A 70,355-nucleotide genomic window follows, 5' to 3' on the forward strand; every position below is an offset into this window, starting at 1 on the left:
GGGCCCTCGGGGAGCAGCATGCTCACCCCCAAAACCACTGGAAGCTTAGGACAGCGCCTGTCTAAAGAGAGCCCTCGGGGGTGGGGGTGGGGTGCAAGCCCAGAGCAGGTGGCAGGGCATCACTAGGATAGAACTTGGCAGGGGAGGAGAGAGATGGATGGCTTAGGGGGGAATCTCAACACCCCCACCCCAGACCCACCAGCAGGCAGGCATCCTGCACAGTTCCAGGTCGCCAGCAACACCACCCCAAGTGTCTGGCTGGGATTTGGCTCCTCTCAGTGCTCTTGGTCCTGCGGCAGAAGCAGGGCTGAGAAGCCAGGCCCTCGGGGCTGTTTATACCTGATGGGTGTCCCTGAAGGACCCGCTGCACCTGGGAATGTGGCCCTGTCTGGGGGAGGCAGATGCCATGCACCACCTGGCAGATTTGTCAATCAGCCACAAGGGACGCCAAGGACCGGCTGGTGGGAGCAGCTTTCCTGGCCCAAGCTGTTCGTGGTCGGCCAGTCCAAGCACCAGGGGACCAGTGAGGCTTCTCTTCCAAGATCCCCAGCAGGAACTGACTCGGGTGATGGTTTGGCTAGAGAACCCCGGGACAAGAGATGGCTTTCCTTCAGAACTGCTGGCTGGGGGCACCTGGCGATGGTAAGAGGGGCTTGGCAACCACGTCCTCAGTGGGTCAGGGCCCTGCCTCCGCCTACCCGCTGCTCCTTGGCTGCATTTTCTCTCCGCAGTGGGTCTGAACACAAGACTGTCCCAGCCACAGTGATTTTCAGTGGGGCAGGCTTGCAAGGGTGCATTCCGCCCATCTGCCATCTGACCAGGAGACTTTCTCGCCCCCATGGCCTGGAGTCTTTAAGGATCTGTTGTCCAGCTCAGAGCTGTGCTGCCTCCCACCAGCGCCTCCCTGGGGCCTCCACCTAGTCTGATTTGCCATCTGCCTCCCGGGCCCATAGAGGCCACACTTGGGGCCCTTCTGGCTGCAGGGACTGAACATGCTGGCTGGGCCCTAGTTTGTGAAGACCCCAGACAGGGAAGGCCCCTCCTAAGAGATCCTCTCCCCTCTGGCCGTGCATCTAGGACGGCACCAGCCATGGATGGTGGTGTCTCCTCAGTCACTCTGTGCTTGGAGTGGGCCAGACTTCATTTAGAGGCACCCTTGGGGGGCAGGTCCAACCAGGGGGTGTGACCCCACTCCAGTGCCCCTCCTCCCCACCTAGGATGAGAGCCCTGCTACACCCCACACACACACACTGCCCACAGCATGCTGGGCACTCAAGGGAGGCAAGCCTGACCAACCAGGCCACTCTGTTGTTTCTAGACCTCGCATAACTCCCTGCTGCCCACAGTCCAGGGTGGACATCGCTGTTGTTGAAAGCTGCCTGGTGATCCCAGTGCAGCCAGGCAGAGAGCTATGGGCTTCAGGGTCTCTGCAGCCCTGCTGGTAACACCGTCCTGGAAGCTTGTGAACTGCTGGTCACAAGGGCAGCGGTTCAAACCCACCAGCTGCTCCGTGGGAGGACGATGAGGCGCCCTGCTCCTGCAGATTTTGTGTGGGGTCACTATGCGTCAGAACCAACTTGATGGGATTCACTTTGGGTTTTGGGAGTGCCCCGAGGATCCTGGCCACCTCGTGGGTTTTGTCTCCCCAGCTCCTGGGCCTAACCTGCCTGCCCCCACTCAACATGCCTCCCCCACTCTGTCCCTGGTGCCTGTGGTCCACAGCCTGCCTTCACTGCACCCTGCCGCCTCCAGCTGAGACCCTCGGGGTTGTCCCTGGCCAGGCCATCTGGCCCTCATTACCAATGCACCTGCCAGGCTGACTTCCCCTGGACCGAGGGACATGGGGTGGATGACCCCAGAGTCCCCAGAGGGCCATGGGCTGGATGACCCACCCAGTCCCCCAGCAGAGGGATGACCGGGTGCCCCAACTCTGAGAGCCCCTGGGCAGTGTAAATGGTAATCATGCCTGGCTGCTCACTCGAAGCTGCACGCGCACCTGCAGGCACTGCAGAAGAAAGCCCTGCCTGGCTGACTGCTTCCGAGACACCAGCCCCAAACCCTGCTGAGTGCAGACCTAACTAACACACCTGCCCCTTTACCTCCGCGGACACCGCTGACAAGAGCTGCGCTTGGGGCCACCCAGGCTGTGGCTGTAGGTCACTGGGCACCCTGGGAGGCCAGAGGAAGGACCCTCGTAGCACTGCGGGTTAGACACTGGGCTGCAGACCACAAGGTCAGTGGTTCAAAAACACCTGCCTCTGAAAGGGAGAGAGATGAGGCTGTCGGCTCGCAGAGCAATTCCACCAGTCTGGGAGGCGGTGAGGAGCAGCTGAACTCTGTCTTGTAAGGTCACTGAGCCATGGGGGGGGTCAGAAGTTCAACCCCCCAGTAGGTTGTTTCACAATAGGCCTGGCCACGCGCTTAGATTTCCCGTGGCTGCTTCCTTGGAAGCAGACAGCAAATGCCTTCTTCCTTGTCTGTAGGCTCTACTGAAACTTGTTCCCTTTGGGGGACCCTGCTGGCATTTGAAATGCCAGGGACATACCTCCCAGCAACACACGAGCCACCGCCGGACAGACTGACAGGCAAGTGGAGGGGCAGCGAGGTGGACGTTCACAGTGGCTGCAACCCCGGGAGCAGGCAGTGAGGACGATGGGGCCGGGTGGGGGGTTGCTCTGTTGTTCATGGGGCTGTGCTGGGTCAGAACCGACATGAAGTTATCTAACAGCACCAGCCGCCCCTGCTTGGGCAGAGCTTCCCAGCAGGGTTGAGCGGACTCCAGGCTTGGGCGGCTGGATGAAGAGGAGGGTGGGGCAGGAGCTGTGACCACTGTGCCGGGTGCCTAGGCCCATTTCCGCCACCTCAGCTGTCGTCTTCTGTTGTGTTTGGTGCTCAGATGTTTTATAAACACAAATGCCCAAGCCTTGTGTGCTGGAGGCAGACCAGTTGGCTCAGCCGGCGGGGCAGGGAGACCAGAGCGGAACCACCCGCCTTGCTGGTCCAGAGGGTTCCGACTGAGCTCAGCAGGGCACCTCCTCCGGCAGCTCAGGAGGGTGTGGGGAGCAACGCTGAGGCCACAGCTGGCTGGGCCCCGGAGCTGACCTTGCTGTGGGGCTGATTCCTGTCCTCAGCCCGCGAGAGACCCAGGACCTTGTTTAGAAGCCGTCTTTGAGATGTAATTGGGACACGAGGGGCCTCACACGGGAGCCAGTCCTTCCAAAGAGGAGCTACAGAGGTGCCTGGGGCCACCAGAAGTCCGGAAACCGGAGGACTGGAGACCAGGGCCAACGCCCTGAATGTGAACTTTCGGCCTCAGACAGAGGACTTCTGTTCTCACAAGCCACCCACTGTCCCAGCAGCCCAGGACACACCCCTTCCAGGCTCAGGGTTTTCAGCCTCCCCCAGCCCTGCCCTGCTGGCAGCGGCCTCAGGCCCAGCTGCCTTGCTGGTTGGGGGGCTCCCTGGGGGGTCATCTGAGTGCCAAACACCAGAGCACCTGCCCAGGAGACTTTATCTTTATAACATGGCCCACAGGCCACCCGCACGCTGGCCCAGCAGCACCCCAGCCCCAGGCTCCGCAGGGCCTGTCCACACAGAAGCCAGGTGCTGACCCTGCTCCACAGCTGCCGACCCCACGAGGCATCCTGCAGACAAGCCCTCCTGGCAGTGTCCACTGTGTCCTTCCTGTGCACAGGGGCCTGGACAGGCTACCGGTATGAGGGCTCCGGCTTCAGGTGGTTCACATACACAGCTGTCGGCTAACTAGGGGTGCTGATTGAAGGGATGGCACAGAGTCCCCCAGGAGGGCTGCGGGTAGGTGCCTGGATCCAAGAGGAGTGATAGAGCCCCCCCCCCGCTGTGTAAGACTCCCCACGCCCCAGGTCTGTGAATAGATGGCTAGATAAGGTGGTAGGAGTTACACAAAGCCCCTCCACAGGAAGTGTGGGTAGGTGGCTGGGCCCAGCTTGGGCTGACTTGTGCCTGGCCATGGTGGTACCCACAGAGAACTGCCAAACAAGGACCTTGCCGTGGCTGTGGACAGGCACTGCCCCCTTCCCTGCCACCCCACCAGCTGCTCAGGTGCACTCAGGGCTCCCTGCACCCACCATTCTGGGCGCTTTCAACAGCACTGGTGGTGCGGCGGGTTAGATGTTGGGCTGCTGACAGCATGGTCAGCGGTTCAAACCTACCCACTGCTGGGTGGGAGGTGGGCCATCTGGGCCTCTAATAGTGCCAGTCTGTCCTGTCTGGTTACTCTGAGTTGGAATCTGCAGTGGGTGGGGGCTTGCTGCACTTGTGAGGTTGGCAGTTCAAACCCCACGGATTCCATAGGAGAAAAGGCCTGGCCATCTGCTTAGGGGGCAGTGGGGATAGCAGTTGCCCCCACAGGGCCCCCGGAACACAGCTCCAGGAGCCAGCATCAGCTGTGAGCCACTGGACCTTGCAGTCAACCGCCATGCAAGTCACCACGGCACCCCGGGCGGCTCCCGGATTCATGGGAAGCTGCACACAAGACAAGCTTACACAGGAAGCTCGTCCCACAGGCCCGGGTCATTCTCCCGTGTTGGCACGGGTGCCTTTTGTTGGGTACCGTGGAGCTGCCTCCAACTCTGCCCCGTCTTTGCGGCTGTGGTTGGAACCATCGTACCAACTTATCTCCTGGAGGGCGGGCTTTCTTCTTCCTCAGACCCTCTACTTCACCAAGCACCCTGTTCTTCCCAGGGCCGGCCCCTCCCCATCACAGGGCTGTTGAACTGATTCACAGTGATCCTGGCGGGAGATTGCCTGGCATTCCTCCGTGTTACTGCTGGGCACATGGGGTGCCATTCCGTGCCTCTGACAGCAGCTGAGGTCAGGACCAGCCCAGTGTGTGGCATTAGTGCGGCTCCTGTGTTAACTTTGGTCGCCACCAGGACACTGGACTGTCCCTCTTGCCACTGTCTGCCTTCCTAGCCATGTAGCCCACCCTGTCCCCAACCCAGCTCTAGGACACTGCTGTTCCTGTGGCCGTGCCCATGGGAGCTGTAGTTCTGGACTTCAACCTGTGCCCGAGAGAGGTCTCCCGGCTGTTCTGTCAACCTGGTTCTCAAGACCTGTTCTGGGCTCAGGACCACCCACACTGCTGCTGCCCAGGTTGGGCCCCCCTGCATTGACCCTGACCTTTTCCCAAGGAGCGGCACGCAGAGGCCTCCCAGTGCTTGGACAGCTTGGTGCCACTGGGAAGCCTTGGCCAATCCCCACTCAGTGGGCATGGCCAGTATATGTCCTGGGGCTGGAAACAGATGGGAAGACTGGGAAGCTCTGAGAGTGCCCTGGCTGCCCAGCGCCTCCACAGCAGGAAGTCTCTCAGAAAGCGGGGCTGCAAACTCTGGATCTGCCCCCTCCCTTAGACCCTCAGTGGCCAGCGCAAGCCTGCCCAGGACCGGAGACTGCACTGTTCTGGCCCTGGCTTGGGACCTGGAGGCCCAAGGGTCAGAGCAGAGCTGTTTGCCTGGCCTGCTCCCTCCTTGGGGCTGAAGGTGGATCTGAACCACCAACCTTCTGGCTCCCAGCGAGACATAAACCATTTGCGGTTCCCCAGGGTTGCCTCTGGAACTGGTGTGCGGACAGGCATTTTCCTAAAGGAGCCCGGGGTGGGGGGCCTGTGGGTGAGAGGTTCGAGTCCATTGGCTGGTTTTGGGGAAAAAGGTGGGGCTGGTAGCTCCAGTGACCGCACAGCCTCTGCCAGTTTGCCCAGCCAGCCTAGGGGCAGCCACTGCTGAGGCTACCGGACTCAGCCCAGGAACCACAGGAATGGGCAATGGTCCGGAGGGAGGTTGTTCCACGGGAGTCCTTGGTGACTGCGGACCCTGCTGGCACACACTGGTCATGCCACCCGTTCCCAGCTGTTTTGGGCACCACCTCCCGCCTCAGCGCAGGCTAGTGGGCAGTGTGCCAGCTGTACACTGAGGACACACTCCTGCCCCCAGAGGCAGACCCTTCACTTCCCGTCGGCCCTGAGCTCCTGGCTGGGCAGACATGAGTGCTGGCCAACTGGGAAGGGGCATGGGCAGCCCGTCCTGGGTGCCAGCAGCCCTGGAGCCTGGCAGTCTACATCTGGCTAGACGCCAGGGGTGGGACATCGGCGGGGTGGGGGGTGTCCCTGGGCCCCTGCTCAGTGACCTGCTGACCCCAGGTCACATACAGGCAGCCAAGGCTGAACCAGTGGGTGGACAACAGCAAAGGGTGGGCCTGGCACTGAGTGGCTTTATTACATCTCTGGCCAGTGGGCTCAGGTCCACAGGGGCAGGTGCTTAAGTTAGGGCGAGGGGGGAGGTGCGTGTAAACACGGAAATGGCTGTCACCCTGGCATGTGGGCAGAGTCCCTGTGAGCACTCAGGGCACACAGTTGCTCAGCAGTATGTGTAGGGCCTCCAGCGACGTGCCCTGAACAGGTGAGCCGCCTGCCACCCACAGGTCTGGTAGAGTCTACAAAGATGAGCTGCCTGCCACCAGCAGGCCAGAGTCCCAGCAGGCTCTAGTTCAGCACCATCTGTGGGTGTGTCAGCTGATGGTCCACCTATCAGTCCTGGTAGGGGCTGCAAGCTGCCTGTCCTTCGAGGCTGGTGCCGTCCCCGCAGAAGAAGCCACCTGTCCCCCGAGGCTCGGCCCAGTCCCCACAGGAGAAGCCACCTGTCCCCAGAGGTTGGGTACAATCTTTGCAGGAGAGCCGTTTGTCCTCCAGGGCCGGGCAGAGTCCCCGCAGGAGAGCCACCTGTCCCTGGACGCCGGGTTCAGCCTGTCCCCCGCGTCCCAGGCAGGCACCTAGGCGCTGCCATTGGTGAGCTGCTGCAGGTACTCCTGGTGCAGCCGCTCCTGGGCCTCCCAAAGCTTTCGGAGCTTCTTGCTCTGGCCCTTGCTCAGCTCCTTGCCTTCAGCGTCGTGCGTGGGCAGGCCCTGCAGCACAGCAGATGGTGTCAGCCCCGGCCCCTGCCTGGGTCTGAAGCTCGTGGGACAGTGGGCTATTGTTCAGGGAAGGGTGTGGCCAGCAGGAGGGGTTTTAGGGATGACAGCCGTGAAGGTGAGCTCAGAGGGCCCAGGAGCAGCCTGGCAGTGGGACACTGGCACCTCGGGATGCAGGGGACAGAGAACCTGGGCCCTTGGGGGACTCCCCTTGGGTGGCCACCGCACGCCCCACCCCCTACAGTGGCGCCCTGGCCCTCGGAGAGAAGAAACCACCCTTACGCTGTCGTCAAACTGGGAGTACTTGTCGAGCTCCGGCAGGAACATCTCGCGGGCGGGGACCCGCATCTTGGCCAGCTTTGCTGCCTGCAGTACAAGAAAGGGCCGGCCCTCACACCCGCTCACCCCGCAACGCCAGGCCCCGACTCGGGAGCGGCCACCCCGTCTCTGCACCCTCTGACTCTGGGAGCTGAGGTGGTGGAGCAGGAAGAACTCCACTCCAGAGCCCAGTGCCCTTGCTGAGACGACCCGCCTCACTGTGGGCTCTCCCGGGGTGCGGCTGGAGGCGTGGGGGGTCAGCACAGCCCCTGCATGTCTGCCCAAGCTCCCCGCCCGCCCGCCCGCCCGCCTTCTGGGCAGTACCTCCTGCTCCTGCCTCTTCCTGGCTGCCTCCTCCTTCCTCCTCCTCTTCTCCTCCTCCACCTGCAAGACCGAACAGCCACTAAGTGACACAAGAGCCGGGGCCATACCCACGTCCACTCCCAGCAGGGCCCATGGTCCCACAGCAGGCAGCGCACTGTGGAGGGCTCGGTGATGAGGGCCCAGCCTCACAGGTCAATGCCCCTCGGCAGGGTGGGCGTGGGGGAGGGGAGGAGCGCTACTTTAACAAGCGGCCCTGCTGACCCCGCTCACAGCACCAAGAAGCGAGGCTTTCAGTGGCTCAGACACAGTCCGTCTGTCTGTCCGGGCAGTCCGTGGTCTCAGTAGCCCTGTGGGGGCCACTCACCCTCCTCTTCTCCTCCCTCTCTGCCAGCAGGGCGTCTCTGTCCACCAGCTTGACCACCGTGGGCAGTCCTGAGGAGAAGGTGGGCTCAGATGAGGTGGAGGCCCATGGGCAGTACCTGCGGCTCGGGGGACCCCTTGCCCCCAGCCCCGGCCAAACAAGGGGACCGATGGGAAGTGCAGGCTGGGCCTTCGGCTCACTGCTCACCCACAGGCGGGTTCCCACTAGGGACAGAGTGCAGCACTGGGAGAGGAGCAGCCCCACCCCACACCCCCACCCCGGTGGTGGGGCAGCCCCAACTCATGGTGACTGCCAGGCCGGAGAGAAGCAATGGGCAGCGGGGTTCCCAAGACTACAGGCAGTTATGGGAAAAGACAGCCTCGTCATCTTCCTTGGAGCAGTCGGTGGATTTGAACCACAGACTTGGCAGTATCAGCTCGTTGCCTCATCCATGGCACCACCAGGGCTCAGAAGCAGTGTGACAGGGTGTGTGGCTGGGCACTGTGACGGAGGGCCCTGCCAGTGAGGACGCCATTTCCTCCAAGCTCAGGGGACATCCTGCCAGCAGCTAGGGCAGGAGGGCAGCCTCAATCCATCTGAAGCGCATAAGCCTGGGGATGGAACCCTGAGCCCCAAAACCCCCGACGCTCACAGCACCTTCGTGGTCCTCCAGCCGGACCCCAAGCTCAGGCATGACGTCGTCTCGTAAGGCATCACTGAGCTGCAGGACCTCGGAGACTGTGGGGACAGAGACAGGCCATCAGGTCCTGGGAGTCCTGGGCCCCCAAGTCCAGGCCACCAACAGCCTGCCTAAGGGGCCTCAGGCCTGCCATTGATAGCTAGCTTCCCACCCACTCTGACCTCCTGCAGGGCCAGCCTATAAGTTCTTCAATAAGGGGAACCTGTGTCTGGTGCGGGGGTGGGTGGGGGGGTGAAGGGGTGGGGCTCCTGCCAGAGCCTGTGGCCCTGCTGGCTGGCCTCCTGTGTATCCCGTCTCTCCCACAGCAGCTCTGCCTGGGAGGCCTGGCTACACCTGGCTTGCTCCCAGCCACGGCAGCAGACTGGGGGACTCAGGTGACCTGACACTGGCCCAGCTTGACCCTGGCCAGCTCCCCAGCATCCTGGCATCTACTGGTTTTACTAAAAGTCTGGGTCCTTGGCTAGTTCAGTTGTGGGGGTTGAGGTCCCCACAGAGCTGGCTGGGTAGGTACACACCCCTTTCCTGCCCATGCATGTCTCAGTGCTGAACAGATTAAAACTGGGCTCAGAGACGCAATGCAGGCCCAGCTTGGCATTTCAATTGTAGATTCCCCCAAGTGGGGCGTGTGTAAATGTCCGAGACCAGGCTGTGGTCTCAGCAGGACAGCTGCGGGGGTGGGGGTGGGGTTTACTGGCCACAGTGCACATTCTGCGGGGTCTCCAATCCCCCAGCCCATATGGCAGGCATAGTGGGATCCCCACACCCTGACGCTGATCTGCTCCTCCCAATGTGGCAGCACGAGAGCCCTACACCTCACCCGCAACCCCATCTCAACTGAAGGAAGTCACTCAAAGACCCTCAGCAGGGGGAGATCCCGGACATGTGGCTGGAAGTTGTGCCTTGGTGCGGGGATGGACTACTGAGGTCTGGGTGCGGGGGTGCAGCAAGCATGCCACAGTGCACAGAATAAGCCCCAACAGTGGGCCGGCGCCCCTGTGCCCCACGGCCGGGCCTCACCTTGCTTCTCTCTGGCGATCCTGCGCACGCCTTCCCTGAATTCTGACAGGGCCTGCAGGTACGGCATGACTGTGGCCTCCAGCTACGGGAGAAGGGCTGGTCACCGGGGGCCCGCAGGATGGCCCCCCCGCCGAGGCTCTGGAGCTCCTGTGGCCAGGCAACACCACAGGTGCGGGTAGAGAATAGGGACAGGAACACTAGCCGCTCTGACTCCCCTGTGCAGTGCAGCACGGTAGGTAAGGGCGTCCCTTCTGGATGAGTTGCCCCAGGGCTAATGGTCAGCCACCAGACTTGATGGAAAGTGTTGGCTTGAGCACGGCCCCCACCCCCTGCTGACCGGCGTCTCAATCACCAGAGGGAGAGGGGGCTCCCAGCACCCCAGTTGTTGTGCTCACGTCTAGGCTGGTCCCATGTCCTCCGACCGGGAAGCCCATTGATCCGTCCTCTTCGATGGCCCCGAAGATCTACGGGGAGGAGGAGGGGCAGCACTGAGACCCGGAGCCCTTGGGTGCCACACACACTGTGACCGAGATGGGCGGGCAGGGCTCAAGGGCACAGCCTTCAGGAAGCAGGGAGGGGGGTAAGGAGGGACAGGGCCTCACCCTGAGCATGTGTGTGAGGTAGAGGCCGGCGCTCTGCAGCAAGGCGCGGTTGGGCCGCCGGCGGGCCGCCTTCCGGGCCGCAATGTACAGGTTGCACTGGCCGACCAGGGCGCGCATCTCCTCCAGGGCTGTGCGCGTGTCCACGTTGTCACACAGCGCTGCGTGCACCGCCGCCTTTCGCTGGTAGAAGCTGGCGCAGGGTGGGGGGAGTAGTTATGCCCCCACCACAGAGACACACCCCAGAACAGCAGACTGACTATGTGGTTTATGAGAATGAGGCCCCCCAAGCCCCCCAAGGTGTTGTGTGGTGCTGTCCAGCCAGTTCCAACTCACAGCTATCTGATGTACAGATCAGAGAACTGCGCGGCCCTTGCCATCTGCAAGACTGTGCCATGTCTGAGCCCAGTGCTGCAGCTACGGTGTTTGTCCATCTCGTGGGGGGGGGGGGGGCGGGGGCTTCCTCCTTTTCGCTGCCCCTCTGCTTTACCAAGCAGGATGTCCTTCTCCAGGGACTGGTCTTTCCTGACACGCCCATGTCCGTGAGGCCGAGGCTCACCATCCTTGCCTCTATGGAGCATTCTCCTGGACTTCCTCAGACAAGTCTGATTGCTCTGCCAGTCAGCGGGACTTTGCAAGTTCATCGCCAGCATCATACTTCAAGCACACGGATTCTTTTTCGGCCCCTTGGTCAGTATCCACCTTTCACGGGGGTGCGGACCAACTGAAAACACCCTGGCTCGGGTCAGGCGCCCTAGTCCTCAAAGTCCCCTCTCTGCTTTTCGACACTGTAAGGAGGCCTTGTGCAGCAGACTTGCCCAGTGCACGTGGCAGTGGAACAAAAGTACCCACGGACAGCTCTTGTTTCCCAACAGGGCCAACGTCTGGGCCTGCATCCCCACCACTGGTCTGTCGGGGTGTCGGGCTGCTTGCTGGTACTTCCAACACCAGCAGGGTCGCCAGGTTTTGGCAGAGCTTCCAGACTAGGAACAGACAACCGGGAAGAAACAGGCCACCCACTTCCGAGGAATCAGCCACTGAAAACCTTGCGAAGAGCAGCGGAAGGAACACTGCGGAATCCAGTGCCGGAAGCCGGGCCCCTCAGATCAGCAGGCTCTCAAAACACCACCAAGAAAGGGCTGCCTTCTCCACCCGTGACTCGATGGAACAAAGCTCCCCAGCCCTTCCCTGGCTGACGGGGCGATGCAGCAGGAGGACGAACAGCTGCCCACGTCTATTATTAAGCCTCGGATCGTGGCGCCCACTGAGCCTGTATCCGGGAAACGGCAGGCTGTCAACGAGGAGTGGAGGCGTGAACCTCGCCGTCCCAGGGTCTACCCTGCTGGCCACAACAGGTTCGAGGGGCGTGGCCTGGCTTCCTTCACCAAAGAGCACACCTCGAGATCCACCTGGCAGGACCGCTGTCTGTGACAGGGTGACGTCTGCATGCTGACGTCACGTGTTTAACACAACTAAGGCTCCAATTCGCATGCCCGCCGCCCGAGCTAGGGATAAGAAACTGAAGAAGTACACGAGCTCCATCCATCGGCAGTCGTGCCCACCTGACTCACGAAGTGACTCAAACACAAAAGTTGGCAACAAAGAGGAAGTTGACAAGCCGGAAACTATGGCCTTGGTGGCAGGAAGACGCTGCAAGACCAACCACATCTCCGCACGTGGCTCTCTCGGCCGCACACCCGGACCTCGACTGGGAAGGGGCGATGGAGGACTCAGGGCCAGCAGCCAAACGCGGCCAGGGCTGACTGCGGAGCAGACCACCCACGGCTCCGGGTAATTCAGGCTGAGGTTGAACACGAAAAGAAGCCCATGCGAACCAAGCACATGACCTTGAGTCTGTCCCATGTGAGCTTGGAGACGTCTCCCCAGAGTGGGCACACGGAACACGGACAAGAGAAGCCGGGATGAGCGGTGGGAGGACACCCAGCCCATCACGTAGCCCACAAGGAAGCCAACGGTGTGGGAAAGACAGGGGGGAAAAGACCAAAGCGGGTGTCAGGAGAGCCGCGGAGACTTGGTGTTGAGCGTACACGAGCTGAAGCAGGTGGAGGAGACGATGGAGGGAGACGGGCACCTTGTGCAGATAGATACAGTGTTCTAATGAAACGTGACCGGCTGTGGAGTTGGAAAGCCCAGGAGGAGGACCAGGCTTGGCGTACCTCAAGCGGAACGAAGTGACGAAAAATATTCAAGCCTCGAGCGGCAACACTGAAGGGCCTTACAGGTAAAGAAATGCTGCTGCAGGCGGCCTCCAGAGCGGCTAGAGAGAGCGCAGTCACGTGCCGGAAAGGACCTGGCGCCCTACCCAGGGGCAGCGTGTGAAAGAACTGCTGGTGCCCACGGAGGCAGCTCAAGCAGAGCCGGAAAGCAGCCTCCAGGAGCCGACCGCGCACCAACGGGAACGCCCCACCTAGCACACGAAGCACTCGCTCAGCCGCGCCAGGACACATCGAAGGCAGCAGCGACCTGGCCACCCGATGACGGCTCTGTGCCCGCAGCAAAGAAAGGCGAGGCGGCAGAAAGTGGAAATTAGAGCACAGTATCACCAATATCCCAGTAAGAAACGTTCTGCTGACTTAGTAACTGTTTCATGACTGCGAGCGGCCAGAATTTCAAGCCAGATTCGGAAGAGCGTGCACTGCGGGCTCTCTGCTGGTGTCCGCTGCCGAGTGGCTGACAGCGGAGAAGACCACAAAGATGTCGACTTGTGTTTTACCGACTACGCAAGGGCACAGACACTTCCCTGCGCACACGTGACACGTGCCTACAGACCCAGAGGCTCTCGGCTCGACCGGTGTAAGGGACTAAAGACTGCACGGTCGCCGTCAGGCCAGGCGTGTGCCACGCCTTACGCACACCTCGCACTGGTTCAGTCTGATCATCGGAGGAGCAGGAGGCCGCACAGAAGGTGGCGTCAGGGATGGAGGAAGGCTTGTTAACAGGCTGCGATAAGCAGAGGGCGCCGCCTTGCTGGCGGAGTGAGGAGGACGGAAGCCCTCGCTGAGGCGGATCGAGGAGGGCAGCCTGCCGTGTGGGTGAGGACTTAGAGTGGAGGAAACCCTGTTTCTCCCCACTGGACCAGTCGTGACATCGACGTCAGTGGAGGAAAGGTGGGTCCCATCCAGTTTCATCCTGCTTGGAGCCACACTCCAGGCTCACGGGACGACTGCACTGGGCGCATGTGTTGAAGAGCACCGAGCCACGCCACGGTATCTCCAGTCCCCTCACGGCACAGGAAAGTCAGAGACCGAAGAAAGGCGGTCTTCCAGCCATGGCATCAGTGAGGCCCTCTGACAGCACCGCGGGTGGCCCAACACACAGAAGTCCATCCGAATGCAGCTCAGCAGCAAGGATGGCGAGGCTTGCCTCCTGTACTTTGGACCTGTTATCAGGACAGGCCAGTCCCTGGGGAAGGACACCCTGATCGATGAAGATGGAGGTGAGGGACAAGAGGAAGGCCCCGGGACATGGGCTCAGTCTGCGGCTGTGAGGACGGCAGCCAGGGTCTCGCCGAGTCGGAGCCCACTGGACGGTGCCGGGTCTGCACACTGCTGAGACGCGTCTTCCTCTGCGAGCCTTGCCCACAGGGCACAGACCCTCCCCCGATGCCCACCCGAGACGCTCTTGAGCGACTCCAATTGCGCTCCCTTCTCAGTGGCCTCTGAGTTCTGGGGAATGGGCAGTCTGCAGGGGCACTGCCATGACGGGAAACAAGTTTTAGGGCCATTTCCCCAGCTTTTTCCTCGGTGACATCACTTGCCATTTTCTTAAAGCTCCATCCTAAGTCCCTGCCGTGCCCCCCACCCCCACCAGTGCTGTCTTCGAGAAAGTCAATCAAGACGAACCCTTTGGAGCAATGAAATCCAGCCGCCACACTGCCTGAGCAGGCCTTGGGTCTGCCGGCCCAGCAGAGCCCCTTCACTGTTTGGGCTGGTTTTTTTTTTTGTGAAACCGAGGAAAGTGTGTGCTGGATGGAGACACGTTGATGCAGGTTTCATCTGGAACCGCCCTGGGCCCTCAGGAACGGCAGGCTCAGTAGGAACATGCTGTGGCTTGTCCTTGTGTGTATACAAAACAGCAGGCCGTTTGTCCCAGCGCCTTCTCGTGTATGATTTGGTGAACCGACCGCAGGCACGCACTGTGTGACCGCACGGTAGTTACATGATCTGGTATTTGAGGATTAAGAGCGAAGGGGTGGAGTCTAGTCTGTCAATCAGACCATAGCCGGTGAGGCCTCTGTGTGGGCATGACTTTCTCCTAGAATTCTGGGAAATCTGGCTTTTCCTCCTGGAGGTGGGAGAGACTGCTCACTCCCTTGGAGACGCTCTACTGACAGGGCACATGGCACTTCGCTGCTAGACTTCATGGCCTGGGGCTGAAAAAGCCACGTGGCCCTACCGTGATGCAATCAGACCTCAGAAGCCACGTAGAGATGCCTGCCAGCACTGAGATGCTTACAACGCCACCGGATCCAAAGACTTTCTACCCACTGGCCTGTGATCATCCTGCAGTAGGCGTCATTGCACGTGTTTCATGAGTCTGAAGAGGACTCTATAGATTGGTACTGGACTTTTGAGCTTGGACTGGACTGGGTTGGGATGCTTTCTTAATGCACAATTACTCTTTGTATAAACGCTTATACAATATGAGTTTCTATGGATTTGTTTCTCTAATCTACCCGGACTGACACAGAGCGCCACCACTGCCCGCTCCCAGATTCCCCACCAACACCCTGCTGCCCTCGCAGGCCTGCCACCACAGGTGTGTGACCGTGCCACTGCCCCCAAAGTTCCCAAGGACAGACAGACGGACGACTCCACCTACTTCCTATTCAGCTCCACTTCTTCCTTTTCCCACTTCTCAAACTGCCCCGTCACGTCCACGGGGGCTCGCAGGATGTCCTTCACATTTAGGAAAAACTCCTAAAGGAGAGAGAACTGCTTAGGGCCAGGGGGCACCTCTCCCAGCCACAGGCGCCTGCTGCTGGGCGTTGGGAAAGCCACGGGCCCCGGCTCATGTGCACCCTGCTCCAGAAAATGTCACCCGTCCCGTGTCCTCCTGGTCTCTGCCGGCGTGACGCTCTCGTGGAAGAGCGAACCGTGCCAGAACAGTGGAACATGAGCATCTCTGAGCGGGCCCGCGGTCACTTCCCCCAGAATCTAGCTGCCCCTCACCCACCGCCGGGCCCCCAAGGCAGCCCTCCACGCGGCCAGCACTCACGTTCATGAACTTCTCGTACTGCAGGGCCGACTCCATGGTGTTGCTGGAATAGTCGAGTGTGTCCTTCCAGGCGTGCATGAGGAAAGCCAGCCGCAGCTGCCGGGCTGGGGGGACAACACGGCCCCTGAGTGCCCGGCAAGTGCGCGACCGTGCCTGTGTGTGAGGGAAGGAGGTGCGTGGACACCGTACGGCCCCACGTGCGTGATGAAAGGAGGGTGAGGGCATGCCCTTGCTCCCTCACCGCCTACCCGAGTGCTTCTTCAAGGCGTCCTGGATGGTGATGAAGTTCTTCAGGGACTTGGACATCTTGCAGCCCGCGATGGTCAGGTGACCCGTGTGCAGGAAGTACCGGACCCAGCAGTCGTTCTCAAAGTGGGCCTGCACAGAGCACGTTGCGTGTCAGTGCCCTGCCGGCTGGGGCTGTGCGCACACGCAGCGCCCCTTAAGCGGGCCGTGGGCCCAGAGGGGCTGCCAGGCCAAGGCAGCAAGTGACCGCTGGGGTTGGGCTGCAGCCACATGCAGGGCATTCAGAGAACCAGCCAGAGAATCCAAGTCCTACCTCCCGAGATCCTAGCTGTCAACCCCTCCTCCCACCAGGGTCTCCCCAGATCCACTTCCCCCACCACCCCTCTGCAGCCCCCACCTCAGATTGGGCCAGCTCGTTGTCATGGTGCGGGAAGCGCAGGTCGAAGCCGCCGCCGTGGATGTCCATCGAGGCCCCCAGCAGGGAGCCTGCCATGGCGGAGCACTCAATGTGCCAGCCCGGGCGGCCCTGCATTGGTGGTGGTGGGGGGTTTAGTTACAGCAGGCTGACTATTCCCAGTGATCCTGGCCCTGCCAGCGCTGTGAGCTTGCTCGAACTGCGGGGCCAGTGCTCCCATGCTGCTCAAGGGCCATAGCCAGCCTCCCTACCCCGATGCATCCTCCTGGAGGCCCAGATATAGGCGGGAAACAGGGATCCCTCGGGCCCCAGGTGAATGGCCCACTCACCTTCCCCCAGGGGCATGGCCAGGACGGCTCGCCGGGCTTGGAGGCCTTCCACAAAGCAAAGTCATTGGGCGACCGCTTCTCGCTTAGGAGATCCGCCGAGATGCTCAGGTCACCTGGGGACAAGGCAGGGTGCTCTCACTCAGGCAAGACCAAAGCCACTGGCCAGCTGTCTCCGAGCACCCCAGTCCATGCTCACCTCTTCATTAACCCTTGCCTTCTAGCACACCTGTCCATGCAAGGTACACTCACTAACCCGTACCTCCCAGCACACCTGTCCACACAGGTACACTGATTAACCCACAACTCCCACCTGTTCACTAACCTGGGCCTCCCAGCACACCTGTCCATGCAGGTATGCTAAGGAACCCAGCTCCTGGACTCCCGAGTTCTGATTTATAGGCCTAGGAGCTACCGACCCCCACAGCTGTGGGCCTGTGCACATACCTGGCTTCCCTTAAACCAGTTCTCAACCTGTGGGTCGTGACCCTTTTGGGGGGGTCAAACAACCCTTTCACAGGGGTCATCTGATTTATATCAGTAGCAAATTTGCAGTTATGAAGTAGCAATGAAAATAATTTTACGGTTGAGGGTCATCACCACATGAGAAACTGTATGAAAAGGTGGAGGCATGAGGAAGGTGGAGAACCACTGCCTTCAACACTGGCCGCCTGCCCTTGGTCCTCCCCTTGTCCAGGCCAGGTAGTCAGCTAGACCCTCCCGGAGACCTGGGCTAGGCAGGTCAGACTGCCTATCGATGCAGTGAGGGGCAATGAGTTTCTGGGGGGCTGGGGGGGGTGGCTGAGCCTGCTGGGCAACTGATCCCTGGAGCCTACGGGGGAAGGGGAGAGGGCCAGGAGGGCATCTCACCCACCCCGAGTCCACACGAGGTGGGGAGCACCCGGGGCCTTCCTGGTCGGCCTGCCTGGCAATGAGCATGAGCCACGTGAACAGCATTCCGGAGCGATGTGGAGCACACCGGGACGACTGCGTGCTGGCAGCGGAGACCTCACTCTCTGCCGAGAAGCCACATCAGGCAGCTGTTTGGAGGGCACGGCCCCCAGGGGACGCACGCAGTAGAGCCAGGCTGCCTTCCTGAGTGCTGTCACCACGTGGGGAGCGCCCGGCAGGCGGCAGACACTCCAGGAAGGGCTTTGGGCCCCTCCTGGAATCCCCGTTGGCAGTAAGGCCCACTGAGCTTCCCCAGGAGCAGGGCAGAGGGGAGCAGGCTGTGGACAGCTCGACCAGGCGCTTGGTTGCTGCCAGATGCCACCAAGTCGGTTCCGGCACATAGTGAGCCCGTGCACAGCAGGAGACCCTGCCTGGTCCTGCTGCGCCATCCTCACCATCGTCCCTCTGCCCGGGCCCATTGCCACAGACAGGAGTCAGGCCATCTCGTGGGGGGCCTTCAAACGACGGCACAAAACAAACCACTGCCCTCGAGTGGACACTGGCTCACCAAGTGACCCTACACAGGTGCCCCTGCTGTAAGCAGGGAGCAGACAGCCTCATCTTTCTCCCTCAGAGTGACAGGTGGGTTTGAACCACTGACCTTGCGGCTCCATGGACTAAGCCTAGATAACACAGAAGAGCACTGCCCTTGGCCTCATCGCTAACCTCGTGCTGCTGAGTGTGCTTTGTTTCTGACCCATGCAAACAGGAGCAAATGCACTCACGCCAAACGAGCAGATCTGAGTTTTCCACCATGCCCCGGGGGCACTCAGCTCCCCCCTACCACTGTGTCACCTGGCTCTGTGACACACCACTGCCGGCGAGTCCCCACGGGCCAGGGTAGACCTGCTCCGACGCTTCCTGAGATGGTAAAGTTTCACGGATGCAGCAGCCCCTTGGTGAGCACCAGCTGGGGACCCTGAAACAGCCCAGGGCTGCAGGGGTTCAGAGCCGACTCACCAGCAGTGGCCCTGGCAGTGTGCGGCCGGGCGGAGTACTTGTCCCACTATGAAACTGCCCCGTTCATTTTACTCAATTCTTCATTATTTACCTATCTTTGTGAGAAGCCACATTTGACTTTTAAAGTCCTTTCCCTCTCCCCTCTGGGTGGGCGCTTTCAGCTACCCTCTCCAGGCCTGCGGCTGCACCCAGGGGTTGGTCTTTGTGGGGAGTGAGTCAGGACCGGGGTTCTGCAGCTGCAGGCGGCCCCTAACTCCAAACCCCTGTCCAGGGTCAACGGTGGCCATCACTGCCCCATGGTCAAAGGCTGTGTGATTCCCAGAGTCCCATTGGCACGATGCAGTGGGTGCCCACAAGGGAAGGTCCTGGCATGTTGAAGCTGGGGTTCTGGGGGGGTCCCCCACATCCATAAGCAGAATAAGGATGGAGGAAATGTGCGTGCCACATGGGGTTCCGAGGCGTGCCGTCCTGCAAGTCCACACGAGCCCACGTGCCTGTGCCTGCACTGTCGGCGCAGAAAAGGTGCTGGACAAAAACCCACCCCTCTCCTGATACAGACACTCAACAAAGCAGGGACAGACAGGGAACTCCCCAACACAATGAAGGGTACGTATATGTGCGCACGCGTGTGTATACACACACGTCTATGTACACCCACATGCACACACACGGGGGAGAACAGCTAAAGTACTGTGGTCTGCCAGGAAGAACAAAGAAATCGGACTTGGAAGAATTACAGCCGGAGCGCTCCTTAGAGACAAGGACGGCGAGACCCGGCCTCTCATCCTTTGGACGTGTTGTCAGGAGAGACCGGGCCCTGGAGGAGGGCGTCGCGCTGGGTACAGCAAGAGGGGGAGCGAGGTAGAGGGAGGCCCTGGACAAGATGGGCAGACATCGTGGCTGCAGCCCCGACTCGCCAGCACGGAATGACAACACCGAGAGCCGGCACTTGGCACTGCTCTCGATGGCAGGTGAGTGAAAGCCTTCCCAAGGACGGGACCAGACAGGGTGCTCTTCCTCCACCACTATCTGTTCAGTATTGTGCCCAAGTGTCAGTCAGAGCTACGTAAGACAGCAAAGGGGCCAGGAAGTCTCCAAACCAGTGAAGACGATAGCAACTCTCTGGGCCAGCCACACCAGGATGTGCCACAAAAACTGCAGGGACTTGGCAGGAAAGCAGTTGATCCGGATGCAAACAGCCTGCAAATCCACACCCTACCCAGCCGGGTGCCTTTCTACCGACAGAGCGCCCTGGAAAGGAAGGCAGGAAAGTGACACCCTGACAACAGGATGCAGTCCCGGGACACAGAATTCTAACCAGGCACACAAGAGCTGTCCACGGAAAACGACCAAGCAGTGCTGCATGAGACCCACACGGATGAAGAACACACCACGCTCATGGATAGTGGGACATGTAACTCACCGTGGAAATACTGTCAGAGCCATCCCAGTTGATGGAGAACGCTGACCCGATGCCAGCATGGGCGACGAGAGGGGAGGGGAGGGAGACCTCGGGCCAGGGATAGGCGGCTGGCAGGAAAATGACTCAGGCAGGCGCAGAGACTGAGGAGCGAACGAGCTCAGAGCACGAGAGGTGAGTGCTGTCACACACTCAGTCCTGCCGTCACAGCCACCATGAGCACATGTGGGACAGGGCATGTGAAGGAGAGGGGCGGGCAGGCCCGACAAAGGCTATCCGACATGCACTGACTTTTGCTGCAAATACATTCGTTGGGGGCAGGGTGGGGGAGCACAGACAGAAATCCGGGGGATGAGAACCGTCGTCAGGGACACCTCGGTCAACGGTGCCGACCTCATCCCCCAAGACAGTGCTCGGTGTCCTACTGTGCCAGCAGTAACTTGCGTCTTACAAGTCCACGAGCAGCCATTGAAGGCCCAATCACTGGTCTCTTCCCACCCGGAGGAAAGAAGAGGGATTGAACTTGGAGATGTCAGCTGTCTGAGAGGCCACACAAACATCAGGGCCCGCAGCCCTGAGACCCAAGAACTCAATGGTGCCCGCAGCCCAACCAACTGCTCTGAAAAGGATCACATCAGCAGTCCCTAGATAGAGGGTGAGAAAAAGTGCGGACGAGTCAGACTGACCGGTGGAACTCCGAGATTGGCCCCTTTGTCCCCCTTCAGGCCCGGAGCTGAGCTCATCCCCTGTGGCTCCGTTTTGAGCCCAACAACAGGCGGGGGAATAGTGACACTGGGAAGACACACACCCCTTAGACTCATCGCCAGCTGAGGTCAAGGGGCAGCACTGACCGAGGGGGAAGGCCGGAGGACGAGAAGAAATGGGAAACCCGGGAGCTAGCGGGACAAGGCGCGTTACAGCGTGGGGAATGTGCATGTTCTGTAGAAGGCAGAACGGGTCACCTATCTGCTGTGAACCTTCCTGCATTCACAATAGGACGAGTTACACAGACGGGTGAACGGAGGCAGGGCTGCAACAAAAGCTCGGAACTGCGCCGAGGGCTGGGCTGGCGCAGGCCCGGGCGGGCAGTGCTGCGTTCCTAGAGAGGTGCTGTGAGCTGGCACCGACTCCAGGGCACTCACAGCAGCAGGAGGGATGTGCGGTCCTTGGAAGACACGCCAGCTGACGCTCAGTCACTCACCAAAAGACTGGGGGTATGAGCCTACTCAGGCACCGTGGAAGAAAATAACACAAGACCTATCTAGATTGAGAAGGGTGGGTATCGACGTGTCCCTTCCTTACTGCGCCTCTGCCTCCGGGGCTCAGGGCCCCCTGCATACACAGGCAGCTCCACCCACGCCAACCCTCCCTCCCACAGGCCATGGCCAGCGGGCTCCATGCGCTCACTGTGCTTCACAAGGAAACCATGGCCGTCTCAGGGCGAAAACGGCATGACAGCGCCCTGCCCCTGCAGGCCCAGGAGCCCCAGGGACAGGTGTGGGCGTGCCCCCCGGCTCTGCTGCGGCTCTGTGCTGGGGCCTCACCTTCCCCTTCCTGAAGGGCCTTCTGGTCTCCCACGGCCTCGGGCACCAGCTTCCCGTAGGAGTGCTTCGGGCTGGCGGCAAACTTCTTGGTGTCGAAGTAAACCGAGCCATTGGTGGCATAGCTGGAGGGGAGGGGTGGGAGGTTTGCCAGGTTCTGAGCACCCTCGCACTGCGGGGCCAGAAGTCCAAACGTAGGGGGTCAGCCCAGGGAAGTGCCCTTTCTTGGAGGGGCCCACAGATAGAGGAGCAGGCGGAGAGCCAGTGGACGGTGGGTGGAGGAGCGGCCTGCTGTGGGGTGAATGTGAGGACACGTAGCTGGCCCCTGAGAGCCACAGCCTCCTGGTCTCCCAGACTCCTGCCTGGGTGGTAGACCGCTGCCCCACTGAGACTTGACTTCGAGGTCACGTCATGCTGGGGAGGTTCCCTGGGCTCACCCGTAACCGTTGTCCACAATCTTCTCCACAAAGCTCACGATTTCAGGCACGTATTCACTGACCCGAGTCAAGACATCTGGAGGCAGGACCTGCAGTGACGAGAATGAGGGATGCCTGGTGTCTGCTTTTGAAGCATGTCTCAGTTTTGAACAACGAGGGACTCTGTGCTTGGGCCCACGGTCAGTGCTGGTGTGATGACGTCACTTAGCTGGGAGCTGCAGAGGTCTGCACCCCCGGGGCTGCGCACTCACGTTCAGAGCCGCCATGTCCTTGTGGAAGGCTTCCTCCCAGAACTTGGGTAGTTCAGAGAAGATGGAGTTATCTGTCACCTCGCTGCCGAACCTGGTGTCCAGCCACTCGGAGAGTAGGTCCCTGGCCTCCTCCAGCAGCACCTAAGGGGAAGGCCAGAAAGGCACTGAACCGGCGCTCCATCTCCCAGGATTGCAGCCGGGGTGGGCTCATCTCCCGGGGGCCGGCAACCTGACCTGTGACAGACCCACCACCAATGAGTGGTGCGAAGCAGACCCAGACGTTGCGAGGCCCGGTGAACTGGGGGGAAAGGCCACGTGAGGCCAATGACAGCACTGATCTTACGGGACAGGCCGAGCCAGAGGATGCTCCGCCAGGGGCCACAGAGGACAGACCCACGGACCCCAGCGAGGCAGGCGCCTGCAGACACTCACCAGGTTTTCAACGCTTAGGAGGTGGTGGGCAAGGCCACCGTGTCCCCAGCAACACTGACTTCCAAAGACATGGGTTTGGGGAAACCGACCCCTTTCCAGGCACACAGGCAGGGCCCGAGGGAGGGAATGGCTACCACTTGGCCAACTTTGAGTCGGCACGACAGGATTTTACAAGACCAAGGACGTCCTCATTGCAGATACCGTTTCCAACAACACCGAAAGCGAGTGCACACGCGGACTTCTCCAGAGGGAACACACAAGAATCAAACCGACCATGTCTGTGGGGAGACTCGAGGGAGAAGCTCAATGTCAGGAGCTGACACCAGGCCAGGGGCCGACTGTGGAACCAGCCGTCAATTGCTCGTGTGTGAGCTCAAGCTGAAGTTGAAGAAAATGAACGAGAGTCCAAGTATGACCTTCAGTATGTGCCACCTGCGCCTTGAGAACAGCTCAGGGCAGATGTGACGCAAGAGCAGTCACATGACGCCGTACAGGAAGAACGCCAAAGGTCCCTGGCAAGGCAGGGAAGGAAGACCAAGGTGGACATCAGAAGAGACCCCGAAACCTGCTGCTGTCTGCAGCGGAGCTAAATCAGTGAACGACAGACACGATGACATTAAAGAGCTGAACAGACACTTCAAAGGGCAGCTTGGGAGACAAAACCGCCAAGGAAGCACATACTCAACGCATCTTAGATAGAAAGAACTGGTGAAAAATTCAAGGCTCGACAGGCAATAGCGAAAGAGTCTAGGGAACGATGCAGGAAGTATCAAAAGATGGAAGGAATACAGAGAGCCACTGCACCAGAAAGAACTAGTTGGCAGTCCGTCGTTTCAGGTGCTGACGGACGAAGTGCAAGCTGCAGCGAAGGCACCGGGCACAAAGAAGGCTCCAGGAATGCCTGGAGTACCCAGTGACGCGTGGCAGCAATCAGGCACACTCATCAAAGTCAAGCAATTTGAGAGACAGCTAGCTGCCCGCCCGGTCAACACACTGGAAGGGATCCGTTATCTGTAGCCATTTCAAAGAAAGGGAACACCAGCGAATGCAGAGGCCATAAAAGCAGCTTCGCTGACATCGCATGCATGTACAAGCCTGCTGACGCTCATCCCTGGGGCTGCAGTGGTACGCTACACAGACAGGCGCCGCCAGAGGGCCAGGCAGATTCAGAGGAGGACGGGCACAAGGGCTTGTGTTGCTGACGTGGGGGTGGGGGGGGGAGCTCAGCTGAAAGCAGGAGAGCAGGGAGACGTCTGCTGCTTGTGCTGCATTGACTGCGACTGTGTGGATTATAACAATCCACGGATAACGTTGCCAACAACGGGAATTCCAGAACACTTGCTGTGCTTCTCAGAACCTGAATTTAGACACAGAGACAGTCTTTTCAACACAACAGGGGAATACTGCGTGGTTTACCATCAGGAAAGGTGTGCGCCAGGCTTGTCTCCTCTCCCCTCACTTATTCAGTCTGCATGCGGAGCAAATCCTCAGAGAAGCTGGCCCCCATGAAGACAGGGTGATGTGCAGATGGTGCAGCCTGGCTCGCTGACAGCGAGGAGGACCTGAAGCACTTGCTGATGAGCATCAAGGACGGCAGCCTGCAGCGTGGATCACGACTCAGGGCCAAGAAAACAGAAACCTCGCACTGGACCAATAGTGACATCATGATGAATGGAGAAAAGGTCGAAGTTCCCAAGGATTTCGTCCTGCTTGGATCCACAGTCCAGGCTCGTGGACGCAGCCGTCGACAGGTCAGCGTCGCATTACTTCGGTCAATCTGCCACACAAGCCCTCGTTAGAGTACTAAAAAGCACGGATGCCACTCTGAGGAGAAAGGTGTGCTCCTTACCCAGGCCCTGGTATTGTCACGCCCCTACCAGGCACGTGAAAGTCGCACAATGAACACGGGAGACTGAGGAAGAACTGTGGTTCTGGAGAAGACGACTCAAAGCACCACAGGCTGCTAAAAGGGCCAACCTGTCCGTCTCGGCAGACGTACCGGTACATCCAGAGCGCTCCTTAGAGGCAAGGATGGTAAGATTTAACCTCACATGCTTTGGACGCGCTGTCAGGAGAGACCAGTCCCTGGAGAAGGACTTCGCGCTTGGTGAAGTGGAGGGCGGTGAGAAGAGGAAGGCCCTCAACGAGATGGAGGGACACGTTGGCCGCCGCCATGGACGGGCTCGAGCCTGGGAGAATGGAGAGGAGGCCCAGGACTGGGCTGCCGTGAGTTAGAACCAGCGCGACGGCCCCGCCATGGAGTCTGAAGGGCTATTTCCAACTTGCGCCCGTGGCCACTCTGACAAATGCTAGCAGACATGTGGGGGAATCAGCCCGAGGTCAGGGGTTCTGGGGTTCCGGGCCTAGCCCAGGCAGGGGTGGTCATGGTGCCCACTTCCCTAGGGCAGACACGGCATTCAGCCAGGCTTCCCGGTGTCCCTGAGGTCTTACGGAGTGGCCAGCAGGGGGCGCTGGCGTAGAGGAGACTGGTCATCTGTCCCCTACGCACAACAGAAGGAAACACTGAGCAGTCCCACGCCACCCTCAAACAGTCCCACGCCACCCTCCGTGGTGCTTAGGCTTGAGCCCATTGTTGCAACCCCTCTGTGCCTGCACCTCGGCAAGAGCCTTCCTCTTCGCTGCCCCTCCACTGTACCAAGCTTGCTGCCTTTCTCCAGGCCCTGGGCTGGCAACACACCCAAAGTCCGTGGACAGAGGCCTGCCATCCTTGCCTCTGACCGGGCTTCTTCCCAGACCGGTGGGTCTACTCTTTGCACAGAGCAGCTCAAATAGGTGTCCACAGCACAGGGCCAGCGGCGCTTCAGAGGAGGACACGGCATTGAAGCTACATGAAAGGAAGATTAACACTACGATTTCAGAAATCGAGCGCCCACGGAAGGGGCAGGGGAGCAGAAGCGATCAGTGGAAGGCCGGGTCAGCGAGCGTGAGGACACGTCTCTCCGCACCGATCTGTTAGATTACAACACTGATCTGTGAGAGGGGCAGCAGAGATTAAATAAATACAGCAATCCAAAGAAAGCCTAAGCATGACCTGGCCGCTATCATGAGGAATAACATAGGTGAGGTGGGAATTCCAGAACAGAGAGCGACGGAAACTCCCACAATATCATGGAGGAGATGTGTCTTCAGGAAGCTGAGTGAATGGGGGAGGCAGACCCCAGTGAAAACCAACAAGGACACCACCATCAAACCAGACAGGGAGGGGCTCTCGAGAGCAGCTTCGGGAAAATGAAATGCAACCTACAAAGGAGGATCCCTAACTATGGCTGAGCCCTGATTGCTCAGCAGAAAACACACAGGCAGGAGGGCAGGGCAGGGCGAATGTAAAACTCAGAAAGAAGAATCATGGCCGAGCAAGAATCATACACCCTGCACCACTCTTCCACAAAGACACTGGTGAAATCAGGACATTTCAGCCCCCTGCCCCGGGACAGACCCGCCCATGGACAACAGGAACATGGGTGAAGGGAGACAGTGGGCGATGTAAGACATGAAAATAGTAATAACTTATAATTTATCACAGGGTCATGAGGATGGGGATGGAGCTGATACTAAGGACTCAAGTAGAAAGAAAATGTTGGCAACAAATGTATGTATCTATGTGTGTATTGTGATAAGAGTTGTATGAGCACCCAATAAAATGATTTAAAGTAAAAAGAAAATGATGGCAACATATGTACAAATGTGTTCGACACAATTGATGTATGGATGGTTATAAGAGCTGTAAGAGCCCCCAATGAAAAGGATTTGTTAAAAAAGAAAAAGAAATCTGAACATTTCCAATCGAGGGAAATTGAAGGAATTTGTAAAAACCAAGCCAGCCTCATTGGGAACACTTGTGACAGAAACAAGAGCAGACGACATCCCAAGACTAGCCTGCAGGACCCAGGGGACGCCACCAGGGGGCGTCACGCAAGCCCAAGGGACACAACACAGGGAAGCAGAGGGAACAATGTAGCAACGGAGAGAAGCAAGAAGTCAAGCGAAAAGGGAAAGGGAACACTGTAGCTGTTCTGAACTTGTGAAGCCGAGAGTCCAGTAGCTGGAACCCATAGATGGCTGTAAACCTGGGAAGAAATCAACACATCACTGGACCACCTCAGACAGTGAATAAACCGTATCAAAGCGGAAAAAGAGGGAAATCATAAAGAATCAGTGAACACTAAGCCAACAGCAGCCAAGGAATGACAAGGAAATCCACAAATAAAATGGAATGAGCGGGGCGTACAGGGGCCAAGTCATGAAACCACGCCTCACATGGCTGGGCCTGGTGCCAGGCCCGCAGCCCCAGGGCACACCAAAGTCACCTGGTGTACCCTCGGTCCCCCAGACAGTGCTCTTTCTACATCCGACTTTGGTGAGCAGCACCCGGGGTGGTCAGAGTCCCTGAGTGGTCGCCAAGGGTGCAACCAGAGGCTTCTCCTTTTCCGAAGGAAAGACGGGCAGCAGACAGGACACGCAGGACCACGAACACAAGGGGCGTCGTGGGCTGAAGGCCTAGGCGAGCGGAAGCAGCCCACGGTGCCCGCCGGCTCTGATTGGGACCCCGGAGGAGGGGCTGGAGGGAGAGGGAGGAAAGGTGGGACAACTCAAACTCATCAACCCAAGGCGGGGTGGAGCCTCTGAGATCCTTAGTGGCCCTTAGTCACCCTCGCGTCTGGAATTGAACATGCACGGCTCCATTTCCCACCCAACAATGGCCGACGGGTCCCTAAGGAGGACACTGACTGAGACGAAGGGGCCTCACCTGCCAGGGGCCAACCTCAGAAGGGCTACGAGACAGGGCGGTGGCAGCACATGGGAGGCGGCAATGAACGACATCAGGCAAACGTGTATGAATTTTTGAACGAAAAACTGATGGGTCTGCTCTGCCCACCCTCACCCCATTCAAACACTTATGGGAAAATGGAACAGAAAGAGAAGGGCATTTTGCCACGAACATTTGGAAGCCCCTTGTGGCTGGGATCAAACGGACTACAGCAAGGCAGTGAGTTTACGGGGCGCCCCTCAGAAAAGGGGGTGAGTGTGGCTGTACCCACAAAGGTCAACCAGGACTCAGAGCCCTGCGTGCAGAGTCAGTTGACGGGTGAGTGTCTGTGATTATTCTCAACCACCTCCTCCTCCCTGAGCCTCACAGGAGTCTGCAGAAACATGCACCTGAAAGAGAAGGTGACTTTCTGGCCATTCAGGTGCCCCTGGGATAGGGCGTGGGGCCCCCAGCCTTCGGTGTATCATGTGATGCTGGCAGGGTGTCCTCCCTGCTGGATGGAGGTGGGGAGGGCCATCAGGATGGGGGGCTCAGATGGGCCCTAAGGACCTGGGCCACCTGCGGGATGCAGCTTTGGGACAGGACATGCGGAGCCTCACCTGCGCGCAGCTGCTGGTCTCGGGGGAAGTCGGCGTGGCCTGCAGGGCTCTGGCCAGAGGCTCCACGGCCAGTTGCACGGCCCGCTGCATTCGTTCTAGCAGCTGCCGTTTGTCGGGGTCCGCTGTCTCGCTCAGCTTTGCTGAGAAGGGCTGGGCAGGGGGAGGGCACACGTTAGCTCCTGGTCAGCACAGAATCCTTTTCCCCAAGCAGGGCCCAGCTAAAGTCCAGCGGCCACCTCTGCACAGGTCTGAGTCTGAGCCTGTTTCCCTGGTGGGAAAGCATCAGTCCCTGGACGACTATTCCGAGGGACTCAAAGAAGCTGGTTTGTTTGGGAAACCCAGAACAGTGGGGCCCCACCCCTGCTGAGAAGAGCCCTTGGTCAGGGCCCTGGCCATGTCCTGATGCCCTTCCAGGCAGGAGAGCCATGGGTTGGGGGGCTCTGCAGGGGAAGGACCCTCCTCTGGTGAGCTCTTCCCTAGAGCTGAGGGCCTGGGACCCTGCGGGGCGGAGTGAGGAGTGTGAGGTCGCCCGTCAATTGCTGGGCTCACTGGGCGGCCTCTTGTGAGGAATGTCCACCTGTGGGGAAGCATCTGGGCCGCTGGCATAATGGCGAGGGCCCAGCTGTGGACTGAAGGGCAGCTGGCAGCAGCGGGGAGGCCAGGCGGCCTGCTGCCCTGAAGAGCATGCCTGGAAACTCGCAGGTGGCTCCCTGTCACCCGAGGGCTCCCAGCAAAGACACCGCGCAGTCAGCCCGGAACCCACACCAGCCTGAGATGGGGCCCCAGGCAGTGGGAGGTGGGGGTGGGGGATGGTGATGTGTGAGGTTGGCAGTGTGTCCGTGTGGAACGTGCCCACTGGTCACACCCATTCTCCTGAGGACCTCCTCACAGGCTGGGGGCCAGTGGAACCAAGAGCCTGGTCACCCCACACTGGCAGAGGTCATGCTGAGTACTCTGCCAACCCTGGCCATGCACAGACTGCTGTAGGGACAGGGCAGGGATCAGCGTCACATGGGAGGCCACCTGTAGGGCAGCACGGACGTCCTCCAGGAGCTGGGCTGGCTGTGGCTGCTTCGCCCGGTACCGCTCCAACAGGTGGTTCTGGCGCGCACGCTTGATGATCTGGGGAGAAGGCGGGTGAGTGAGTCGGGTGACCTTGGAGGCCCCAAGGGGGACGGGCTCCCATGCAGGCGGTGCAATATGAGCACCCCCCGCCCCGTCCCGACTCTAGCCACCAGGTGCCCAGCATGCAGAGCTGAGTCGGAACACAGGACGCAACACAGTTTCCGAGGTGCAAGGACCAAGTCGCCAGTCCCCACGCTCTGTAGGTCCCAAGGCAACTCCGCCGACAGCAAGTTCCCCCTCCAACATGCTGGGTGGCCTCTGCTCTCTGAACAGCGACAGCATCTTCCCATGCACGCATGCGCAACAACCCTGAGTCACGGTCCAGAGCACCTGTGCTGCTGTTGGCCTGCTCCCCGAGGGGCCATGCCCCCACCCCCGACCGCCGGTGCTCTCACCGTTAGAAGGCGGGGCCCACCTTGTCGTCGATGTCAGTGATGTTCATGCAGTAAAACACATCGTACTTGAAGTAGTCCCTCAGCACCCGCCTCAGGATGTCGAAGGAGATGTAGGACCTGAAGGGAGGGGGCGTGTTCCCACGATGCTGCGCGCACGCGGGACCCAGGCTTGTAGGGCAGAGGGCCCCTGAGCACCACACGGAGCCCACAGCTGCAGGCCGTGTGAGCCCGGGACCCAGACATGTCAGGTGGTCAGACGCAAGTCTCTCTCCGTGACTGAGCCACTGAGGGCCACACAGAGCCCACAGCTGAGCTTGGGGACCAGGGAGCCCTTTCCGGGCACAGACGCTGTGGCTGGCCAGGTGCTAGGTGATCACTTTGTCACCATTGCGAGCCTGTCAGCGTGCTACTGGCACCTGCTCCCAGGAGAGAGCGCCTTGCCGAAAAGGGAGAGGTGGGGTGCATACCCAGACTAGAGACACGTACCCGTGTACCCAGCAGCCCCAGCCATGGGAACTGGGAGGGGCCACCCTCAAGGTCCAGCAGGGAACCAGGGGAAAATGCTGTGTGGCCTGAGCCTCCCTGGGTCCTGTCCCATGTGCCACATCTCCCCAAGCCCTACCTGGCGTGCCCCATGTGGGAGGCATCATAGACGGTCGGCCCGCAGCAGTACCAGGTCACCTTCCTCCCGTCTTGTGGGACAAACACCTCCTTTGTGGGACCCGAGGAAGGATGATCAGAGGACACACACAAGCTGCAGCCATGGGCCAGGAGCCATGGGCTTGTGCCCGGGGACAGAGGGTGATGAGGACCCGCCTCCTGAACCAGAGCTTCCTCTGTGGAAGCTCGGCCAGGAAGGACAGGGGTCAGCACAGACTAAGCCGGGCCTTGGTGGAGAAGGGCTGGGGGTGGATGGCTGAGCCGGAGCCTCAGGGGAAGGGCTAGGTTGGACCTGGGGCCGCCAGTGCTTACCTTGCTCCGGGTGAGGCTATTGTAGAGGCGCAGCTGGCATGGCTCGGTGCCCGTGGGTGGTGACCACTGAGGCTGCCCACGCCGCCCTTTACCTGGGGAAGAGGCAGTGGTTAGACTCCCACGGCACCAGTCACCCAGGTGGGGGCAGAGTTGCCTGCTCACTTTTGCCAGGGGCCATCACACAACCCGGCCTGCCTGGCAGAGCTGTCCCGGCCCTCATGGGCCTCAGTGCATGCTCATTACTCTGGGACCCCGCTCCGACCCTTCTCTGGAGGGTCCCTACTGCCTCTCCACCTCTGGTGGTGGCCAGGCACTGGGCAACACACTACACACTACGTAGGTCTGCATGGCTTCCCACTGCGGTGCCATGTCTGTGAGTCAGCGACAGGGCCTTGTAACAGAGGAGGGAGGCAGTGGGCGTAGGCAGAGGGGACAGGTGCCGGACAGCAGGAGCCCTCGTCCAGGGGAGTCCCTGCACAGGTCACCCTTCTCCTTGCCCCCAGGAAATACTGTGCTGAGGGTGAAGGGGTCCCACAGATGTACCCTTGAGGGTCCTGTCCCGTGACTCAGGGCGCCCGAGCTGCCATTTTGTGTGGGCACCTCTCCCCCCTCGTTAAGGCTCCGGAATCATGGAATGAAGAAACACAGCCATGCTCACTTCTTGGTGTCACCCCCTGACATTGCCACCCGCTTCCTGTGCGGGAACCACACCTCTCAGCAGAGAAAACATGGGACCCTGGAGACAAGCCGCGGCCCAGTGGCCACAGCCAGGAGCGCTGGGCCCTGGTGATGGTGGCCAGGGGCTCCCTTCAGGGACCCATAGCTCTACACGCTGGCTTAAAACAGGGCACCAGATGCCCACAAGTGGGTGGTCCTGCAAAAGTCTAAAAAACCAAAACCCCCTACCCACTCACCAGTTCGGCTCCAGCCACAGCCTTCTCATGGGGGCTCTCCTTGCCCTGCAAGAGGGGTGTCCTTCTATGGTCTCAGAAACCCACAGGGGCAGCACTACCCTGTCCTATAGGGTCGCTACGAGTCGGCATCGACTCGATGGCAGCTTGCTGTGGGTCTCCCCCAAAGCCTTGCCATCCTCCCGTCCAAACGGCAACCAGGCTGTGCTTCTTCCCAGACAGACTCATTTGTTCTTCTGGCTGCCCGTGGTATCGTCAAGTCTTGGCCAATGCCGTCATCCAAAGCAGCGATTCGCCCGTCTTCCTCACCCGCCGTCCGTTCCCCCTGCTCAGCTGTGGCGGCAGGTGCTTTGGGTCAGGCACACTGCAGTCCTCAATGTAGCCTCCCCACTTCCTAACATTCAGAGGTCGGTAGTGGCAGGCGCACCCAGGGGAACACGCTGCTTCCCCGGCGTTGGTGGTGGGTCCGAGTCAAGGGAATTCTTTGCTAAATTCAATTTTCCTTCTTTAAAATCAGGATGTTGCCTATCGGTTCAGTGGTGAGAGCTTTGGTTCCCTTGACACCGAGTTGTCATCCACACCGAAGGCTGTCATCCTTGACCTTCATCAGCAAGTGGTCCAAGCCCTCCTCACGTTCAGTGAGCAAGGCCGTGTCATCTGCACATCGCAGGTTGTTCATAAGCCGACAGAATGACTTGGTGTGGTGGAAGGGCACATCCTGATACGCAGCTTTCCTCATTTTAAGCCAGGTGGCGCTCCCTTGTTCTACTCAAATGACAGCCTCTTGGTCCTTGTACAGGTTCCGCATGGGCACCATGCAGTGTTCTGGGAGTCCCTTTCTTCTCCAGGCAAACCATGGTTGGTGATGAGCCACACAGTCAACTGCCTCTGCAGTCAACAGGTCACAAGCAGACCTCCTTCTGGCAGTCTCTGCTTTGAGCCAAGAACCACCCCACATCGGCAATGAGACCCGTGTTCCACGTCCTTTTCTGAAGCTGGCTCGAGGGCTGGCAGCTCCCTGTCCATGTCCTGCTGTGACTGGTTTCGCATGATCACCAGCCAGGCTCTACTTGCACAAGGTCTTCGTAATATACTCTGCAGGCGTTGCTGCGTCACGCAGGGGTCACCTTTCTCTGGAGAGGCACAAAGCTGGAGCTCCTCCAAATCTCTAGGCACAGGCCAGGCAGAGGGAGTGCTTCACCGGTTTGCCAGACTCTGCTGCCAGGCAGACAGACTTGTCAGTTCCCGAGCCTGGCTCGTCGCCAACGCCTTCAGAGAAGCTGGGAGCCCCTGCTTCAAGACCACCGTTTTGGACCACATGGCACGTCCCGCAATGGTTGGAAAAGACGAAGACCCTCAACAAGTGGTTGAGCACTGTCCACTCTTTTGCTGGAAGGGGGCGGGCAGTGGCTCTGTGCGCTTCCTCTTTGGATGCGTCCTGCATCGTTCAGCATTTTGCCCCCCAGAACCATTCGCGAGTGCAACTTGGGGCCCGACGTTTCCTCCGGCTGTTTCCACGTGAGACGTGCAGCCTTCGGCTTTCTGACTCCAGGTCTGTCTCAGCACATTCCATCAGGGCTGTGCCTTTGAAACGTGCACGTCTCGTCAATGGCGCTCGCCGTGCCCCATCTAGTCTTTACGTGGTCTCTCCGTTCAGGTGGGCTGTGTTGTTGTTAGGTGCCGTTGGTACTGACCCACAGCAACCTTGTGTCCAACAGAACGAAACACAGCCTGGCCCTGCGCCATCCTCGCCATTGTTCCTCTGCCTGAGCCCATGGCTGCAGCCACGGTGCCAATCCATCTTGTTGGGGGCCTTCCTTTTATGCCACCCCTCCACTTTACCACGCATGACGTCCTTCGCCAAGGACCGCTCTCTCCTGACGTGTCCAAAGTACGTGAGATGAAGTCTCACCAGCCTTACATCCAAGGAGCACTCTGGCTGTTCTTCTTCCAAGACAGGTTGGTCTGTTCTTCTGTCAGTCCGTGGGACTTTCAATCGTCTTCACCAGCACCACCGTTCAAATGCATCCATGATTCTTCGAACCTTCCTTATTTGATGTCCAACTCTCACATGCATAGGAGGCGACTGAAGACACCATGGCGAGGGCCAGGCGCACTCTAGTCCTCAAAGAGGGTTCCACAGCAGACTTACCCAGTGCACCACATCCTTTGATCTCGTGCGGCGTGGGAGAGACTCCAGGACATCTTTGGGCTCTCGTAGGCTCGCTTCCATCTCTCCAGCTGCAACCCGAGCTTGCATGAGCCATTGGCGGGCTCACCTTGGGCCCTGGCCTGGTTTTGGCTGATGATGCGGAGCTTCTCCATCGTCTCTTCCCACTGAGCCATTGGCGGGCTCACCTTGGGCCCTGGCCTGGTTTTGGCTGATGATGCGGAGCTTCTCCATCGTCTCTTCCCACCGGTGTAGGTGGCTTGGCTCCCGTGTATCCCACCAGGTCCACGTGGCAAGGTCCACGTGGATAGTCACAGTTCACTGCGAAGCTGTCAGTGTTGGAAAATTCTATCGTGGAGCTCTACGTGGTTTCCAAAACTGACTCTTCATGGGAGCTTCTCTTTCTCCCATGGCAGCTGGTGGGTTTGAACAGCTGACCTCAGGTTAGCCAGTCCAGAGCTTAACCCACAGCACCACCAGGCTCTTGAAGAAGGGCATGTGAGACCCGCACACATCGCATGTTTGCAAAAGGGGAACCCACTGGGCAATGCCATAAAACATTAAAATCACACTGACTGCCGTGGGGTGTGGGGGGAGGCAGAGGAGGGGCACGGCGTGATTTAACTTAAGCGTATCCCTGGGCTGCCTGCTCCCATCAGGAGTCAGGGTACCAGAAACCCATGAGGGCAGCGCTCCTTCCTGTAGGGTCTCGGACTCAGTGGCAGGGAGCCTGGTTTGGGTTCAATGGCAGGACGGCCACATGGGGTTTTGAGGCGGTCAATCTTTATAGAAGTGGGCAGCCACAGCTTTCTCCCTCCTGTGGAGCGGCTGGTGGGCTCGAATCACTGACCTTCCTGCTGGCCAGCGAGCACTTTAGCCCAGGCCACCGAGACTCCTTTCCGCAGTAAATGCACTCACTCCTCTCTGTGCTAGCCCCCCCACCCCAGTCCAGCCTGCAGGTTGCTCTTCCCCCCCGCTCACTTGCTACTGCCTGGACATGCTTGTTAGATGCCCAAAGCCAGCGGGCCTCGAGGTGGACAGGGGGGTGGCTCGCCGTGGCTACTCACTTGCTTGGAGTACACAGGGCTGGTCGGGGCCACCCAGAACTGCCTGTACGTGCCTGAACCAGCGCACCACGTGGAGGAAGCGCAGGTCGGCAGGAGGCGCTGAGAACTGCCGGAACGCATCCACGTCCGCCTGGGACAGCGAGTAGCCCTGGACATAGCTGCGAGTGCTCAGGTGCTGGTTGAGGGCGTCCAGCCGCTGGGCCTCGTCACCTATGCTCAGGATCTGCCTGTAGTCGGAAGCTGCAGAAACAGAACGGCGGGTGTCAGCGCCTGGGGCCGTGCTGGGTGGGGACGGGCTGTGCGGTCCACACGGTGGTGAACTGGCATGAAGGCATTTGAGGTCCTGGGAGTGGAACACAGCACAGCTCTCTGCTGTCAGGCAGGCTGTGCGCTTCGGGTCTACAGGGCCACACATCACCCCAACCCCACCCCGGTGAGCGGTGGGATGCAGGGGGACAGAAGACTTGCCACTAAACCCTTCTAGTCTGGGGCATCACGGCCAAGTCAGAGTGGTGAGGACAGTGCAGTCACGGCACACTGCTGCTGTCCAAGCCCTCGCTGGGTCTGGCCCGTCTCTGCACTCCGTGTTGCTTGAGTCTCTTCTCCACCAGCAATGGCCCCACCCTATGAGCTGACCACCACCCACTGCACCACAGCGCCGAGTCCAACAGAGGGCGACGCTGCGTATGGGCACAACGTCCCACCCACCCTGCACTTGTGGGGGAGGGTGACCGTGCGAGAGATGGGCACATGCACTGCTTCACCCCACACTTACCAGGTGGGTATACAGGTGGCATGCCCACCGCACCAGGCTGCACTTGTAGGGCAGGGTGACAGTGTGGTGGGGAAGGGTGGGGGGACACGCACACTGCCCTGCCCTCATGAAGTGAGACATGGCCACCACCCCACCCCACAATGTGGAAGGCGGTGACAGTGTGTGAATAAGTACAGGGAGGGAGGCACACACTGCCCCACGCAGAAGCTACCGGTCACCACCTGTGACTCCTGAGGACACAGAACAGGGAGGACTGCCGCCACCGCCTGTCCAGGCCCTGGGCCTCGGCACTCCAGGAGAGGGCGAGCACTGCAGAAACACCCTGGACCTGCACGGTGGCCTCTGGGAATCACCACTGGCTTCCTGCTCAGGGCCCAGGCTGGGCAGGGGTATGCTGAGAGGTGGGGCCCCAGCCCCCTCAGTATGACCCAGTGAGACCTCTGCCCACCCCCAGCTCAGCCACAGGCTCAGGGCTGCCCTTTGTGTTTGGCCCAAGCCCCTCTGGGGCCTGTATCCCCTCCCTCATGCAGCCTCTACCTCCCTGTCTTCCCTCCCAGCTTACTCCTTCCTGGGGTCCAGCCTGGGAAGCTCATTGCTCCCTCCTCAAATGCCACCCCCATCCCAATCCTGATTGAGTCCTTGCTTTATTCCCCTGGCCCCACAACAGCCCCCAGGAGGAGTGCTGGTGGCGTCACGGGCTGAGCACCAGGCTGAGAAACAGCAGGCTGGCAGTTTGAACCTGCCAGCAGCTTGGTGGGAGAAAAGAGGAGGCTGCCTGTCCATATAGATCTACAGCCTTGGAAACCCTGAGGCAGCTGCACTCTGTCCAACAGGTGACCCAAGGGCAGTCAGTCTGGGTGCCCTGGTGGCGCAGTGCTCAAGCACTCAGCTACTGCCTGGAAGGTCAAGTCGACCAAGGAACTGCCAGTAGTATAGATGGACAAGAGGGGGGTTCACGGGCAGAGAAAGGCAGGGATACTGCCCAGGGTGGACCCAGTGTTCTGGGGAGCCGGCTGTCTTGTCTGGGCAGGAGGCCCAGGACAATGGTGGAAACAAGTGTTAGCTTTCCTGTGCCCATGGAGAGGGCAGGCAGGGCATGCAGGTACCTCCTCAAGACCTGGCCATGCTGCCAGCTGCCAGGTGCCAGCTGGATGCATGAGCCTCTGCGGAGTAGCCTCTGGGTGTGGGGAGGGCCTGGCGGGCAGCTCGGCCACCTGAGGAAGTACTCAAGGATGGAGAGTACAGGGTGGCCCCAGCCTCCTGGGGGCTCCTGATCAGCCACAGCCAAGCCCAGGCCCCGTCCTGAGTCACAGGTCGGCCACGCCTTCTCTCTTGTTCCTCTCACCTGTGCTACCCTCGAACTCTCTCCACCAACCTGCACCCCCTGCCCCTGCCAATCATCCCTTCTCGGCTGGAGGCACAGTGCACTGCGTTGTCGGTGCACAGGCATACCATACACACCATCACCGGTTCCCAGGGGACCGACAGGCACACAGAGACCATTGCCTTTCCTCAGAGCTGGGCCTTCCCGCCCCTCTGGGCCCTTGGGGACAGGCTCCTCTCTGGACCTGAGCCTTGCTCAGCCCCGGCCTCTGTCGTGAGAGGCAAATGCCACCGAGTTCTTGAGCTCTGCAGGCTCTCGTGCCAGAAGGGTTCAGTTCGTGGGGCACCCACTCTGCAGCCAAGCCTCTTGCCCAAAGCCCCTCGGTGGACGTGCATGCCACTGTCGTCACTGTCCCCAGGGGTGGGGGAAGCCAGCCATGCTGCCTCCCGCAACTGCCACCAGGTGCCTAGCAGGATGACTACGCCGGCCAGGCCCTGGCCAGGGCTCCACGCATCTGTTTGCAGGGTAAAGGGGCACAGTGCTGCGGCAATGGGCTCACCTAGAACCATGGCTAGGGCAGCACAGGACAGGACTGGCCAGCGCTTGATCCTGCTGGGCACAGGGTCACCACGAGTAGGAACACATGTGACAGCATCTAACCGCACCCCACCTCCTGCTGGCTCCCCGACCAGATTTGCAGGGCCACACCCACGCATTTGCCCTGTGGAGTCATTCGGGTACGTCGCCAAGTCTCAGGACCAATCCACACTCACTTATGGAGGTTGTTGACCTGACCTTGAGGTCATTGCCCCATCCTCTCTTCCCCCTGGCCCATCAGGCGACATCAGCAGGGCAGACCCCGTTTCTTCTCCACCTCTCCACTAGGCTCCTTCCTGCAAACTGCTTCCCAGCTGGGCAGCACCAGCTGCACCAGGAGCTGGGTAAGCACCCATTGCTGGGCCCGCCCTGAGAACAACGCCCAAACCCCACTCACCTGAGTGCATGGTGGCTCCCTAACTGGAGCAAAGAAGAGGGGAGGACGTGGAAGGCACGGGCACCAGACACCAGTGTCCACGCCGGACACCACAAGGGCTAGATGGTCCCCCACCCCCACTGCCGCCATCAACTGCCCTGAAAGGGGTCCCACTAGCAGGTCCTAGCTGGGGTAGAGAAACACGTGGAAACAAAGTCACAACCACAGTAAAGTGGGGACCCCCAGATGGTGGCCCTGTGTGATCCTTCAGCCTGGAACTGAACTCACCATGGGGCTCAGCTTTCGGCTGAGGGGAACAATTGCACTGGGGGGTTCCGCACGCCTTGAGAAAAGCCGACCACTTGCGATGGAAAGGCAGCAAGTTCAGAGTGTCAGCAGGGGAGGACTGAGGGGTAGCACAGAGAGGCCATTGGGGGGACTCCCACAGGAGTCCTCATGGGAAACCATGCACTCAGCCAACAGCCACCCGGTTCACAGGGAAAACTAATGAAGAGCACAAACCCACGAGTCCCAACAAATGGTGCGAGATGAGGCGCCCAACTGAGGCTGCACACCAGGCACCTGGAGAGCCAGGCCCCTCCGAGCTGCCCGACGGTCACATGTACTTCCTTCTCACGAGAGGAAGGAGCTCTGGGGGTACAGGGCTGGGTGTCAGGCAGCCCACCCCAAGGTTGATGGTTCAAACCTACCAGGCACTCTGAGGGAGAAAGCACTCCTGTAAGCATGGCTGTGAGCTGGGACTGAGTCAGGGTACAGGTTGGCTTCTGGTGCTGGCAAGACCGGGGCTGATAAGCTCAAGGTCACCACTTCAAAACCATTGGACATTCCTTGGGAGAAAGAGGAGGCTGGTCACTCTGGTAGGGAGTCAGGCTCAGGTGTGGCTGGGGCCATACTCAGGTCCTCCCCCTCCCTCGGCAGTGTTGTACTCTCTGGCTTGCTCTTGACCTCGGTCCAATCAGTCTGATCTTTTTCCTATTTCATGCCCAGGCCCAATGCCTGGGTGGGGCCTCAAGGAGCCAGAGGTGCCACAGCTGAGAAAAGACCAGGACTCTTAGTTCCCAAGCCACGTTGACCGTGGCTCTGAGGTAGACACCTGTGCCCACCTGTTGGCGTGCATGTGGCCCGGGGAGGTGGGGCTGGGGAGGTTGGCCTTCAATGGCATCACACCTACTGGCTATTTCTTCTTCAGCGCTTACAGAGATGGTGAACTTATGCTGTACCAGGGAAGTAAGGGAGACTAGACCGGAGCATTCTGGGGTCATAAGGGAGCTGGGGACAGGGGGGGATGACAACAGTGTGGCAATAATGAATAGAGTAGCCACCAAAGCCCGAAGCAGCTGCATTTCCCAGCCAAACATGATGCAATGCCCCCGGTCCATAAACATATGGCCAGGGGCATGGCTTTTACTTGTTAACTGGGGGACAAGATCAACGGACCCACGGATATGGCTTGCCCAAACCTGAGGCAGAACCTAAGGAAGTTGGTCAGCAGTCACACGTGGGCATTTAAAAGGCTCTGGGGGGAAAAATTTTTAAAAATTTTTAATTTAAAAAAAGGCTCCAGGGTTCCAGGAGGATGGGGGTGGGGTGGTACAGAAATCGTGTCAGCTGAGGATACAATGGTTCACCTTTGGGATCATGCTACCATGGGCAGGAGCAAGATCTCTGAAGGCTGACCCGCCTGCCGCAGCATGGCACCTGTTCCCGAGCCAGAGCCCTGGGTAATAACTGATGGACGCGCCACTGCTCTTCACAGTGCGGGGAGTTTGGGTCCAAATAAACCCTTTGAAGCTCCTGCAGCATCACTTCTGCGTCTCTGCACCCTGAGTAAGGAGTGTGTTGTTGCAGGTGCAGACGCCATGAAGAGCGGCGTGAGAGGACGTCAAACTTGACGCACAGCTCGGTGTCCGTGGTTGGAAGCTGAACAGCGCCATCGATGGCCTCTGAGATGTGTGCTTCCTGAGGAAGACAGTGGGGAGCTGGCACAGCCCCCATCAGCTTTCCAGAGATGGCAGACGAGGAGCTCGGAGAGACTGCCCCAGAGAACTGAGATCCCACCTGCAGTTCAGCTCCTGACATTCATGCCTCGTCAGCAGGCCCATGCATGCCACAGATGATGCACAGCCCGCAGACTTGAGCGGAGAACGGCACCCGCCTTCCAGGGCTGCTCCCTCCTGAAGGCAAACACGGGCAGCAAATGGGGGAAACTGAATTCGCTCCGGTGCTGGAACTAACTCGGTGCTCGCTGTAAGTGAAAACTCAAGAGTATCGGGGGGCACGTGGAGTCACGGCAGCCAGCTGTCCTTCAGAATGAGCACACACTAGCCACAGCCAAGTCCTCCTGTCACCACTAGATTTCCTGTAGCTGTTTGTTAGTACGGAGAAAACATCCAGAGTGGCCTGTTTTCCCAACTCTTCCCATAAAGCAGAAAGACTTCTTGCTCCCGTTGTCAAGAAGAGGGAATACATTACAAAGTGATTGGTTTAATGTTTTTCATCTCACACTGCTTCTGAACACCACCTGAACTGTTTTTAGTTGTCTAAATAAAATGCCTCTTAAAACTAAAGAGTCTCATTAACTCCATGGGCCACTCCTACTTCCCATGGCCTATAGGGTCCTGCCCTGGTGGAGGAGTGGGTACACACTGGGCTGCAATCCCAAGGCTAACAGTTCGAAATATCAGCTGCTTCCTGGGAGAAAGAGGGAGGTTTTCTACCTTCATAAAGTGTTTCCGTCTCAGAAACTCAGAGCCAAGCAATCTCACCCTGACCTAAAGGGTTGCCATGAGTTGGTATCAACTTGGTGACAGTGAGTTTGGTTTGGATAAGGTGTCAAGGGCCCTCGTGGAGTAGCAGTTCAATGCTAGGCTGTTAACTACCAAGGTCGGCAGTTCGAAACCACCAGCCACTCCACAGGCGAAAGAGGTGGGTAGGCCTCCACTCCTGATCTACCCTGTCCTAGTGGGTGGCTGTGAGTCAGAACCAACTCATCAGCAGTGGGTTTTCACAAGATCACAGGTTCCCAAACTTATTCGGCCTCCCGCCTCCTTTTCAAAAAATACATATACACACACTGGGTGCTCCCCTGGTAATTAGTAACTTTTGTATTATCCAGGATAAAGCCTAAGTATCTGCTTCTGCAGACCCCCTGGACCGGCCCATTTCCTCCTGGGGGTGGGGGCAGCATGGGTCACTTTGGGGGAACACTAAGTTAGAGGATGTCTTGGCCCTAGTCTTGAGCAGAGCCCACAGTGTCAGGGTGTAAAGAGTGACAGAGGGGGCTGGGGCTATGGTGGGGAAGAGGAGAGCTGCGGAGGGGGACACCTGACACTTTCCAAGACCCCGTGGGGTTTAATCTCAACTTGGAACCACCTCCACCGATCGGCTCTGAAAACCTAAGGTCCCGAGGCAACTGACAACAGAGACATCACCTGTGTTCACAAGCGTGTCCAAACCACAGGTGATGACAGCACCCACCCAGGCACCAGCTTCCGCCCAGCACGGCACTCTCAGGGTGCCACGGAGGGCACTGCCACTGCCTCCCTGAAGGTCCTTGCCTTCCTGGGAGCAAGGGGCAGGCTGCGAGTGTGTGTGTGTGTACATGAGCCCACACCTGCCTGGTGGAATGCCGTGTGCCCAGGTCTGGGTGTGGACAGCCAACCTTGTCATTTGGGCTCCTGCCAGGGTCGCTGGGTTACCCAAGTGGTCAGAGCTACCTGCCTCCTGGACCTCTTAAGTCCTCAAAGCCCCAGCCTGGCTTCTGCCCCCAAGAGCATGGGTCAGCCACAGGATGCCAAGGAAACATTGGCACAACCTGCCCACTGTGTGTGAGAGACAGAACCAAGGACCCAGCACTTAATTTCTACCTGAAGTACAAACACAAGGAGACCTCCTGGCCCGTGGTGGCCAGCTGCTAGGCCAACTTAGCCCTTTGTGGCAAGGCTAGCGAAGCACCCCAGCTACTGACCCTGAACGCCGGTCCACTCTCGGCTGGGAGAAGGCGGATGTAACAAAGTAGAGTGACCTCCTCATCCCCCGCACAGTAAAGTAGGGCAGCGGAGCTTCCCTTCCACGCGTCCCGCAGAGATGAAAGCCCGAGCGACATCTCACCGGGCATTTATGTGCGTCCCGTGCCCCCTGCCTGGCCCCATGGCCCCTGCCCAACCCTGTGCTCCCTGCCTGGCCGCGGTCCCCGCATCCCCTGCCCGGGCCCATGACCCCTGCCCTTCCCGCCGTCCCCTGCTCGTCTCCAAGCCCCCTCCACTAGGGAGACGACAGGGTTACAGAAGCTGAAGCCGCCCTGGATCCCCTAAGTCCATGGGGGACCCGGGCCGGGGGAGCGCGCTCAACGCGGGGTCACTCCTGGATCGGGGACGCAGGGGCAGGCGGGACTCTGAGGCGGGAAGGGACGTGACCCGAGCCTGGGTGCGGCGTGGGAAGTCCCGGTCACGGCTCGCCCCCAGCACAGACCCCGGTCACTGTCCGCCCAGGAATTCGCTGCCCCGCTGGGTCGGGGTCGCGTCTCAGGAAGCAGGGACCCCACGCCTCGCGGCCCTCACCATGCCCCCCACGCACTCACCCTGTTCTCCGGAGGAACCTGCCATCGCGGAGAATCCCAGAAACGCCGCCACAGCGACTGTCGCCTTCCCGAATCTGATGCAACCAGGGTCCCGGAAGCTCCTCGCGGAGCCCGGCCCCACTTCCGGAATCCTCTCCGTCGCTAGGCAACAGTCGGGTGCTGAGGACGCCGCTGGCCCGAGGCATACTGGGATTTGTAGTTTCCACCGGCACCTCCAGGGCCACGCCGCTCTCCTCATGCATGCTGGGAGTTGTAGTACTTTAAAATGTGCTTTAGGTAAAAGTTAAGAAAACCTGTTCGTTTTCCATTCGAGGGTTTGTACATACGCGTTCCATGACATTGGTTTCATTCTTCAAAATACGTAAGTACTCTCCATTTCCTCCCTAGGTTTCCTGTTTCCTCTCAGGCGGATTTTCTGTCTCTTCCCGTCTCATCTTTACGATGGGGCCAAGCTTGCTCTTGTGTTCCTGTGCAGTTGATTTCTCTCTGGGATGCTATTTGTAGGTTTCTGGGATGGTTTTCCACCCATTTTTGCTTCTCAGCACGGAAAGAATTCACGCGCAGGTAACCGTTCTGAGGTCAAGGGGAGTTTCGGGCAATAGACTCAGGTAGCACACGCTATCTCTGGAAAGCATGCGGAGGGGATGCTTCAGGGGAGCACGACAAACCAGTGGGAAATGGCGGTTGAGAAGAGGCTGCAAAGCCAAGAGAGGAATGCTAGGACAAGGGAGAGCACGGCTGAGAGCGAGCTGATAGGCCTGCACGCAGTCTCCGCTTTCTATCCCTCTGCTCCCCCACGTGGGGGCCAGGGTTGAGAATATAGACCTTCTTAGCGGTGGAGGGAAGGTGCAGGTGTGACCTGGGCTTACTGGTTTCTAGTGTGCGTGACCAGGTTGACCTTCAGCGTCCTGCCTGGTGACCTTGGTCTGCGCATGCCCAGCTTTGGATCTCGCTCCCCGACCCTGCTCCCATAGGTGTTTACCGTGAGCCAGATTTCTTTCCACCCCCTTTATTGTGGCATCGCCAGCAAATTTTCGTTTAGCGTAGGCGATCAGTGGAGACAACCTTCTTGATCCCTAATCTTCCTCCCTGTCACTATTGTTTATTTTACAGCCAAGCCCAAGCCATCTGTTCCCTTAAAGATTTACAGCCTCAGAAATAAGGTCGCCATGAGTCAGCATAGGAGCCCTGGTAGTGTAGTGGTTACGCCCGGTGGACTGCCAACCACAAGGCCAGCAGTTCGAAACCACCTGCTGTTCTATGGGTGCAAGGTGAGGCTTGCTACTCCCGCAGAGTTGCAGTGTCGGCTGGAGCTGGAGGAAGAAGACAGCAGCTTCTGCGGAGTGAGAGGGGCTCCTCCGGGTGACGGTGCCTAACCCAGTGATCCCTCTCATCAGCCTGGTACCAGCGACAGCCCCTTCATAAAGGGCACAGCCTGATAAATAGAAACCTCGGTGGTGATCAGGTGCCTCTCGGCGACTCTGTGCCCTGCAAGAAAGGACCTCCTGTGTTCCTGCTGCCCCCACCCCCAACATTGCACGGTGGACCTGCCCCAGAGGCCCCATGCTCCCCTATACCAGGTGTTGGGGCTCCCCGCCCCCATCTGCATTTCTCAGGATGGAGGCCGAATTCATTGGAGGCAAATACAAACTGGTAGGGAAGATAGGGTCTGGCTCCCCCGGGGACATTTACCTGGTGATCAACATCACCAACGGGAGGAAATGCGAGTGAATTTAGATTCTCAGAAGGCCAGCGCCCACTGCACCAGTTGCTGTACCAGATCAAGCTCCGTAAGATTTACCAAGGTGGGATTAACATCCCCCACATACGGTGGAAACGTCAAGAAAAAGATCTTGTCAGACCCAGCCTTGAAGACCTCTTCCATTTTAGTTTAAGAAGGTTCCTGGTGAAAACTCTACTTGACATTTGTTAGCTGACCAGATGATTTGAATCAGTAGAATTGAACATGTGCCTACAAAGAAATTTCTTACACAGAGAACTTAAACCAGATAATTTCCTAACGGGTATTGGGCATGGTTGTTATTCCTTATGGATTTTGGTTTGTCCAGAAAGTACAGAGACAACGGAACAAGGCAACAGAGAAGACAGACATCTCACTAGCGCTTCCCGGTAGGCCAGCATCGCTGTGCATCTTGGTGGGGAGCAGGGTTCCCCAGGCGGCGTGGACTCACTCGGGTAGGCTTTGATGTATTTCAATAGACCTAGCTGCCATGGCACAAACCAAAGGCAGCAACAGAGAAACAAAAATACGAAAAGAAGGTTGACGCTTTCTGTAAAGAGTTCCCTGCAGAATTTGCCAAGTGCTTCAAAGGATTCTCTTGGGCTGCTCTTTGAGGAAGCGCCAGATTACACACATCCGAGGCAGCTATTCCGGGGACTCTTCAGGACCCTAAGCCAGCAGGGTGACCACGCAGTCGACGGCCAGAGCTACAGCAGAAAGCAGCTGGGCAGGCAGTCTCCTCCAGTGAGCGGAGTCAGCAGCCCCAACGCCCCAGGCAAGAACATGGAGGAACACGAACGTTTTCTGAGCCCCGCTTGAAGAACAGAAGACGCAGCAGAGCAGCTGATCAGAGCAGCCTGTCTCTCCCCAAATCTAGAACGTTTCATTCATATGTCCATATGAAAGTCTGTGGCTTACCTGTCCTAGAGCACCGGAAACATCAGGTGAAAACTTGAGAGAGACACAGAGGCCACGAGATTATCTTTAGGGCTCTGCATTGCCTCCATCCTGTCCTTGGTATTAAAGGTAAAAAAGAGATAGCAGCCACAGAAAATGAGTTATCGTCTTACAGTTGAACATGTATGTGCGTTGCTTACAGAAGCGTAATCCCCGTGAACATCTACATGATGGGAGGGGTGTTGTTTTTATTTGAAATGGAAGCTTTTTTATTAAGAGAAATTTTATTTTTTGAAATTTACCCTGTTTTATTTTTTTTGTCAAATAATATTTTTATTGACATACCTTCCTCATGCCAATCTATCCCTTCCCTTCCCATATAGTTCTGTTGTTCAATCTTGTCGGAAAGGGCTATCCAATCATCAATGCTACCAGTCCCTCCCCCTTTTATTGTTTACAAGTTCATTCAAGACTAAAAACTATTTCTGTAAAAAAGAAGAAGAAAGAGCTACAGTCTCAGAGCCCCACGGGGACAGATCCGCCCTGTCCTATTGGGTCGTCATGAGTCAGAATCGACTCAATGGCAGGAAGTTTTGTGAGTCCGACTGGTGAGTGGGCTCTTTTGTTCATTTGTTTATTTTGTCTTATTTAGCTGAAAGATGGCCAGGTTAGAATACGGTTGTCAGGCCATAGCATCGAAGGCTCCTCGACTCTCTGAGACCAGTAAGAGTGGTCTCTTGTGGATTTGGCTTGGGGTCCACGTTTTCCTTTCCTCCTGTGTAGGCTCCTTTCTTGCGATCCCAGCCTGAGCGGTGGGTCGTGAGGGTTGGGAACATCTGTTTTCCTGGCCTCAGGGTGGTGGGTGCTGGACGCATTCAGCTTTTGGGCAAATCGCTCCCTGAAATCCTCAGTTTTCCTCACTTTCCTTTGATCCGGCCCGCCAACAGCCCACTAGCTGTATGGTAGAGGGCCACGTGCGACGCTTTAAGGCCACAGATGCTGCTCCCAGGGACAGCAGAACATTGCCTCTCTGCGCCGTGCCGTGTGTACCTGCTGACATCGAAGTCTCCCAAGGCTGTGGTCCTTTGCCTTCCAGCCCAAGAACCTCATCCTGCAAGGAATTGGGTTGTGTCTGGAGAGCTGCTGTGCGTGCTCTATGGTCCGTGTTAACGTAGGTGCAGCACCTACCGTTGGATACGTAGACAGATCCACCGCCAAACCCATGGCTGCAGGCAGGTGCATTCCCACACCTCTTTAGCATACCGAACAGTCTTTGTGTCCATTTGTGATGCATTGTTTGTTCGCACGGTGGTTGTGGGATTGTCTGTGTCACCGTAATTCCTATAACACAGTCATGACAGTAATTGCCTCTAACCCGCCAAGCCATCAGTTGAGCACAACTCAGAGCGACCCTATCTATAGATCTTTGCAGGACTCCGAGGCTGTGTACCTCTAGGCCAGTGGTTCCCAACCTTCCTCCTGCCGTGGCCCTTTCATACAGTTCCTCATGTGGTGGTGACACCCCAACCATCAAATTATTTTCATTGCTACTTCATCACTGTCATTTTGCTACTGTTATGAATCGAGTGACCCCATTGAAAGGGTTGTTGAACCCCCAAGGGAGTCTCAACCCACAGGTTGAGAACCGCTGCTCTAGAGGACTGTACAGCTTCAACTATCTCCTGTGGAGAGGATGGTGGGTTTGAACTGCAGACTTTGTACTTGGCAGTCTAATGCTTACTCCAATGCTTACCACTATGGTGGGGTCTTTAAAAAAAAATCCAAACTCTACCATGGAATGGATTTGAACTCATAGCGACCTTAATGGAGCTAGTAGAACTGCCCCAGTGGATTTCTGAGGCTGTAAATCTTCGTGGGAGCAGACAATCTCATATTTTCCCCAGGATTTCCTTGTTGTTAGGTCCCATTGTTGTTAAGTACCATCAAGTCGGTTACAAGTTAGAGAGACCTTACGTACAACAGAATGGTGTCAGTCCAGGAGGACTAGAGAAACACATCCATAGACAGTCGTATGTGTATAAGAGAGAGCTTTCTATAAAGAGTAATTGTACATTGAGAAAACATCCCAGCCCAGTCCCGATCAAGTCCATAAGTCTGATGTTAGCCCATATGTCCAACACCAATCTCTAAAGTCCTCTTCAGACTCAAGAAACATATGCAATGATGCTGAATTCAGGATGATCACAGTCCAGTGGGTGGAAAGTCCTATGGATCCAGTGTCGGTGGAAGCATCTCACCACTCAGTGTGGGTCTCCACGTGGCTCCTCCAGCTCCAGGGCTCTAGCATCGCTCCATATGTCTTGTCATCAGGAATGTCTCTGCCCTGCCTCCAGCGAGCTACTTATCTCCATAGCACCTCCAAATGAGGTCAACAAGCTGTGACCTGATTGACAGACTAAACTCCACCCCTTCACAAGTTGACAGGAGATGCTGTCACTGCCACAGCATTGATTGTGGGTCCAAGTAAAATGAGATCTTTGACAACGTCCATCTTGCCTCCACTTACCATGATGTGGTCTGTTGGTCTAGTGGTGAGGATTTTCGTTTCCCTTACATTGAGCTGCAGTCCGTACTGAAGGCAGGGCCAAAGGGGTGGTATGACTTGTGGGGGATGGGCAGTGAGACAGGGATTCTGAAGTGAGGCCACAGGACAGAGAAGCATCTTCTTCGGGCTGGCAGTGTCCCCGGGGCCTCTGCCTCCCAGAAGTTGGAGACATCACGAGTACATTTACAGATGTATCTGAAGCCATGCATTCAGGGGACACACACAAATCAAACGTTAACCCCGACATGACGAGGAGGAGCCGGAAGGCATTGGCATTGTGCTAGTTGTGGCCGTCTCTCCTGTGGGAGTCAGATGATTCCATGTCTACTTGAGATTTTATGACAGTGTAGGGGTGGAGTGTGACCTGTCCATCAAGTCACAGGCTGACATCATAGGACGACACCATAGCCTTTTGTGTCAGAGCAAGGTGAGCAGAGACAGTCTCTCTCTCTCTCTCTCTCTCTCTCTCTCTCTCTCTCTCTCTCTCTCTCTCTCCCCCTCACCTTCCTTCCTGCCTGCTGGGACTCGGCCCCGGACCCCGAGACTGCTGGGCCCCACCATGTTTCCACTGACCCCGGATCCACACGACTCTGCACCCACCGGCCTGTGACCTTCCTGCACTGTGCGTCAGTGCCCGTGGCTGCGGGAGTCTGAAGAGGGACTTGTCGACTAGTATCGGCTGACAGACGAGGTGGCCGCGGCTGAGGTGGCTTCTTAACACATAGTGACTTCTTGATCTGAAGCTCTGCCTTATACTTAGGTGAGTGTCACTGGAGTTGTCTCTCTAGTCAATCCGGCCCAACACCACTCCCCTTGTGGAAGATTCTGGACCATCTGGATGATCCCACGGATAGCCTTGCACATCAGGAAATAGGGAGAGATGTAGACGGGATCCCTGTGAGTTCAGAGACTTTACTGTGATCCCCACACACCTTGTGATGTATGGGAGGATATAATCGGGGAATGTCTGCTTCTACAGGGAGACAGAATCAACCATGTGCTCACTTTAAGGCAGCCTCGCTGTTAGGGGAGAATCTGTAGGAATGATGTTTAAAGCAGGATCACGTGCTTGGACTTTATCTCTAATTTACCAAAGTGGTGTCTTTCCTACCGTGGAGCATTAGCTTTCCAGATTCCCTCTGTGATAAGTTAGGAAATCTAATCCTGGCCACATTTCCCGCAGTGTTGGTTTCCCACACAAGCCACGTGGAAAGTACTGGGAACTGCCAAGAGAACAAACAGATCCGTCTTGGGAGAAGTACAGCCAGAATGCTCCTTTGAAGTCAGGATGGTGAGACTGTCTTATACAGTTTGGACGTGTTGTCAGGAGAGACCAGCTCCTGGAGAAAGGCATCGTCCTTGGTCAAGGAAAGGGGCAGCGAAACAGAGGCAGACCCTCAACAAGATGGAGGACACAGTGGCTGCAACCATGGGCTCAGCCATAATGACTGGGAGGCATGAGGGGAGACCAGCCCCTCACACAATCATGAGTTTGTAGGCACAACTGTAAGGTTATGATATATAAAGATTATAGTAAAGTCATAGAGAATAGGAGAGATAGGAAAGAGTGAAATAAAGGAGGCAGACACATTTCATAGTAGCATGCTCACCCCAGCCCCTCTCGGTGGTCCACGTGGAGGTGCGGGAGGAGAGGGCAGGAGAGTGTCTCTTCTTTATTTCTGATCAAGGCCTATATATACTTAGGGGCATGATTATAGGTAACCATACACCTCGCAGGAAGGGGCTGTACAATAGGCATGTGCATCACAGGCAGGGGGTGGGTGAAAGGGGTGTATGCATAATAGGAAGGGGAGGGATTAGGGGTACACCTGTGACAAGAAGGGCTGACCCTGGACTCAGGATGGCAGCCTAACCTTGGTCACCTTTGAGTGGGCTTGACCTCTCTGGGCTCTCCTTCAAGGAAACAATCTACTATCCTTAGCCCAAGGGAGTGGGCCCTACTTAGGGTTGGAGAGACTATACAGTCTGATTGCTCTAGATGGCTGATTAGCCTTAGGGAGAATAACCTCCAAGTGGCTTGCAATGACCTCCAAGTGTAGAGTCATTAGGTCCTAGGTGTGGCATATATTTGGGGGAAACAAGCAGGGAAAAGCCCTTTTACATACCACAGCGAGGAGGTTCACAACACTGGACTGTGTTTCACTGGGACAGCAACATGGACTAAAATGTATCTGTAGCATTGTTGTTACTTCATTCATCTGAAAGACAGCTTCATTAGCACTTCATCCATAGCTGTAGAATTATTTGTGATGTTGTTGTGTTAGTCTGGGTTGACTAGAGAAACAAATCCAGGGAGACACTCATATGTGTGTTAGAAAGAGCTTTATATACAAGAGTAATTGTATATTAAGAAAACATCCCAGCCCAGTCCAGATCAAGTCCATAAGTCCGATATTACCTCACATGTCAATATTAGTCCCTAAATTCCTCTTTAGACTCACGCAGCCATGCAATGATACCAAATGCAGGAAGATCACTGGCCAGTGAGTGGAGAGTCTTGTGGATCCAGTGGTGGTGGAAATATCTCAGCGCTGGTGTGGATCTCCACGTGGCTCCTCCAACTCCAGTGCTCTATCAACATAGCTCCATGTGGCTTGTCAACAGGAATGTCTCACAGGGAGAGTGTGTGCCCCCCGCCTCCAGAAAGTTATTTATCTTCAGGGTGCCTCCAAATGAGGACATTAAGCTGTGACCTGACAGGCTGGACTCCACCCCTTCACAAGCTGACACAATTATATAACTGCCACAGACCACTGCTTGTCAACTTGACATGTTTACACAACTCTTTAGCCATACATAATTACAACAATAACAACAACAAAGTCATATCTGTACTTAACAGAATAAAACTAAAATGTGGGCACTTCCAGGAAGATGGCAACAGAGTAACACATACCAGAGGGACTCCCCAGAATTCAGCCCAGGAGAGTTGCTTAGAGGGAAATTCGACACTGCTGGAATGCAGGAGGAGCATCATAAAGATAAGTAGGCACAGACCCACAGGGTTTTGAGGGACTGGGGGCTTTTGGCTTATCTCAGTGGAGTCTGATTGGCGCTTGACCTTGGCCCCACCACTGTCTCTGCCAGAGCCGGGACCATTTGGAACCTGTGGGGCAGCTTGGTCTCAACACAGCCACAGTTTGCCACCACCCTCCTCCGGATAGGGACTAAACCCTTGCAGCTCCACTGGTGGGGATGGGACTCAGCTACATTGTTGCGTTTGTTTCCATTTCTTCACTATATCCACCCCTACCCCTACCCCCAACTGGCTCAGTGGGCTTGTTTTTAATTTATTTTCTCCTCTTTGTCTCTTTCTTGGTCTCTCACAAACTACTGCTAACCTCCAGACCACTCCCCTTAGCCTAGGGCATTTACACCTGCACCACACCCAGCTAGGTGAGCTCCACCCTGTGTAACTAACCCAAGGCTGGGGAAGTCCCTGTTGACCTCCACCAGGAGATACTCTGCTCAACATTTTACAGGGGAATTCCTGCTTGTGTGCCTGGGGTCCTAGCTGGGCCAACACTCCTCAACATTCCAAGCTGCTGCAGGAACCTCTGCCCAACCTCCACAACACCAAAGCAGGTAACCCACCAGTGTTCTGGGTCACTCCTCTGAGAGGGAAGCCACAGGAGGATAAAATGGTGAGTTAATTCCATAGTGAAATAAGCTGTAGGCAGTTCGAAGAAGCATTCTTACAAGTCTCCCAGAGAGAGCCAGTGCTCTTTGACTCCCTGGAAAATGGCACCTAGCTCCTCTAAAACAACACAATGCAAATAGTCATCAGCCCCATTGACCTCAACAAAAAAACAGGAGAAACAAAAGGCAATGGCAGAAGATGTCCTGAACATAATGACATGCATAGAAGAAGCAGACATTGAGCTGCCACAGAAAGAAATGTTCAGAATGCTACTTGGAGTCATACAGGATATGAGGGAAACAATACAGAAAAAGGATGAAATGATAGAGGAGATACAAGCCATAAACCAAAGGGAAATACAGGAGCTTAGGGAGGAGATAACAAAAACCAGTAGCAGAAACACGGACCTCGAGAATTGACTGGAGGAAGGAAAGAACCTCATCAATGACTTGGAGGACAGCCAAGCACACTTTAAGAAACGCGAACAAAAATCTAATAAGATCATCAGAGAAGCTAAAGAAAACTTAAGAGCTATGTCTGATTCTTTGAAGTGGAACAACATTAGAATTATTGGCTTACTGGAGAAAGATACAACAAAGAAGTCACCTGCAACAATAGTGAGAATTCTTGGAGAAAAACTTCCACAGCTTAATGAATGAAAACCAGGCAACCATTCAGGAGGCTGAAAGAACAACAGCTAGATTGAATCCCAAGAAGAAGTCACCAAGGCACATAGAGTTAAATTATCCAACTTTGAGGAAGAGGAGAGAGTGGAGTAACATATTCCAAAAATTGAAGGAAAACAATGCAAACCCAAGAATACTCTACCCAGTCAAATTATCGATCAAGATAGATGGAGAAGTAAGAGTCTTTCCAGACAAGGAAAAACTCAAAGAATACATTAGAAGAAACCCAACCCTACAAAATATCCTTGCCGACCCAGTATGGTCAGAAGAACAACACTCACCAAGCATAAATAAGAGACCACCACATAGAACAACCTCACCCAGAGGGCAAAAAAGAGAAAACAGACCTTCAGATAGCATTTACTTAAAGATGGAAAGAATTCAAAGACTTCTGAGGTAAGCTTTAAAAAAATGTAAAAGGGGCATAGGGAAAAAGTTATGGTATACAAACATTCCTGGGGTGAGGAACAGGTAATATGGCAGGGATCAGACCAAATACAGGGATACACATGGTAGACAACTAAAAAGGAGGTAGGGAAAGGGAAAAAAATAATTAAAAAAAAGAAAAGGGTAGCTTGGGCACAGGGCACTAACCCACCCAAGGGGAGGGTATCATTTGTGTCTCCACAAGGAAAGAGGGACCAGAATTCAACCCAGTGCTCCAGGATGTGAATGCAACATGCCAGCGTGGAGTAGCGATCCAGTGGAGAAGTCTGGGGGGCCAGCCGCAACCCCAACTACTAAGTGGACAACTGTCCCTCCCCTCAGAAGAATTTATTTCAAAGGACAGCACTGAACCTACCTTTCCTTGAGAGGGACATATCTGATCAGAGCACACAGGACCAGATGAAGGGAGAGGAGGAGAGAGTGGAGCACATCCTGGCCCACCAGGCCGTGAGGATGGTGTTCCTGATTAGAGCAGCCAGTGTTGACAGAGAGGACCACATGGTCGGCCCCACTATGAGACACGATGCCCCTCACTGACCCATAGCCCTACAGGGGACAACACCGGAAACACAGTGTGGGAATTGTACCCGATCTGATCCCACCACACTGAGGCAAAACATTAAGGGGGTGCAACAGAACAGCAAGCGAATGGAGCAGCTAGGTCCCCAGGGAATCCTGAAGATGGACTTTGGGGACAGGGCATGGTGCCCCAACAGACTGGACTGGAAAACACTCCTAAAGGGCAACAAACAGTCCTTGAACTGACTACAAGCTTTTCTTTCTTGTTGTGTTTTGGTTTGGGTTTTTTTATCATTGGTTTGTTGTATAATGTTGCTTGGTTTTGCTCTGTCCTGTTTTTGTGCATGTTATAATCTCCACAGGTCTGTCTAAATAAGATAGGTTGGATGAAAAATTTGAGGAGAAAACAATGGGACCGACAGTTCCAACAGTTCTGCGGGGACATGGGAGCGGGGGAGGTGGGGGGAAAGGTAGTGGTGTTAATAAACTCAGGGACAAGGGAACAATAAGTGATCCAAATCGGTGGTGAGAAGGGTGTGGGAGGCCTGGTAGGACATGATCAAGAGTAATGTAACCAAGAGGAATTGCTAAAACCCTGATGGGGACTGAGCATGATAGTGGGACAGGAGGGAAGTCAAAGGAAATAGAGCAAAGAGCTGGGAGGCAAAGGGCATTTATAGAGGTCTAGATAAAGACATGTACATATGAAAACATATTTATACATGAGGATGGGTTAATAGATCTATGTGAATATATTTATAGGTTTAGTATTAAGGTAGCAGAAGGACATTTCCACTCAAGTACTCCCCTCAATGCAAGAATACTTTCTTCTATTAAATTGGCATTCTATGATGCTCACCTTCCCTACACAACCACTGAAGACAAAGAGGGTGAACAGCCAAATGTGGTGAGGAAAGCTGATGGCCTGGCCATCAAAAGATATAGCATCTGGGGTCTTAAAGGCTTGAAGGTAAACAAGCGGCCATCTAGCTCAGAAGCAACAAAGCCCACCTGGAAGAAGCACACCAGCCTGTGCGATCACAAGGTGTCAAAGGGATCAGGTATTAGGCATCATCAGAACAAATAATAGTACCATAGTGAATGAGGGGGGAAGTGCAGAGTGGAGACCCAAACCCATCTGTAGGCCACTGGACATCCCCTTACAGAAGGGTCTTGGGGAGGAGACGAGTCAGTCAGGGTGTGATGTAGCAACAATGAAACATACAACTCTCCTCTAGTTCCTAAATGCTTCTTCCTCCCCCATTATCATGCTCCCAATTCTACCTTACAAATCTGGCTAGACCAGAGGATGTACACTGGTACAGATAGGAACTGGAAACACAGGGAATCCAGGACAGATGAACCCTTCAGGACCAGAGGTGTGAGTGGCGATACTGGGAGCGTAGAGGGAGGGTGGGTTGGAAAGGGGGAACCTATTTCAGGGATCTACATGTGACCCCATCACTGACCTGAAAAGTGGGTGAAAGAAGAAGTGGGATAGAGCAAGATATGACAAAATAATAATTTATAAATTATCAAGGGATCATGAGGGAGGGGTGTTGGGGAGGGAGGGGAAAAATAAGGAGCTGATGCCAGGGGCTTAAGCAGAGAGCAAATGTTTTGAGAATGATGAGGACAACGAACGTACAAATGTGCTTTACACAATTGATGTATGTATGGATCGTGATAAGAGTTGTATGAGCACCTAATAAAATGATTTTTAAAAAACAACTAAAATGCATACAATTCAATATGTGCCAAAGACTCATTTAAACATAATATTCTATAAGTCAACAGCACAACATTTTGTGCCTAACAATTGCAGTTAAGTTACACCTACACCACAATTCTATGATTATATTCCCCCACCTATGAAAGTTTGTAAGACAATCATTTAATGCCCTTTCCCCCCTCCATTGTGAGGGTCCAATTTCTATCCTGCCCACTTACATCAGCCCAGTGCTCTGAGGAGACTGTCATATTCTGTGATGTGAAGAATCTTCATTCCAGTGGAAACCTTGTCAAGTCCACATCCATTAGCAAAATCAAATCAGAACAGGCCTTCCATAAAGTCAGCAGCAATACGCACCAGTTCAGAGGCTCAAACATCTTCTCTTCATCTGGTCGGGTTCTGGTCAACTCAGTGTGGGTTGCCTCACTCAGCCTCACCAGGGTGCCCGTTGGTCCCCTCGCCTTTAGACCATCGGCACCGTCATAAATTGTCAACAACCCTAGTCTCCTTGTGCTAGGTCATGAGCTTCAGAAAGGTCAACATGCTCTCGTCTTCTCCTCTAGTCCCTGAACCAGGCCCAAGGGTGTCAGCGGCCAAATTCAGCCCTTCTCTTTATTGCTGAATTTCTCCCACTTCTACTCAACAAGTGGAACCAGGTGGTCACAAAGCAAGCATTTCAGCCTGCCCACCATCTCCCTTTAATGCTCAATCCTAGAAAGGAATGTCTTCAGGGCTCCAGATTTTTTTCCAGCTTTGGGCAAAAATTACTAGTTCAAAGTTCAAAAAGCCAAAATAGTTTTCTTTTTCTTCAGTATGTCAACAGCCCCCTAGGCAAGTCTCACCATGAAATGTCCTGAGCACTAGAGACACTGGGTGGGGCTCATTTTTTCAGAGCCTTCTTTGCAGGCATGTCCTAAATCCATTTAAAGATCCAATTTTAATGGCTGAAGACAACTGGACGTAGAAGATCTCTATTTTCATACTTCCCAATAATCATTTATATCAATCATTATATCCATAACAATAGTCTAAATAAACCAGTGTAAACCTAACAGCATAAACTAGTAGAGCCAGGTCCTAAACTCAATCTTCAAACAATCAAATTCTATCCTTATCTATCTTATCTTACTCCTTATCTAAAATGTTCCATTGGTACAAATATGGCCTTGGCCTCTGACTGAATCAAGCCAGAGCCAGGCTTTCTCAGTCATTTTGACCTTCTGTCAGCAGTTATTACTAAGTAACATGGTCTCAGAGAAATTTAAGGGGAGATCTTACCCCCTGAGCTCAACATATACATGGACAATAACAATTTTCATCACTTCAAATAGGAATAACCAAAGACAACAATCAAACAAAAATCATCAAAACGTTAACATCCCGTATCCTTTCCTGGAAACAACCGAGTATAATACGTGATCATATCTCACCTGTGGCTAGCCAAAGAAAAACTACCATGGGGCAGAGGTGCCATAAGGAGGCAAGATCTACTCTCCATCTTTATGATTTTTTGCTCTAGTACCCCACCCCCAAGGTACCATAATGTGTTATCTGGGTTGACTAGAGAAACAAATCCAGGGAGACTCATATGTATATAAAATAGAGTTTTATATCAAAGTGTAATTGTATATTAAGAAAACATCCCAGTCCAGGTTAAGTCCATAAGTCCAATATTCACCCATATGTCGATACTTAGTCCATAAATTCTTCTTTAGACTCACACAGCCATACAATGAATTGAATGCAGGAAGATCACAGGCCAGTGAGTGGGTAAGTCTTGGGGATTGTGTTCATCTGGGTACATTAAAGAAACAATTCTACAGAAACTCATATCTATAAGAGAGAATTTTACATAAAGGGTAAATGTACATCAAGAAAGCATCCCCACATGGTAGACAACTGGGTAGGAGGTGGGGAAAGAAAAATAAAAGGATGAATATAAGGAAGAAAAGGGGAGTGGGGGCATGGGGCACTAATCCACCCAAGGGGAGGGTATTGTTTATGTCTCCACAGGGAAAGTGGGACCAGACTTCAACCCAGTGCCTCAAGGTGTGAATGCAAAATCCCGGCGTGGAGTAGGGAACCAGTAGAGAGGTCTGGGAGGCTGGCCCCAGCACCAAAAATTAAGTGGATTCCTGCCCCTACCCTGAGAAGAATTTGTTTCAAAGGACGACATTGATTGTGCAGCTCCGGGAGAGGGACATATCTGATCAGAGCACACGGGAGCAGATGAAGGGGGAGGAGGAGAGAGTGGAGCACAGCCTGGCCCACCACACCAAGGCAAAGCACTGGGGGAGTGCAGGGGAACAGCAAGGGGAATGGAGCGGCAAGGTCCTCAGGGAATGCTGAAAGTGGACTTTGGGGCCAGGGTGTGGTGCCCCAACAGACTGGACTGGAAACCACTCCTAAAGGCCAACAAATGATCCTTGAACTAACTACAAGGTTTTCTTTCTTGATGTGTTTTGTTTTGTTCTTTATCAGTGGTTTGCTGTTGTTGTTTTGTTGTCTGGATGTATACTGTTGCTTTGATTTCCTCTCTCTTGTTTTTGTGCATGTTATTGTCTCCACAGGTCTGTCTAAATAAGATAGGCTGGATGAACTATCTGGAGGAAAAACAACGGGACCGACAGTTCCGGGGGGACTTGGGATAGGGGGAGGTGGGGGTGGGGTAAGGAAGTGGTGTTAACAAACCCAGGGACAAGGGAACAACATGGGACCCAAATTGGTGGTGAGGGGACAGTGGCAGGCCTGGTAAGAAATGATCAAGAGTAAGGTTACGTAAAGAAGAGGTATAGCTGTAACCCAGGTGGGGACAGAGCATGATAGTAGGACAGGAGGAAAGTCAAGGGAAATAGAGGAAAGAGCTAGGAGGCAAAGGGCATTTATAGAGGTCTAGACAAAGACGTGTATATGCAAATATATATACGAGGATGGGGAAATAGATCTATGTGTCTTTATTTATAGGTTTAGTATTAAGGTGGCGAAATGACCTTGGGCCTCTACTCAAGCACTCTCTCAATGCATGAATACTTTCTTCTATTAAATTGGCACTCTATGATGCTCATCCTCCTGACACAACTGTTGAAGCCAAAGTGGGTGAACAAGTAAATGTGGTGAAGAAAGTTGATGGTGCCTGGCTATCAAAAGAGATAGTGTCTGGGGTCTTAAAGGCTTGAAGATAAACAAGCTGCCATCTAGCTCAGAAGCAACAAAGCCCACGTGGAAGAACACACCAGCCTGTGTGATCATGTGGTCCCGAAGGGATCAGTTATCAAGTATCAAAGAACAAAAATCATATCATTGGCTGCACACCTCCATGATACGATCGCCAAGGACAAACGGGTGCATAAGCAAATGTGGCGAAGAAAGCTGATGGTGCTCGGCTATCAAAAGAGATAGTGTCTGGGGTCTTAAAGGCTTGAAGGTGAACAAGCGGCCATCTAGCTCAGAAGCAACAAAGCCCACATGGAAGAAGCACCCTAGCCTGTGCGATCACGAGGTGCCAAAGGGATCAGGTATAAGACATCATCCAAAAATATATATATATATACCATAGTGAATGAAGGGGGAAGTGCAGGGTGGAGACCCAAAGCCCATTTGTCGGCCACTGGAGATCTCCTCACAGAAGGGGTCTAGGGGAGGAGATGAGTCAGTCAGGGTGCGATGTAGCACCGATGAAGAATACAGCTTTCCCCCAGATCCTGGATGCTTCCTCCCCCTCAATTACCATGACCTGAATTCTACCTTGCAAGACTGGATAGAGCAGAGGTTGTACACTGGTACATATAGGAGCTGGAGACACAGGGAATCCAGGGTGGATGATACCTTCAGGACCAAGGGTGTGAGGGGCGATACTGGGAGAGTAGAGGGTGAGTGGGTTGGAAAGAGGGAACCAATTACAAGGATCTACATGTGACCTCCGCCCTGGGGACAGACAACAGAGAAGGGGATTAAGGGAGATGCCGGATAGGGCAAGATATGACAAAATAATAATCTATAAAGTATCAAGGGCTCATGAGGGAGGGGGAAGCGGAGAGGGAGGGGAAAAAAAGAGGACCTGATACAAAGGGATTAAGTGGAGAGCAAATGCTTTGAAAATGATTAGGGCAAAGAATGTACAGATGTACTTTATACAATTGATGTATGTATGAATGTATATGTATGGATTGTGATAAGAGTTGTATGAGCCCCTAATAAAATGTTTAAAAAAGAAAGAAAGAAAGCATCCCAACCCAGAACCCAGTGCTGCCCAAGTCCATAAGTCCAACATTAACCCATATGTTCTACCCCAATACAAAGCCCTCTTCCATCTCACAAAACACACTCAATGATGTCTTCTGCAGGAGGAAAGCTGAATCAGTGAGCATGTAAGCATCTCAGCGTTGGCAGGGGTCTCCACACTGGTGCTCCAGCACCTAGGGCTGCATCGGGGTAGGTCCATGTGGCCTCTCTCAGGGATGTCTCGCAGGAAGTGCGCCTTGCCAGCTGAAGCAGGGACCTGGTTAAAGCAGCTACACCCTGGTCCCACCATCACAATGCAAGAGACTCGAGAACTAGAGAGGCGAGGCTCAAAGAGCCATTTATCTCTCAGCCCTTCAATTGATCTCACATGTGTTTATCAGGCTGGTGGGCACAATAAACCTTAACTATCTCAGGGATCCAGTGGCGGTGGAAGCATCTCAGCGCTGTCAGGGGTCTCCTCATAGCTCCTCCAGTTCCAGGGCTCTGGCTCTGTCAGCGTAGCTCCATGTGGCTTGTCAACAGGGATATGAAGCAGAGAGAGTGTGTGTCTGGCCTCCTGTGAGCTATTTATCTCCTTGGAACCTCCCAATGAGGTCATCAAGCTGTGACCTGACAGGCTAGACTCCACCCCTTCGCAAGTTAACACCAGATTATGGAACTGTTTGGGCAGGGTCCTGACCATGCAGCCACTTCCCCCAGCCTCTCAGAAAGACTGGTGAATGGAGCTTATCTCTCCGGGCAGGGTCCCCACGGCCCCTCCTCCACCCCCCTGCCCACCTCTGAGGGCCAGAGCTGGGCTGGGCAGCCTCTTCCCCCACATTCCAAGAAGCTGGTCTGTGGACTGAGACTCTGCAGCGGCATACCAGGCACCAGCAGCTCTCTTCACCTCGTTTGCATAGTTCCCTGACCCAAATCCTACAAATATCCCACTGCCCCACCGACTGGCGGATTTCCCTGACCTAATCATTGGGTCTCAGGAACCTCCCAGGAGCTCAAAATGCTCTGTCCCTCTCTCTTCCCTCCCGGGAGCTCTTTCCCTGCCCTAATAAAGTCTCTCTTACCCTAACATTCTTTGTCTCAATTTTTAAAAATATTTTTTCTTTTGTTTTATTTTTTGTCATTTTTCTTTTGTTTTTTTCTTCTTATTTTTTTTTGGTCTCAATTCTATCTCCCTTCAGTGTCTCAGTGCTGACCTCTCAGTAACAACCACAGATGTCAACCTGCAAAGGCAAATAAGGATCAGATTTCTAAGCTGAAATCCAGACTATAAAGAAGGGAAAGAAAGGGAGGAATCCCAGGGTTTGCGTCAGAGCAGGCTCAGGAGAGAAATAAGAGGAGAGTCTTTATTCACTGGGACAGACCACACATGACGGAGCCGGGCATTGCTGCAGGCCAGCCGGAAGTGCCTGTCACTGGGGGAAGTCCAGGTGCTGTGGCTGATGTTGGGGAGCCAGAGCGAGGCATTTGCCAGCTGAGAGATGGGTGGGCAGCCCTGGTCCTGCCATCAGAAGAGAGGGGATGCTCAGTCCTTGGCCTCCCTTCAGAATCCCCATCCCACTGCTCCCCCCACCATGCCCACCCGCACCACACCACACCACACCAGCTCCTGGGGGCTCGGGGATGGCTGTCCAATCTAACAGGACAGACCCTTTATGAGATGAGAGGACACCCCAGTCAAGAAGCAGGCTTTTCATTAGACAATTCAGCATTTAAAAAAAAGTTTAAAGGAAGGTCTTTGCATGAATGCTTCAGCTTGAGTCAAAGCAGGAGTCCATGAAGTGATTTTAAAATATTATGTCGTTAAATATTTGTAAATGAACACTTCAAAGCATGTTTCCACAGTTAAATGCACCCTGATGGATGCAATGGAAAAGTATCTGTATCTTTAAAAATATGTTCCTATGAATCTGTGTAAGAATCCGGCACATCATTCAGCCTCAGTGGTCTGCTCTGTAAATCTGTAAAATGGGGGGTGTCTCTGAGAATTGTCAGTGAGGGTCAACTCTAACAGCATTTGCACGTGGGGTGGCCTCTCTGGACCCTCATAGTGTGAGGTGAAAGCCGAATCACAGCTGTACAAGGTCTCCTGGAGCTTCCTGAGAGGCGAGAAGGGACCACGGAACCAGCGCAAAGATCCATGCTTCTCAGCGACTACAGGAGCGTGGTCCTGTCCTTAGGAGGAGGCCCATGGTTCCAGGTGTGTGACAAAGGAACAGGTTTCACATGAGTGACGACGGGGGAGAACTGCACGCACTCACCGTCCTGGGTGGAAACCTTCAGGAAATATTCTCCTCTGTATCTCTCTGGGGAAGAGAGGACACGGGTGCTCAGAGGAGGACATTCCAGCCACGAAGGAATTCCCTGGAATGCACTCAGAGGTGAGCTGGTGGTGGGAGGCTCGCGGGGGGAGCAGGGAAGCCTGACTGGAGCTGAGATGATGCCTGGAGGGTGGAGGGGGCTGGCAGACCCTCTATCCCCACCCCTGGCTGCTCTGGCACTGGGGACCCTCTTGGTCCATCCCCTAAGCTGAGCCTGCAGCCCCTTGGACAGCGGGTCTGGTGGGGACTCAGGAACATGCAGGGGGCTCAGGAGGCCAGGGGCCGTGATTCACCCTCCAGGCAGGCGCCCTACCTCCTCCAGATCCTCTATGCAGACCACGGCCTTGGGTGACCCCCGGGGCCTGTCCACAGCAGCTGGATCAGGTTCAGGCACCTCCAGGCCTCCCTCTGTCAGCACCTCCTGCAGCTCGGTCCCCTGCCCGGGCTCCTCAGAGAGGTCTCGGGGTGGCCTGTTCTCGGGCTCGAAACCTGAGCTGTTCTCCTCCTGCAGCGTGGGTTCCACATCAGGAGCTGCCGGGATACCTCCTTTATTCTGGGACATCAAGGCCTCCTGAGATTGGCCGCTGCTGTTGTCAGAAGCCTGAGTGACACAGAGGTTTCCTCTGGTGAGGGGAGCCTGTGGCACAGGCCCTGCCAATGTCCAGGGCCGACTCTGCTCAGGGAGCCCAGCCAGTGCCAGGGAAGCCCTTGGGGTGCCAAGGGGTCATGGGTTGTGTGGGACGTGGGGTGGCATGGGGTCCCAGGGCCCGAGGTGTCAGGGAGCAGTTAGCACCACACTGCGTGGGGCACCAGGGTAAGCATGTTGAGGGTTGAAGAGTGGCATGTCCGTGTTGATCCCCTGGATGGGAGGCCCAGGCTGATTGGGGAATAGCCCCAAGGAAGATGCAGAGAGGGAGGTGGGGGGACACCGGGGAGGGGTGGACCTCGTCCAGTGCCGGCGTCTTCATAAATATAGGGCACCTGGTCATGGACACGGGAAGAGGCCACATGATGCCAAAGGCAGAGATCTGAGACTACTGGCCGCCACGAGCCACAGGACTCTGGGTCACCAGGAGAGGGGGAGGTCAGGAAGCTGAGGGGTCAAGCCTGCATCCCCCACTCATGAGCAAGCAGACTAGCGGTGGCTTCTTTGGGAATGGGGTCCATGCAGCCTCGGTCAATGGGCTCCAGCGGAGGCAGGGAGACCCCCCCGACCTGCAGTATCTTGATTTGGGGTGACTGCTTCCCAGGACTGAGGGAGAACTCTCCAGGCTTGTAAGCCCCCATGTGAGTTACATTGTTACAGCAGACATTGACCTTCTGTGTGTCTCAGTTTCCCTCCCGGTGCTCCATCCAGCTGCAGCTCCCCACGCCACCCCAGCACAGGGGTCTCAGGCTCTAGAGGGTGGGGGAGAGTCCCACCACGCAAAGTGAAACAGAGGAGCAGGAGGGCAGCTGAGGCCTCCACTCTCCCTCAGCACCCTGAGACTCCCGGCCACCAGGTCTGAGAGCTCAGCCTGCTGGGACCAAGGCCCAGGTGGGTGTCTGGGGACGTGTGGTACTTACAGGGCCCTCTGTCTCTCTTGGCATTTCTGAAAGTGAGGAGAGAAGGCAGAGTGTCATTGAGGTGACCTCAGAGAAAGGCTTCTGAGATGGAAAGGATGTGGCCCCCCACCTAGGCCCACCCTGAAAGAGATCAGCCTACCTTTCCTTAAGCAGGTGAGCAAATGTTTTCTGCTGATCCCTGGGGAGACAGGAAGGTGGGTTTTCAGCACAGGGGTTAAGCCAGGGATCCCTCCCCCACCTCCATAGGGCCCTGCCACACCTCCCACCCTGGCCCTATACCCACCCCGACGACCCACCCAGACTACACAGTTATCAGGAGCCCTTCCCCCAGTAGGAACTGACTCCTCTACCAGGAACCTCAACACACACACACACACACACACACACCACACCAGGGCACCTTAGCCCTCAGTGCCTGCCTCCACCAGGGTCCACAGGCCTGGGGTTCAGTTCTGAAGAGTCCAGGGATGGGCGGTGGGGGTGAGATTGAGAGAGGTCTCCCCTGGAATTGGCATGAGCACACCCAGCCTTGGCAACCAGGGGTCCCTAAGTTGAGACTGTGGTCAAGGAGGCCCTGCGCTGTCACCAGCCCTGGAGACCCCGTGTCCATGAAGCTGCGGGTCTCCGCTGACTCCCGGAGACTCACCTCTCCGTCTGCAGTAGTAGCAGCAGGAGAAGCATATGCAGAGCAGCAGGAGGGGCACAGCAACAGAGAGGAACACAGCAACTACAGTGTTTGGAAGGAATCAGAGAGAGAGAGACTCGTGTGGCCCGTTATGGTGGCAGTCCTCAGCAGAGACACTTGAATGACATGCGTCTCCTGGACAGCCCCCTGGTTAGGGAGAGGCCTTGCCCAGGGTGGCCCTCCAGTCTGAAGAGAGTCCTGTCCAGGAGCGTGGAGGAGGTGGTGTGTGGGGAGGTCAGATATTACAGACATCCTCCCTGAGGCACTCACTGCCAGACTGCTGTCTCACCCCACCACAGGGCTGGGCCTGCTCCCTGCTGCTGGGGACAAGGGATCACTTCTCCCTGAGGCTTGGGACCCATTAGCTTGGTTCCTGTAGGTGGAGTTCACACCCTACCGGTAATGGTCTCTATCAGTTGAGCCAGGAACAGGCCAAACCGCATCCAAAGTTAGGCTGCCATCCTGTCATTAGGATCTGCCCATCTTGCCACATGTATACCCCCAATCCCTCCTCTTCCTATCGCGTGTATACCCCTAGATCACCCCCCTTCCACTACCGTATTACCTAGAGCACAACCCCTTCCTGTGACGTGAGTCCTCACCTGTAATTAGGGGCTTGGTGTTCCCAGAGAAGATAAAAGCCTGGGCTGGCATTGAAGATTCCCTTTCTCCCTCCATGTGGACCACCACGCAGGGCTGAGGTGGGCAAGCTGCCATGAAGTGTGGCTGACTCCGTTTATTTCTATATTTCTCTTCTGTCTCTCATGCGCTTTGTGACTTTACTATTGTCTTTGCTTATTAACGCCGCACAATTGCACCTACTGGACCCGTAATGATGTGTTAGGGGCTGGCTTCCCTGGCAACGTGGCAGCTTAGACACAAGCCAAGGATTGGCAGTGACAATAGAGAATAGAAGTTGGAGTCTGCGCCTAAGGACCAGCTCCCAGGGCAGCGAGGGACAGGCTGGATTGTAGGGGACGCCAATCTCGAAGCTTCCCCTTATTCTCAGGTCAGGCCCATCTCACCATTTCCAAGTGTGTGTGTGCGTGTGGAAGTGTGCACTATTCACACAACCACTCCTGTGCATACTGACATGTAGGCCACTCCAGACCATGCCTGCTCTTGTGAAAAACGTTTTAATGGCACACAGTTATGCACATTCCTTTCCCACGGGTCTCTGGGGGGCGTCTGACACCTTGGCCTAGAGCCTGAATTGAGAATTTGAGGAGGTCAACAATCTACAGGGATTTCATTTCTGGGGCAGGTTCCTGACTGGAGTTGGAGCCCCAGGGTTGGCACCTACCTGTGTCTAAGCTGCACACCGTGTCCGACGTGGCATTACAAGGCTGAATTGGGGTATGACCTCGAAGACAGCTGAGTGGAGGAAGAAGAAGACATGACCATCAAGGCCTGCAGTCCAGCCAGGAGGGCCCTCAGCACCCCCACAAGGGACCCAGTTTCTCAGACCGTCACTCGCTGGTGGGGCTGGCTCGTAGACACAGTCTGACCCAGAGAGCAAAGCTGGGGAGCACTGTGCTGTCTGGGAGACAATGCTGTCAGCCCACTGTGTGTTGGGGAGCATGGAGGGGAGGGTGGGGGTTGCAGCAGCCACAGCTCAGCAAGAGGGCCAAGGCCCAAGGACAAAGCCACAGAGTCCCTGAGATACGGAGCCTGAGCGCTGACCGAGCGGGACAGAAGGGAGGCCCAACTGTGGACTCCGGGGCTGTGTTTGAACTAGGTTCTGAGCATCTATCACATGGTCACACGTGTGAGGTGTGTTCCAGGAGCTTCCCCATGACCCTGCCCCCAAGGCCCTCAGGGTGTCTTCTCCACTGGATGTTCTCTTCCCAGGGACACGACCCTCAGGGCATCAGGGGCATGCTGGGGCTGTGGCTGACAGGGGCCTGGTGATGATGTTGGGGAGGTTATCCTGGGGAGAACAGATGCCCTCTATCCTGTGCACCCACACTTCGGAAAGCAACGGGATCAGGGGCGGGTGTTTGCACATGTCATTCATCAAGTCAGGCCTAGTGCAGTGACTGGGAGACTGGTAAGACCAAGCAATATGCAAATAACACACCTGGCAGCCTGATGGCGCATGGCAGTGAAAATCAGGCAGGCAGAACCCTAGTGAGGGGATTGGTTGTTCAGCCATCCTCTGGCTGATTGGGAGCATCCGAGTCAGGATAAAAGTGGATCTCAGGATGACCAGAAGGCAGAGCTAGCCTCTGAGCTCCGGTGCTGGCTCCAGGGGCCAGCGGTGACACAGGGCAGGGACTCCAGAGACAGTGAGAGATGACCGACAGGTGGTGGCAGCACAGCTGGAGAGGACAGGAGTTGCCTGGGTAAGCTTCCCACCAAAGAGCCAGAAAGCTCCATATGGGGATATCTGCTGGTGGAGGGTGGAGCTCCCGGGCTGGCTGAGCATGGAGAACTCGATCCTGAATTGTCCTGATCCTGAATTGGAATCTCCCAGGTCAGCCCCAGAGTTCCGAGGGCTGCCTGTGTGTATAGATTACCTGTGTGATTTATCCACCCAGCAGAGAAGAGTCATGCCGTGTGTGGGTGTGTGAGTCAGTTGGTGGTGGGGGTAGGTGGAGATGTCCGAATTAGTAGAGAAGATTGCAGGCTGGAGGCCTGTCTGACGTCCCAGGAAAGGGCCCTGGGCAGCTGATGTTGACTCTCCTCAGTCTGGTGACATCTGAGGAGTCAGGGGCCACCCCTCTACCCTCTGATGCTCATGCAAAGGCTGAGGGACATTGAGACAGGGGACTCAGCCACCCACTGTGAAATGAGCCCATGGCCACACCCAAGCCTGGGTGCTGGGTGGCTGCCCACCCGGACCCTCCTGAGTCCAGAACCTGGAACACGTGTCACAGTCCTCGCAGTGCTCCTGGGCGCAGAAGTAGCCCGCTGCACACTGGCACTTCCGGTCGCTGGTCGCATTGCTGTCGGCCACCATCTCTTGTCCTGTGGGGAAGGAGGAGGGCCAGGGCTCAGGGCAGGACACAGAGGATCCTACACTAGTCTTCAGTGCCCTTGGTCCCCATCCCCCCGCCTCTGTACCTACAGGACAACACATGTCCCTACCACCTGGTGTCAGGGTGAAGCGGGGGGCCTGTCATCCAGGTGTCAGGTGAGCTGACTCTGCAGGATATGGGGCTCAATGGGCATGAGCCTGCTTGACACCCATCTGAACTGCAGCCCCGTTCCTTGTCTAGAGCCGCCATGTTTGTGCACCCAGAAGCAGGGTGGGGGGAGATCTGCCACTGACTCCGTGGCCATTCTGGCCGGGCTCCCCACTGGTGGAGCTCACCTTTGTCAACGGAGTCAGCGGGAGCGTGGCCTCAGGCCACGCCCTCCCTGTGTCCTTGCCAACAGTGTTATGAGAACGTTGTCCATGCTCACAATCACCCAGAAGCCACAGACCCTCTGGTGTAACTGAGAGAGGGCTTCTTGCCCAGAGCAATTCTGCTTCAAGAGCCAGGAAAAGCCTCCTGGTGTAGTGGGGACCTGTTGGGCTGCTACCTGCAAGGTCAGCAGTTCAAACCAGTGCCGCTCCTCAGGAGACCGGCTTTCTACTCTCATGAAGAGTAGAGTCTTGGAACCTCACATAGTTGCACCCTGACTGATGGGGTCGCATTGAGTCGGCATTGACTGAATAGCAGAGTTTGGAGGAGTTTTTGTTTCTGTTTCTGGGCTGAGTCTATAACAACCATACACCCGTGTCATCGTGGTAACGTCAGCCCTGGTCTCTCCTCCCGCCACCATGGGCAGCAGGACCCTGCTAGGTTCCCAATGGCTCTGGGAGACAGGCAGGCAGGCAGGCAGACCGCAGGGCCCATGGGCAGGGCTCTTCAGGGACACACACTTACGTTTGCCACATTGGGTGCAGTGCTGACAATACCGGAAGGGGCTGGGGTGGGCTCTGAAGGTGTCAGGAGGGCACACCGCACACTCTCCCTTAGGGAGGTCATGGCTGCAGGGTTTGCTGACATAATGTCCTGCACAGGAGGGAACAACAGGGGAGAGGGCTGAGAACTGTCATTTCTGTTGAGTGTACAGAGTGACAAGGTTACAGAACCTCTGGCCTCTCTGGGAGGATCCTAGACCCCACCCGACCAGAGATATCCTGGAAGCCCGTGTATCCATGCCCCCAACTCCCACTGCAGGCCCCTAGTACCTGGGGCAGGATAGCAGAGCTCTCCTTGTTTCACATGGGACCACGGAGCCTGGGGACCAAGGGTCTGCCCAGGTCCCTGAGCCCGGGCTCAGTGCTCCAGGTTTGACAGGAATTCAACCCAGAGAGCTCTGTCCCTGCCCCACGGGGTCTAAATCTTGAGAACTGGGAGGACAGCAGGCCAGTGATGACGCCTCTTCCTAAAGCTGGGCTAGGAGTGTACGCACGTTAGTGTGACGGTGCTGGGAGTATATAAGCATGTATGGGGTCTGGGTAGTGATGGTGCAGGTGTGTGTGAGCCTCGGTCCCTGAAGGCAGATGAGAGGAGTGAGTGTGTGCTGCTGGCGGAGAGAGAGGCACAGGTGAGCTGGTTGGTCTGTCACCTGCCCTGGGGTCCTCCATCTGCAGCTGGGTTCAGGATCCCCTGGTGCCAGGATGCTCGAAGGGAGTCATGCTGGGAGGGGGCTGGGACATGGCCTCTTCTGTGCTTCAATGTCCTGCTTCATTGTCAACACACCCCTCTCTGTTCTCCGGGGTACAGAGAACACCCCAGTGGTGAGATCCTGCCTAGGCGTGGTCCCCTGAAATGACCAGGCTCCCTCATCCATTTCTGCTTTGAGAACCTGCATTCCTCAACCAGCTCAGAGTTCTGCCCCGGAATGTTCTGGAAGCATCTGGACACTCACCAGGTGGGCACTTCTGGCAGCAGGTACCCTCCGTCTCATACTTGTCTGGGCCACACTGGTTCTCACAGGCCACTAGGACCACCCTCTGTGAGAAAGGAAAGGTCAGTGTCATCAAGAGAGGGCCCTGTCCCTGCTGTGAGAAAGTGTCAGGGTCCCTCGTCCCTGTGGGGGGATGGGCCTCCTGGAGGCGTGCTCACAGGAGTGGTTTCTATGACCCCCTGTGTCCATCAGCTAGTTGGAGCAACATCGGATTGCTTTGGGAGTGTCCATGACCAGCTTCAAACTCCACCCATGACACTGATGTTAGGTGCTGTCATGTTGCTTCCAACTAAGAGCAGCCCCATCGACACCGGTTGCACCCAGGTACAATCCCATGTACAGCCAAGTACAGCACATGTACAACACTATGTACACCCCAGGTAAAATCTCATGCGCATCCCACATACACCCCATATATACCCATTGAGATAGTTAAGGTTTATTGTGCCAATCTGACTGATAAAGACATGTGGGATTAACTGAAGCGCGGATGATAAATGGCTCAGTGAGCCTGGACTTTCTAATTCTCAGGTCTCTTGCGCTCTGATGGTCTGAACAGGGTGTAGCTGTCTTAGGCAGCTCTCTGCTTCAGCTGGCAAGGACCATATCCTGGGAGACGTCCCAGAAGAGAAGCCACATGGATCTACCCCGATGCAGCCCTGGGTGCTGGAGCAGCTGCATGGAGACCCTGCTAGCACTGAGATGGTTACACGCTCACTGATTCAACTTTCCTCCTGAAGTTGGTGTCATTGTGTGTTTTGTGAGATGGAGGACTTGGGAGATTGGTCTTGGACATACACGCTAATGTTGGACTTGTGGGCTTGCACTGGACTGGGTTGGAATGCTTTCTTAATGTACAATGTACACTTACCCTTTATATAAAACTGTCTCTTAGACACATATGAGTTTCTGTGGATTTGTTTCTCTAGTTTACCCGGACTCACATAACCATGCACACACCATGTATAGCCCATGGACACCCTATGTACAGCCCCATGTACAACCATGAACAACTCTACCAACAGATCCATGTACAATCCTGTGTAAAACCCCATGAACAGATCCAACCTACAGGAAAACAGCTCTCAATGGAGTCCCTCGTTTTTGCAGGATAAACTTGGCACATGGCTGTTCACCAGGTGCTTGGGCGGCACGGTTAGGCAGCTAGCTTAGGGACAGGGTGGTCTCTCCCATGCCTGCCAGGGCCCTCCCAGAAGAGGAGGAAAGAAATTGACAGCCTTTAGAAACCTATGGGACGACCCCACACTGAGCATGCTCGTAAACATGCCCCCCGGGCCAGGTTCACCTGGGTACATAAATGAGGCCCAGGCTCATGAAATCACTAAGGTGGGCCTAACTCAGACAAAGGGGTCCACCAATTCGACCAACTGGGCCTCCCTGGGCACAGGTTTGAAGTATCAGGCCGTGGAAGGCCTCGCTCTCTTACCTGCTCCTGGTAGCGGCAGGTGAACGGGGAGCGTCTCCCTCCCCAGGCAGCGCACAGGCACCTGCTCCGGGCCTGCTCAGGCCCACAGCTGCTTGGCCCACGTGCTCTCAGCCTTTTGGGTTCTTGGGTTTCTGGCCTCCCAGGATCCCCTCCCGAGTTCCGCTCACGTGGGTGCTATTTTCCACGTGGTTGCCCTGCCCATCATGGCCCTGGTGTGGCTTCCACGTGGCTAGGCGTGCTTTTCAGAAATAGCGTGGACCCCTCTGAGACTGTCAACCCTGACTCTTGTCCTGTCCTTCCTCAAGCTCACTGCCTTATAAAACGTGCTTGCCGTGAATTCCTTCAGCGTGGAAAGAACCAAGTTGTCACCCGCTCCAGGAACCTCACGGCATTACCAGATAAACATTGGACTGCTAACCCAAAGGCCAGCGGTTCAAACGCACCAGCTGCTCTGCAGGAGCAAGATGAGGCTGTCTGTTCCTGACAAGGTTCACCACACCTCAGAAGGCCTCCTGGGGCCACAGGGGTCATGGTCCCTTAGTGACCATGGGTTGCGGTGGGGCTTGTTGCCCAGGGTCCCAGTCTCTGAACCAGGGATAAGTTTGGTCTCGGTTATCATCCAGGTCAGAAGTCCCAATGGGGAACAGAACTCGTGACCCGGTAATTCCGAACTCACAGCCATGCAGTCCTTTCTGGCTCCTAGTGACCCTATGGCACAAGGTAGACACCTTGGTGGGTCTCAATGTTGTAACCCTGGACAGGAGT

General features: G+C 56.1%; 1 protein-coding gene across 1 annotated transcript; it reads right to left on the reverse strand.

Annotated features, from left to right (window-relative positions):
* Nucleotides 1–6,226: 6,226 nt before the first annotated feature.
* On the reverse strand, nucleotides 6,227–42,294 carry CARS1 (cysteinyl-tRNA synthetase 1). The gene is made up of 23 exons (XM_075545217.1): nucleotides 42,179–42,294; nucleotides 34,507–34,746; nucleotides 30,359–30,450; nucleotides 30,009–30,097; nucleotides 29,407–29,503; nucleotides 28,890–28,988; nucleotides 27,867–28,016; nucleotides 22,047–22,187; nucleotides 21,796–21,884; nucleotides 21,362–21,483; nucleotides 16,490–16,602; nucleotides 16,143–16,271; nucleotides 15,748–15,877; nucleotides 15,500–15,603; nucleotides 15,104–15,201; nucleotides 10,265–10,454; nucleotides 10,058–10,126; nucleotides 9,663–9,744; nucleotides 8,603–8,683; nucleotides 7,949–8,016; nucleotides 7,585–7,644; nucleotides 7,225–7,308; nucleotides 6,227–6,936 (listed from the first exon to the last, which is right to left on the reverse strand). The coding sequence occupies exons 1-23, from the start codon at nucleotides 42,201–42,203 to the stop codon at nucleotides 6,805–6,807; spliced, it is 2,484 nt and encodes an 827-aa protein (XP_075401332.1). The 5' UTR covers nucleotides 42,204–42,294; the 3' UTR covers nucleotides 6,227–6,804.
* Between the last annotated feature and the right edge of the window lie 28,061 nt (nucleotides 42,295–70,355).

Source organism: Tenrec ecaudatus, chromosome 4 (genome assembly GCF_050624435.1).
Source record: "Tenrec ecaudatus isolate mTenEca1 chromosome 4, mTenEca1.hap1, whole genome shotgun sequence".
Taxonomy (NCBI): domain Eukaryota; kingdom Metazoa; phylum Chordata; class Mammalia; order Afrosoricida; family Tenrecidae; genus Tenrec; species Tenrec ecaudatus.

Excerpts from the sequence above, each read along its gene's own strand:
- CARS1 (XM_075545217.1), bottom strand. The coding sequence starts at position 42,203 with ATGGCAGGTTCCTCCGGAGAACAGG. Across the intron at positions 28,017-28,889 it reads ACGTCCGTGCTGCCCTACAG|CCCTTCTCAGCAAAGCTGAG; the intron begins GTGGCCTCCCAT and ends CCCCCTGCCCAG. Across the intron at positions 15,878-16,142 it reads ACGAGCTGGCCCAATCTGAG|GCCCACTTTGAGAACGACTG; the intron begins GTGGGGGCTGCA and ends TGCTCTGTGCAG.